Source organism: Vulpes vulpes, chromosome 13 (assembly GCF_048418805.1).
Source record: "Vulpes vulpes isolate BD-2025 chromosome 13, VulVul3, whole genome shotgun sequence".
NCBI lineage: Eukaryota > Metazoa > Chordata > Mammalia > Carnivora > Canidae > Vulpes > Vulpes vulpes.
Genome location: NC_132792.1, coordinates 91,176,650 through 91,248,738, shown reverse-complemented (window position 1 = coordinate 91,248,738; position 72,089 = coordinate 91,176,650). Strand labels below are relative to the sequence as shown.

Sequence of the window (72,089 nt, the reverse complement as noted above, 5' to 3'; positions counted from 1 at the left end):
AACAGATAAATGTATCTATTGGACAACCTCAAGTGGAAAAACATTTACATTATAGGGATCCTAGAAGAAAAGAAAAAGGGGCAGAAAGTTTATTTGAAAAAATAATGGCTGAAAACTTCCCTAACATAAAGAAGTAAACAGCCAGATCTGGGAAGCCCAGAGTGTTTCAAACAAGATGAACCCAAAAAGACACACCCCAGGGCACATTATAAGTAAAAGTTAAATATAAAGAAAGAATCTCTTTTTTTATGATTTTATTTATTTATTCATGAGAAACACAGAGAGAGAGAGGCAGAGACACAGGCTGAGGGAGAAGCAGGCTCTCTGCAGGGAGCCCGATGCAGGACTCGATTTCAAGATCACAGGATCATGCCCTGAGCCAAAGGCAGACATTCAACCACTGAGCTACCCAGGCATCCCTAAAGAAAGAATCTTAAAAGAATCAAGAGAAAAACAAATTTTTTACATACAAGGAAGCCCCCATAAGATTGTCTATAAATTTCTTAGCATAAACTTTGAGGCCAGAAGGCAGTGGCACATTATATTCAAAGTGCTGACAGGATTTCAACCAAAAATACCCAGCAAAGTTATCATTCAGAATTAAAGGAGACATAAAATACTTCCAGACAAGCAAAAGCTAAAAGAATGCATCATCACTAAACTAGCCTTATAAGAAATGCTAAAGGGACTTCTTTAAGAAAACATAAAATATTCCCACCAGCAAGAGTAAATCTATAGTAAGGACAGAGATCAATTGTTTACAAAGCTAATATGAAGACTAAGAGACAAAAGTAGTAAAAATAACTATGATTAGGGGATACAAAAAATAAAAAGATGTATAATGTGGAATGTGGTGGGGGGTGGGCAGTAAAAATGTTGAATTTTAGAATGGGCTCAAATGGGATGCCAGGGTGGCTCAGCAGTTGAGCGTCTGCCTTTGGCTCAGGGCCTGATCCCAGGGTACGAGGTTGAGTCCCACATCGGGCTCCTTGTAGGGAGCCTGATTCTCCCTCTGTCTATGTCTCTGCCTCTCTCCCTCTGTCTCTCTCTCTCTTTCTCTCTCTCTGCCTCTCATAAGTAAATAAATAAATAAAATATTTTTTAAAAATTGAATGGGCTCAAACTTAACTTGCTATCAACTTAAAATAGACTTCTATCTATATAGGGTACTCTATGTGAGCATGATGATAACCACAGAGCAAAAACCTGTAACAGATATGCAAAAAGTAATGAAAAAATAATGAAAAAGAAAAGTAAGTACAAGACTATCATCAAACACATGGAAAGAAACAAAAGAAGAACAAAGGAACAGAGAGAAACTACAAAGCCAGAAAACAATTAATAAAATAGCAATAAAGGGGCAGCCTTGGTGGCTCAGAGGTTTAGCACCACCTTCACAGCCCAGGGTGGTATCCTGGAGACCCGGGATCGAGTCCCACGTCAGGCTCCCTGAATGGAGCCTGCTTCTCCCTCAGCCTGAGTCTCTGCCTCTCTCTCTCTCTCTCTCTCACTCTCTCTCTCTCTCTGGGTCTCTCATGAATAAATAAATAAAATCTTAAAAAATAAAAAATAAAAAAATAAAATAAAATAGCAATAAGTACATACCTATCAAAAATTACTTTAAATAGACTAAATTTTCAAATCAAAAGAAAAAGAGTGGCTGAATGGATTAAGAAACAAAACAAAAACAAAAACAAAATCCATCTTCATGTTGTCTACAAAAGACTAACCTAAGAGGTAAAGACACACAGAGACTAAAAGTGAAGAAATGGAAAAAGATGTTCCACATATATGGAAACAAACAAACAGAAACCCGGGATAGCTATGCTTAAACAAGATAGACTTTTAAGTCAATGATTATTATAAATAGAATCAGATGGGCATTACATAATGATAAAGGAGACAATCCAACAAGAAGATATAACATGTAAATATCTATGCACCCAACAAGGGGAACTAAAATATATAAAGAAAGTATCAACAAGCCTAAAAAGAGAAATTGTGGGCAATAAAAAAATTGTAGGTAACTTTAATACCCTATTTATATCACTGGATAGATCATCTATAAAGAAAATTAAAAAAGAACAGCATAGGAACAAGAATAGGAATAGGAACAGAAAAAAGAACAGAATAAAGTCACAATTATATGGTCAATTAATCTATGACAAAAGAGGCAAAAATACAAAATGGGAAAACAACAGTCTCTTCAATAAATGGTGCCAGGCAGTTACATGTAGAAGAGTGAAACTAAACCACTTTCTAACACTATACAATTCAAAATGGATTAAAGACCTAAATGTGAGACCTGAAACCATAAAATTTAAAAGAGAGCACAGGCAGTAATTTCTCTGACATCTGCTATAGCAACATTTTTCTAGATATGTGTCCTAAGTCAAAGGAAACAGAAGAAAAAATAGACACTACATCAAAATAAAAAGCTTTCTGCACAGCAAAAGAAATCATTAACAAAATAAAAAGACAACCTACTAGTGGGAGAAGATATTTGCAAATGATATATCCAATAAGGGGTTAATATCCAAAATATATAAAGAATTTATAAAACTCAACACCAAAAAATACAAGCAATCTGATTAAAAATGGGTAGAGGACCTGAATAGGCATTTTTCTAAAGAAGACATACAAATGGCCAACAAAGGAAAAAATATTCAACATCACTAATCATCAGGGAAATGCAAATAAAACCACAACAAGACATATCACACACCTATTAAAATGACTTAAATCAAAATGATGAAAAAAGGAATCCTTGTGCACTGTTGGTGAAAATGCAAATTGGTGCAGCCACTCTAGAAAACAGCATGGAGGTTCCCTATGCTTACTGCAGCATTATTTAAAATAGCCCCGATACAGAAGCAATCTAAGTGTCCATCAACAGATAAATGGAAAAGGAAAATGTGTTGTACACACACACACACACACACACACACACACACCAAAATACTATACAGCTATTAAAAAAAAAAAAGGATGAGATTGGGCTATTTGAAACAATATGGATGGACCTAGAAGGTATTATGCTAAGTGAAATAAGTCAAACTGAGAAACGCAAACACCATGATTCCCCTCATAAGTGGGGTCTTAAAAAATTAACAAACAAAAAGCATAATCAGACCTATAAAGACAGAGAACAAACTGGTTACCAGAGGGTAAGGGGTGGGGTGTTGGGAAAATTGGTGAATGGAAGAAGATACAGTCCTTCAGTTATGGAAAGAATAAATCACAGGAATAAAAGGCAGAGCGTAAGGAATACAGTAAATATTATTGTAATAGCGATGTAAGGGGAGAGTTGGTAGCTATATTTGTGGTAAACATAGTAAACATTTAAACTTCTTAAATTGCAATGTGTACACCTGAAACTAATGTAATATTGCATGTCAACTATACTCAAAATTTTTTTTTAATTTTTAAAAAGAAAACCTTAGCCTTAAATAACACATGAGACCACATGGACTTAACAGACATATACGGAACATTCCAGCCAAAACCAGCAGAATACACATTCTTCTCAAGTGGACAGGGAACATTCTCCAACATAGATCAAGTGCCAGGCCACAAAACAAGTCTCAGTAAACTTAAGAATCTTGAAATTATATCAAGTATCTTTTCTGGGGACACCTGGGTGGCTCAGCAGTTGAGCATCTATCTACAGCTCAGGGAGTGATCCCGAGGGCCGGGATTGAGTCCCACATCAGGCTTCTTGTGGGGATCCTGCTTCTCCCCCTGCCTTTGTCTCTGCCTCTCTCTCTCTCTCTCTCTCTCTCTGTGTGTGTGTGTCTCTCGTGAATAAATAAATAAAATCTTTTTTAAAAAGTATCTTTTCTGAACATAATGGTATGAAACCAGAAATCAATTACAAAAAGAAAACTGGAAAAATCACAAATATGTACAGATTAAACAGAATGCTACTGAATACCCAAGTCAAGAAAGAAATCAAAAGAGAAACCAAAAAATACCTTGAGACAAATGGAAATGGAAATACAGCATACCAAAATATGAAGTCTAGCAAAAGCAGTTCTAAGAGAGAAGTTCATACAGATATAAGCCTACCTCAAGAAACAAGAAAAATCTTGTTTTTTTAAATATAAACATAATTGTTTAAAATATAAATACAAAGTTTAAATATAAAATCTAACTTTTCCTAACTTTTAGAAAAAGAAAAAAAACAAAATTAATAAAAGGAAATAAATGAGAAAGATAAAAGCAGAAATAAATGAAGTAGAGCTAGTTCTTTGCAAAGATAAACAAAATTGAAAACCTTTAGCTAGAGTCTCAAAAAAATGAGAAGCCTCAAATAAATGAAATCAGAAATGAAAAAAGACATACTACAACTAACATCAAAGAAATACAAAAGATAAGAGATAGCTATGAAAAACTATAGGCCAAAAATAGACAACCTAGAAGAAATGGATAAATTCTAGAAACAACTGTCCAAGATTGAATCATGAAGAAACAGAAAATATGGATAGGCCAATTACTGGAGAGATCAAATTAGTTCTCAAAAAATCCCAACAAACATCATTGCAGGACCACACAGCTTCATTAGTGAACTCTACCAAACATTCAAAGATTTAATACCTATCCTTCACAAAATTTTTCAAAAAATTGAAGAGTAGGGAATATTCAAAAACTCATTTTACAGGGCCAGCATTACCCTACTATCAATATCAGACAAGGACATTACAAAAAAAGAGCGAGAAAATTACAGGCCAATACCCCCAATGAACACAGATGCAAAATTACTCAATAAGATATTAAGTGAATCGGGGATCCCTGGGTGGCTCAGCAGTTTAGCGCCTGCCTTCGGCCCACAGCATAATCCTGGAGTCCTGAGATGGAATCCCACATCAGGCTCCCTGCATGGAGCCTGCTTCTCCCTCTGCCTGTGTCTCTGCTTCTCTCTCTCTCTCTCTCTCTCTCTGTGTGTGTGTGTGTGTCTCATGAATAAATAAAATATTTAAAAAATGTAAAAATAAAAAGATATTAACTGAATCAAGTTGAATAAAACATTGAAGGGATGATATATATCATGATTAGGTAGGATTTTTTTCCATGATGCAAGAATGGTTCACCATCCACAAATCAATGAACATGATACAACACATTAATAAACTGAAGGATTGGGATGCCTGAGTGGTTCAGTGGTTGAGCATCTGCCTTTGGCTCAGAGCATGATCCTGGGATCCTGGAATGAGTCCCGTATTGGGCTCCCTGTGGGGAACCTGCTTCTCCCTCTGCCTATGTCTCTGCCTCTCTCTCTGTCTCATGAATAAATAAACAAGTCTTAAAAAAAATAAACTGAAGGATAAAAATAATGTCAATAGATGCTGAAAAAAAATTTGACCGAGTCAACACCCTTTTGCAATAAAAATTCTAACAAAGAGGTTATAGATGGAACACATCTCAACATAATAAAGTCCATATAGGACAAGCCCACAGGTAACATCATAGTCAATGGCAAAAAGCTGAAAGCTTTTCCCTCAAGATCAGAAACAAGACAAAAATGACTACTCTCACCACTCTTAACATAGTATTGGAAGTCCTTCCCAGAGTAAGCAGGAATAAAAAAATTAAAAGTATCCAAATTGGAAAGAAATTAAATTTTCACTCTTCGTGAATGACATGATTTTATATATAGTAAGCCCTAAATACTCCAAGAAAAAACTTAGAACAAATAAACAAATTCAGTAAAGTCGCAGGGTACAAAATCAATACACAGAAGTCTATTGTGTTTCCATATACTATCAATGAATTATTAGAAAGATAAATTAAGAAAAAATTCCATTTGTAAAGATTTTTTTCTTTTTTTTTTCATTTGTAAAGATTTAATGCAATCTCTATCAAAATTCCAATGGCATGTTTCTTTTTTTCTTTTTAAGATTTATTTATTTCAAGAGGAGGGGAGGAGAAGAGGGAAAGACAGAGAGAAAATCTCAAGCAGACTCCCCACTGAGCCCAAGCCCAATGTAGGGCTCAATTTCACAACCCTGAGATCCTGACCTGAACCAAAAGCAAGAGTTGGATGCACAGCCAATTGAGCCACTCAGGCACCCCTCCAAAGGCATTTTTCAAGAAATAGAACAAATAATCCTAACATTTGTATGGAACTACAAAAGACCACACATACCCAAAGCAATCCTGAGAAAGAACAAAGGTGGAGATAATCAGGCTTCTTGACTTCAAACTATATTATAAACTTATAGTAATCAAAACAGTATGGTATTGGCATATAAACAGACACATAGATCAATGGCACAGAATATAACCTAGAAATAAACCCAAATATCTATGGCCAATTAACTTATGACAAAGAAGTCAAGAACATAGAATGGGGAAAGGACATTCTTTTCAATAAATGCTGTGGGGAACACTGCATAGCCACATGCAAAAGAATAAAACTGAACCACTATCTTAGACCATACATAAAAATTAACTCAAAATGCGTGAAAGACTTGAACATAAGACCAGAAGTCATAAAGTTCATAGGTAAAACGTAGGTAGTAAATTCCTTGACATTGTTCTTGGCAATATATTTGGGGGTCTCACTCCAAAGGCAATGGCAACAAGAGAAAAAAATATATATAGGGCTATCTCAAACTAAAAGGCTTCTTTTCAGTGAAGAAAACCATTAACACAATAAAAGGCAACCCCCCATGAATGGGAAAGATATTTTCAAGTGAAGGAGATTGAGACATACAAGCTTCCAGTTATGTCATGGGGATGTAACTTACAGAATGCTGACTGTAGTAATGATGTAATGGCAAATTTGAAAGTTGTTAAGAAAGTAAATCTTAAAAGTCTTCATCACAAGAAAAAAATTTTCTAACTTTCTATGGGACAGATGGTAAGTAGGCTTATAGTGGAGATCATTTTACAATGTATACAAATGTTAAATCTTTATGTTGTATATCTGAAACTAATATAATGCTGTATGTCAATTATACTTCAATTTTTAAAAAGTAGAAAACAAAAACTCAAAATTTTAGTGGACAAAATAACTGAACACTTAACCAAAGAAAATATGTGTCTGCCAAATAAGCAAATGAGAAGATGATCAATATCTTTATCATGAGAGAAATGCAAGTTAAGACCACAACAGGAAATCACCCTGTACCTAGTAGAATGGCTAAAATTTAAAAAACTGACAATAGCAACTTTGCTGGGAATGGAACATACTCTGTCTTACTGAGTGTCTACCAACTATTTGGTACTGTGTCTGGCACCCAAAAATAAATAAATAACAACTCTTCTTAAAATGAACTGGTAAGGTAAACGGAGAAAGTCATCAACAAAGAAGGAATTGTCATCAATGTCAAATGCTGCATGGATGAGTTAGAATGAAGAGAAGAGCAAAAGTTCCAATGTGTCTGCTTTTCTTTAGTGAATAACTCTTTTGGTGTCTTATTTAAGAAGGTTTGCTTAGCCCAATGTCACAGGTTTTTTTTCCTGCTTTCACAGATGAACACATAATGCCAGCTTGACCAATAAAAGATCTGGACCCTTTTCTGGGATTAAGGCACTCTCTGTTCAGCAAGACTGATAAACTGGCCTAATGTAAACTTGTATCTAGTATCAGTCATCTTTGCCACTGCATGAAGAGTTCCTGCTTGAGAATGAAAACAATACATAAACAGCAGACCTTAGAGAGAAAGGGGAATTCCTGATCTTGAAAACAATTTTGTCCTGCACTTTTCTGCTGCATGACTCAATATATCCTAGAAGTTTGAGTTTACCTCTCTCATAAGTAACCAAATAGTCCTAACAAATAGAGTGACTTTTTTCTGGAGCAATTTCAGTATAAGCAAATGGAACACTTAAAACATTGCTGTAAGGAAAGAATGATAATACACATAAATTGTTTAGTACTATGCCCATCAAATATTAATCACCCAATAAATATAAGTGTAAAGGGGTGAGTAACCAGACCACAGTATATTGAAAATGGAAAACAAGCATAGAACTAGGTATGAGCAATTTTTCAAATATTTTTGCCTGCAAGAAAGAGAAGAAAATGGAAAACAAGCATAGAACTAGGTATGAGCAATTTTTCAAATATTTTTGCATGCAAGAAGATTTGGAATAAGTTTTGGGTTTTTTTTTAAGATTTATTTATTTATTTGAGATAGAAGAGTGGGCGAGGGGAGCACAGAGGGATGGGGAGAGAAAGAATCTTAAGCAAGGTCCATGCACAGTGCGTAGCTCAACGTGGAGTTCAATCTCATGACCCTGAGATCATGACATGAGTTGAAATCAAGAGTTCGAGCTTAACTGAGCCACCCAGGGGCCCCTGGAATAAAAAAGCTTTAAGAGGAACTTCTCTTTTTTGTGATATTCTACTGAGTTTATTGACAAAAATTTGGTTTATTATGTTCAGTCAATATTATAACAACTTTAATTTTAGGTGTTTTCCTAACACTTTCAGATTCTTAATTATTGCTCTGAGGCTTGCCAATCTTAAGGTTTTATTATTTACTTTAAGAGAATATATGAAAAAAGTACAGCAAAATGTTTATAGATTCAACCTTTGGACTGAAGACTTCAATGCAACTTTATAGTGAAATATTTTCTAGATGTTGCTGCAATTGATACACTTTTTTCCTAATACCTGTTAAGATACAATTAATTGTATTAAGATGCTATATATTATTCTTCCACATCCAAGTGACCATATTAGAACAATATCAAGTTGTCATTCTATTATAATGAAACCAAACCTCAAGATTAGGGTTTAGATTAGTAAAGCCTAGGTAGGATGGTAACCATGCCTCTAAGTTACAAGTATGGTATCATCTTGAATCCTATTTCTTAATAATACAATGTTAATTTTCAACAAATCACAGGTTATATTTTTTCCCCAGAAATATGCATTATTTGAATTCTAATAATGGACTCCTACATATAAAATGTCTCAGTTCAAAGTGCTAACTCACTAATAGTGCAGCTTGTGATATTATATTAGAAACTCAAAAATGTTAATTTGAATCAAACTAAATTAATGATATGTGCCTCTCCAATGATCAATAAGAAAATGTCTCATCAGGGGCACCTGGGTGGCTCAGTGGTTGAGCATCTGCTCAAGATTTGGCTCAGGGAGTAATCCTGGGGACCTGGGATACAGTCCCACATTGGTCTCCCTGTGGGTAGCCTGCATCTCCCTCTGCCTGTATCTCTGCCTCTCTCATGAACAAACAAATAAAATCTTTAAAAAGAAAAGAAAAGAAAATGTTTCATCATATCACTATAGTTTTCCAGTGGGTGTAATTGGGGGAAAGTGAACAGTGTCTAAGCATGAAACAATTAAGTAGATCTACAATACCTAAATTTTCACTTTCATACTACCAAGAATTATAGTAGCATAACTGAAAAATATTGTCATCTACTTTAAGCACAGTAACAGATCATTTATTCTACTTTCTGGTAACCTTTAGCAAAATTCTCTATATTATATTAGGGATAACTAACATTTATCTCTCTCATTGTTTACAGGATCCTCTTAAATAAATATCTCATTTGATTTCACTAGACTCTGATTAAATTAGACCTTCTAGAGGTATAGAAAGCTAAACTTCAAAAATATTTGTCGATATCTAAAGTGCACAGTTATACTAAAGAACTAAACCAGAATTACCATTCAACTCAAAATTTCATTATTTCCAGTATACCACACACACATTTATATATTCATACCTATATAATAAATTATATATTTTCTATATATCCTATTATATATATGAAATATATACATGTATATAATTTTTTCTACCAAGAAACCAAATGAAGTTCCCTCAAAGTTTAAAATAATAAAAATGAGAACACTGTAAATTCCTCAAATCAGATCAAGCAGCATATTGATCTTCTGTCTCTTATAGTCAAAGCTGTGCTTTCACAAACTTCTTTTAAATTTTGATTCTCTGTAAGAAAACCAAAAACATCTGAGGGCATTAGTCTGACCCCAGGGTTGCGAGCATCACCAGAGCATATTGACAAAACACGTCCCTCTTTGACCTCAAGTGTCTGAGAACACGGAATGTGACTGCTTACCTCCTGCTAAGCACCTAAAACTCACTAAGCTCCAACCTTTGCTACAACCAGCAGGTTCCTCTGCTTGGATTACTCTTTTAATGAACAGAGCCAGATGGTGGCCAGTGAATTTACCAGACAACAGAAGCTTCCTTTCCTGTGAAATCTGAGTTTTTCATAAAAGAAATACTACCTCTTCTGTTCCTTCCTAAAAACTCATATTCTTAGTACATTCAGCCCTTAAGAAATCTCCAAAAATGTTTTTCATCCAGAAAGGCTTCTGCATGGGTGTCTCTTTTTATTATTACATGTTACATGCCTTTTTCTCAACTATACATACAAGTATTAAACTCCAAGAATTGAAATGCGACCAAGCCTCCCACTTCTCTATTCCCACTAAGCTGCCTCACTTGACTCTGTACACAATCTTCTGATAGACTCTTGGATATTCGGTAGGCACTTAAGATCTTGGCTAATTACAGTAGCCATGAATGAGTTAATAGAAGAGGACCTCCTCTCAAGAAATGTAAAATCTAAGACAGATAGCACTGATTCAAAGAGAGAGAGAGAGAGAGAGAGAGAGAAAAGAAATTCAGTAGGGAAGATGCTTTCTTTACAAATGCACACAGGAAATTCCTTTTAAAATATTAATATTATGCTCAAGTAAAGGTTTAAATTTTCTATTGTGAGAATGCAAATAAATTATTTAATTTATATGTATGTACACCTAGTGAAATAAAGTATTTTGTACCAGATCTAAGATACACTACATACTAAACAGGGGTTTGAGAGAAAAGGAAATGAAAAGTATGCAGAGATAGTGAAAGATGCTCTAGCCTTTGAATATGTCCTAGGGTAAAACTTAAACACCTATATAGGATTGGAGCTTGATAATTAATAATATTTTCTTGATTGAATTTTACAAAATTGACATTTTTTTGTGGATCAAAAATCGTAAAATATTGGCAATTTCATATAGTTTCTCCTAATAAATATAGCCATATCCTCATTGATTATTCAACAAGCATAATTGAGCATCTAATAATAGAAATACTAACAAAGGAATTCTACAGTTGAATTGGTAAGGCCATACAAAAAAGTTATCCTAACCCTCAGGAGACTGAGCAATAAGATCTTGTGAAGAAAATATTTCTAAAGTAAATATTGGAAAATGATACAAAGTTTTTTTCCCCATCAATCCATTTGTAAATTAGATATTTCTCTAAATGTAAAAAAAAAAAATCACTTCCCAGATGGTAAGAGCTGCTACATTTCTTACATAAAAACATACAATAATATGAATATAATATGAGATAGTAAATGATGTTTACGTTCAAAAAAATAGCAATTATTAAGTTATCATTTGGATAACAGCAGGTTCTCAAATCTCAGTAGGAATCAATCAAAACAATACTTTTTTATTAATGTAATAAGGATAAGAGATAAAATTATACTTTTTATCTTTAAATCTCTCCCTTTTCCCACAAGGAATGGAATGATTGCCTCATTATCCAGTTCTACCTGTCTGGTCCTACACATACATAAATACAATTCAGGACAGTGTGACCCTTTTACAAATTATGTTCACTGTACCATGTTTCTATAGCTGAGCAAATAAGATATACTTTATCTTCCCATTTCTAAATGACTGGATAGATCATTTTTACTGTGTGATTCATTTTCACAAGTATATTATCTTTTTTTTAATTGCTTGAGTATAGTTGACACACAATATTACATCAGTTTCAGGCATACAACTTAGTGATTTGACAAGTTTATACATTATGCTATGCTCACCATAAGTGTAGATATACTGTCTGTTCCATTACATCACTATTTACAATATCATTGACAGTAGTCCTTATGCTCTGCCTTTTATTCCCATGACACTCAATCCATAACTGGAGACCTGTATCTCCCTCTCCCCTTCACCCATTTTGCCCAACCCCCAGAAGCTCTTTTGTAACACTGACCCATAAATCATGTAGCCCAGTTTGGAAAATTTCTCAGATTTTGACCCACTAGAAGTTAGGTTTAAATTTGATATGTATCCATATTATTGATATTTTACAATTTAGTTGGGATACTTGGATATTACTGCCAATCTTCCTCTCACATGTGTTCACTGAATTGTAGGATTCCTAAGCTAGATTTTTTATTTTTGTTAAATTTAAATTCAAATAATTAACATATTATTAATTTCAGAAGTAAAGTTCAGTGATTCATCAGTATTCTATAATACCCAGTGCTCTTTACATCCTGTGCCCTCCTTAATGTCCATCACCCAATTACCCTATAACCTCACCCCTCTCCCCTTCAGCAACTCTAGTTTTTTTCCTATGATTAAGAGTCTTTTAAGGTTTGTCTCCCTCTCTGATTTCATCTTATTTATTTTTCCCTCCAATCCCCTATGATCTTGTTTTGTTTCTTAAAATTCCATGAGTGAGATCATATAACTGTCTTTCTCAGACTAACTTCTTTTACTTAGCATAATACCCTCTAGTTCCATCCATGTCGTTGCAAATGGCAAGATATATATATATATATATATATATATATATATATATATATATGTATATATATACACACGCACACACACACACACACACACACATCTTTATCCATTCATCTGTCGATGGACGTCTAGGCTTTTTCCATAGTTTGGCTATTGTGGATATTGCTGCTATAAACGTTGAGGTACAGGTGCTCTTTAGGATCACTACATTTGTATCTTTGGGGTAAATACCTAGTCGTGCAATGGCTGGGTCATGGGTTAGCTATATTTTCAACTTTTTGAGGAACCTCCATACTGTTCTTCAGAGTGGCTGCATCATCTAAGCTGGACTTAGATAAACTTCTAAAAGATGAATGGGAATAATCAAAAGAAAATATTTGCCATCTCTTCCTGTATCATAAAATGCTAGGGGGTTCTAATCTCTATTTCTTCAAAAATATTTCAAGAACTTATTAATTTTATCATTCTCAATTTTAAACTTAAGAGCACCAGTATGGCCTCTGTATGAAATAACTTTTGTGCTGTTTATTCTAACAAAATGACAATTATAGAATTTTTCCCCAAAGACAATGTTACTAGCAGAAAAAAAATTAAAATCTTTTTTAAGGCCCTAAAAATAACTGTTAAAGCATATTACTATCTTTTAAAAAGAAAATATGTAAGGAATTTTCAGCTTTAATAATGTTAAGAGATTGGTGAATCCTTTCCACAAAAAAAGTATAACGCAATACCACCCCCCCAAAAAAATTATAATATGAAACTGAACAAATACAAGTATGTCAGGACTCTGAAAATCAGTCAAAACCAGACAACAAATTCAGTAGATCTTATTCTTGAAAAACTACTCAAACTTTCATTTGGAACAGCCAAAGTCAGTGTCCTTCCTGGGACTGCTTCCATTCATCCTCTCAGCCCCCACAAGAGACATTTGGCAAAAGCAACAGCTTTATCAGTGTGAGATTGGCTTCCAAAAGCACAGCTTTACTGCCAGAAAGGATGTAGCATAAACTTGAGGGATAGGAAGAAAATCTGTGATTTTATGAACTATACATGGTAAAGTTGGAGGAAAACTAAACAGGGAAACCTGCAACTTCGCTAGCCTGAGGTTGCAGTCCTAGTTTGAACAAGCACTGAATCAGAAATTTAACTGAGGAAATCTCAAATGAGAAAGCCATAAAAAGGCAACTAGAGAGATACCATACGTATAAGGAAAGACCCAAGAAATATGGGCAGAAATTAAAAGCCAAAGGAGACTGAAGAAGTAGATAAACTTTGAATATGCTCCCCAAGCCACAATCAGATTAGTACATAGAGTGGAAGCTTCATTGGTTAGAAGTGTTTGGATGTGATATTTTAATAGAATGTCACTGTATACTAAAGGAAACTGTAATAATTAAAAATGAATATTATAAGTTCTAGAGCCAATATTTTAAAAATTTGAATATATACAGCTAAAAATTAACTGATAAACTATAAAGACGTCCTAAAAATCATTTAACACAAATAGAAAAGGACAGAACACTTCTAAACTCATTTTATAAGGCCACCATTATCCTAATGCCAAATCCAGACAAGATTACAAGAAAACAAAATTACTTTATATTTCTGATAAAAATAGATTTAAAATCCACAACAAAATACTAGCAAACCAAACCAACATACATTTTTAAAAATCATATACAATGATTAAGTGGGATTTATTCTAGGGATGCAGGATAGTTCAACATCTACAAGTCAATCAATATGATATAAAATGAAAAACAAAAATCCTAAGATTGGGCAGCCCAGGGGCTCAGAGGTTTAGCGCTGCCTTCGGCCCAGGCCTGATCCTGGGGACCTGGTATGGAGTCCCACATCGGGCTCCCTGCCTGGAGCCTAGTTCTCCCTCTGCCTGTGTCTCTACCTCTCTCTCTCTCTCTCTCTCTCCCTCTCTCTCTCTCTTTCTCTCTCTGTGTCTCTCATGAATAAATAAATAGAATCTTTAAAAAAATCATAAGATCATCTCAGTAGATGCAGAAAAAACAGTTCACAAGTTTCAACATGATTTAAGTCTCAACAAAGTGGGTATAAGAATGTATCTTAACATAATAAAGGTGAGAGCAACTAAGCAAGAAAAAGAAATGCATACAAATCAGAATGAAAGAAATAAAACTATCCTTATTTGCAAGTGACATTATATATAGAAAACCCCAAAGACTCCATCGAAAAACTGTTAAAAGTAATAAACAAATTAAGTGAAGTAGCAGGATACAAAATCAGTATTCAAAAATTGGTTGCATTTCTATAGACTAATAAACTATGAAAAAAACTTAATCCAATTTAAATTACATAAAAAAGAATAAACTATTTACAAATAAATTTAACCAAAAACATGAAAGACTTGTAACTGAAAATTTTAAGACATTGAAAAAAATTGGAAGATGACATAAGTAAATGGAATGATATCCCATGCTCATGGATTCGAAGAATTAATATTGATAAAATGCCCATATTACCCAAAGCAGTCTACAAATTCAATATAGTCTTTAACAAAATTCCAAGGGCATTTTTCACAGAAATAGAGCAAACAATCCTAAAATTTGTATGGATCACAAAGAATACAGGATAGCCAAGGCAATCTTAAGAAAGAACGACAGCAAGGCATCATGTTTCCTGACTTCAAACAATACTACAAAGCTATAGAATCAAAACAGTATCATACTGGCATAAAAACAGATATGTACATCAATGGAATAGTATAAAGAGCACAGAAAATAAATTACACATATGTTATCAATTAATTTACAACAAAGAAGCCAGACGTATAAATGTGGAAAGAACAGTCTCTTTAATAAATGATGTTGGAAAAACCATACCCACAAAAGAATAAAACTGAATTAGCATCTCATACCACACACAAAAAAATCAACTCAAAATAATTAAAAGACTTGAATGTAAGACTGGGAATCATAAAACCCCTAGAAAAAAACATAGGACATAAGTTCCTTGGCAATGACCTTGGCAATGATTTTTTGGACTTAACACAAAAAGCAAAGGCTAAAAAAGCAAAAATAAAAAAGAACTACATCAAAGTTAAGAGCTTCTTTACAGCAAAGTAAACCATTAACAAAATGAAAAGGAAGCCTACTGAATGGGAAAAGATATTTGCAAATCATATATCATAAATCAGTCGTTAATAGCCGAATTATACAAAGACCTCATACTACTCAAAACAAAACAAAACAAACAAACAAAAACTCCAATTAAAAAAAAATGGGTAAAGGATCTGAATACACATTTTTCCAATGGAAATATACAAATGTCCAACTGGTGCATGAAAAATGCTCAACATAACTAATGCTCACTAATAACTAATCATCAGGGAAATGCAGACCAAAACTGCAATGAGTTATCACTTCACACTTGTTAGAATGGCTATTATCAAGATGACAAGAATTAACAAGTGTTGGCAAGGATATGGAGAAAAGGGAAACTTCTAATATCACTGGTAAGAATGTAATATGACCCAGTTTCTTTTAGAAAACAGGTTGGTAGTTTCTTAAAAATGTCCTAAGCATAAGTGTGACAAATAACCCAACAATTCTACTCCTAGATATTCACCCAAGATAAATAAAAACATTTGTCCATTTAAAAAAAAAACATTTGTCCAAAGACTTTTACATGAATATTCATAGCATCATTATTCATAATAGCCAAAAGTGGAAACAAACCAAATGTCTCTAAATTACTTCATGAATAAATAAAATGGAATAGAAATCAGCAATAAAAAGTAGCAAACTACTGATACATGCTGCAATACAGATGAACATTGGAAACATTATGCTCTGTGACAGAAACCAGCCCCTAAAAACTACATGTTGCTTTATACCATTTATATCATAAATTTAATAACTCCATTAAATTAAAAAAGAAAACCTCAGACCAAAAGCACATCAGTGGTTTCCTGGGTTACAGGGATAGGAGCAGTGGTTTCCTGCTTTGGAGATTGACTGCAAATGGGCACAAGGGAATTTTTGGCAAGACAACTGTCCTAAAATGATTTTAATTTGAATGATACATTTAAGATGATTGAATTTTGTTGTTTAGAAAGTATACCTCAACAGCTGTATTTTAAAAATCTGCATACTCAAAAATATCTACCATCGATAAAGAAAAACTTTCTATAAACTTTCTATAATTTTATCATGAAATAACATTCAATACTTATTGAAGACCTATACAGAAATTTCTAAACATTACTAAACTAGTAAACTTCACTACTAGTAATGAAGTAAAAGAGAGAGAAATTAAGAAAACAATCCCTTTTAAAATTGCACCAAAGATAATAAAATTCCCAGGAATAAACTTAACTAAGGAGGTGAAAGATCTTCATACTATGAAAAGTATAAGGCACTGATGAAAGGACTTGAGATGACACAAAGGGAAAAATATTCCATGCATGGATGAGAGGAACAAATATTGTTAAAATGTCCATACTACCCAAAGAAATCTACAGATTTAATGCAATCCTTATCAAAATACCAACAGAATTTTCATAGAACTAAAACAAAGAATCTTAAATTTTGTATGGAACCACAAAAGACCCCAAATAGCCAGAGCAATCTTGAAAGAGAAAAATAACGCTGGAGGTATCATAATCCCAGATATCAGAATATACTATAAAGCTCTAGTATTCAAAATAGTATAGTACTGGCATGAAAATAGACACAGAAATCAACATAACATAATAGAGAGTCTACAAATAAACCCACAATTATAGGGTCAATTACTATTTGAAAAAGGAAGCAAGAATATGCAATGGAAAGACAGTTTCTTCAACAAATGGTGCGAGGAAAACTGGACAGCTACATACAAAAGAATGAAACTAGACCAGTTTCTTATACCATACATGAAAATAAATTCAAACTGGGTTTACTCCAAGTGCTGTTATCTTCACCCAACCTTGCTGAATTTAAGTTAAGTGACTGAACTCCAGTAGCTGTTTTTCTACCAACTAGATACAATTAACCCTACTATAAAGTAAAATGCTATCTATCAAATGCCTCACATTTTAGAAAGATGACAGTTTGAAGTTTATGATAAAAACAGGATGAAAAGCAAAACAGCTCTTGAGAAATGAGTGGTAACCTACAACAAATTGTGAATTTTAACAGTATTTGGGTGACAATTATCAAATTCTTGGCTTTGGAAAGCTGGCAAATGCTTATTAGTACTGGTATATTTGAGATCCTGCTATGTGGATTTTGAGCATTCTTTAAAGACCCTATTTGATCCTAAAACTTCTTTATGAAAGGGAAGTCATTTCTTTAAGCTGCTTTGAAGTGTGGCAGAAAGCATACAGGACACTGTAATTTATGACAAAGCTAAGTGAAATGTCTTTTGTAGAAAGTGACTGCAATGGGAAAAATCCATTTAGTTCTAAACTAGGTAAGATGGTCTCAACAGTACCACCAGGGGCACTGATGAGGCCTATAAATTAGAAACTAATAAAAGAATTTCACAACTTAAAAAAAAAAAAAAAGAAAAAGAAAAAAAAAAGAAAATAAATTCAAAATACATTAAGGACCTAAACATGAAACTTGAAACCATAAAAAATCATAGAAGAGAGCATAGGCAGTAATTACTCTGACATCAATCACAGAAACGTTTTTCTAGATCTGTCTCCTGAGGCAAAGGAAACAAAAGCAAAAATAAACTATTGGGACTGCATCAAAATTAAAAGCTTCTGCACAGCAAAGGAAACAATTAACAAAGCTAAAAGACAACCTACTGAATGGAAGAAGGTATTTGTAGATGAACATATCTAATAAAGAATCTATATAATAAACACCCCAAAAAAACAGCAATCCAATTAAAAATATGCAGAAGAAATGAAAGACATTTCTCCAAAGAAGACAAACAGATGGCCAACGGACACATGAAAGATGCTCATCATCACTTATTATCAGGAAAGGCAAATCAAAACTACAGTGTCAGAGGCATTTGTGTGGTAAAGCCGGTTAAGTGTCAAACTCTCACTTTCAGCTCAGATTATGATCCTAGGGTCCTGAGATCAGGCCTCTCATTGGGCACCTTGCTCAACATGGAGTCTGCTTGAGTTTCTCTCTCTGTCCCTCTCCCTCTGCCCCTCCCACTCATTATTTCTCTCTCTCTCAAATAAATAAATAAATCTTTTTTAAAAAACTGCTATGTGATATCACCTCACACCTGTCAGAATGGCTAAAATCAAAAACACAAGAAACAAGTATTGGCAAGGATGTGGAGAAAAACAAACCTTCTTGCACATTAGGAGAAATGCAAACTGGTGCAGCCACTTTGGAAAACAGTATGGATATTCCTCAAAAAATTAAAAATAGAAACACCACAAGATCCAGTAATTCCACTACTAAGTATCTACCCAAAGAATACAAAAACACTAAGATGAAAGATGTATGCACCTCTATGTTTATAGCAGCATTATTTATGATAACCAAACTATGGAAACAGCCCAAGTGTCCATCCATAGGTAAATGGATAAAAAAGATGCAGAGTAAAAAAAAGAAAAAGATGCAGAATATATATATATATATATATATATATACATACATACACACACACACACACACACAATGGGATTATAACAAAAAAGAGAATGAAATCTTGCCATCTGCAACAACATGGATGTATCTAGACAGTATAATGCTAAGTAAAAATAAGTCAGTCAGAGAAAGACAAATACCATATGATTTCACTCATGTGAGGAATTTAAGAAACAAAGGGGAAAAAAAAGCACACCAAAATACAGACTCTTAAATATAGAGAACAAACTGATAGTTACCAGAGGGGAGCTCAGTGGTGAGATGAGTAAAATACATGAAGGGGTTTGAAGAGTACACTTATCATGATGAGTATCAGGTGATGTATGGAATTGTTGAATCACTATATTGTACACTTGAAACTAATTGAACCCTGTATATTAACTATACTGGAATTAAAAATTTTAAAAATATTTATTGATGACCATTATCAACCAGATATGTATGTTACTAGCTATTCTAGGTAGGATGTTGGCTATTACATATACATAGTTTTACTCTTTTTTTTCCTTTTATAAGAACTAAATTGATTGGTATAATTTTTTTAATTTTTTTATTTATTTATGATAGCCACAGAGAGAGAGAGAGGCAGAGACATAGGCAGAGGGACAAGCAGGCTCCATGCACTGGGAGCCCGACGTGGGATTTGATCCCGGGTCCCCAGGATCACGCCCTGGGCCAAAGGCAGGCGCCAAACCGCTGCGCCACGCAGGGATCCCCGGTATATTTAATTATTAAAATGATGTCATTTTCCTTACTATAGTAGACTGCCCATTTTTAAAGTTTTTTATATACTTATATGAACATTAAAATACAAGTTGTTGAGTTTATTAGATGATTTAAAACAACTGAAAAGTAAGGATTAGCTATTAAAATTGTCCATGTAAAGTTGCCTGTGTATGGCACATATTTCACCTTTTATTGAAAGCAGTCAGAATCAAATTAATCTGACTCAAATATGTCTTTCCTTGCCAAGTGTACAGAAATCCTATTTCCTAGCAACTAGAGAATGTACATTCCTGATGCCAACTAAATTGCCTAGTACATGCTAGGCATGCAAGAACTTTTTTACGATTCATTTTATTTCTCTTCTAGAACACAAAGGAGACATTGTTGTAGTTCAGAAAGACACCTGCACAGAGATGTCACTTAAGTAGAAAACATTGGATGCAGACAGTTTTCCAACATGTTCAAATTCTCCATCGCAAACCTTAGAACCAGGTGGATATCATCCATTTTAAATGCTTTAGCATTTTCATCCATTTTAGGGAAAGAGGCATTTCTGGGATGACCAGATAGGTCATCCTATATATATATATATATATCTGTATGTGTATATATACACACACACATCCTATATATATATATATATATATATAGGATCAATACATTCTTATTATATGTGTTATAAACTAAATAGGGGCTATATGCCTAACATAGCATATATGGTAATGATAAGTGTGGCACCCACACCATCACCACTGCTTTCACTCCAAAAAGAGATACATATTCTTAGTTTTATTATTTTCTTTTGATTGAAAATGACACTATATAAATTTTCATCTGAGAGTTTCTCAATTGTATCTGGTGACATAGCATGGTTTAGAAACTTGTCTGAGACTGACTCTATTAGTAATCTAATCAGCAAAGATCATATCCATGAGTATGTGGTTACACATTTTGACTTTATTGGACTAACCCAGGACCATTTCAGTGCTGCAAACAGCGTGCCCTCTGGTTTGCCTGAAACAGTCCTGGACTGCTCAGAGTCCTTGATGAAGACTTCCACAGTTATATAAATTGGACAATTTAGGAATTTTAAAATTTAATGATCATTTGATTCCTTTTCTATTTTATTTTTGTTAATGCAACAGGACTTAAATAAATGAACTTTGATCTTTGTTTTAAAGATTACTAAAAAAAATTGTATGTATATACATATGGCTCTTGAGGACACGTAGCTTTCACTACACTACAGGATATGGTGTCCATGTAGTACATATAAACCCGCAGATGGATTTTCCTTGAGTGCTTTGTACTGTTGATTGGTAAAGATCAACAGCACAAAGATCTGTACTGGTTAGTTTTTGCCATTTCACACTAGTAAAGATCCTAGTTACTTTTGTAGAACCAAACCAAAATGGAGTCACTTATGTCATGACAAAATGGAAATGCTCAAGGCAGGCACATAAAGGAAATTACCCAAACTTACAGGGATTTATTTACAGCTCTTCTCAGAAATCAGCAGAGCACACCAGCCAGTACCCAAACACCAAGTCTATTTGCACTGTTTCGGATTTCCTGTTTCCCTGACTTAGGTTTCCTGTTCCAAATAGGGAAGAAGACGACTAGGCTTCAGCTGAAAAAGCCAATGAACTTCTGCATTTAATCCATAAAAATCCCTTAGTATTGTAAGCAATTCAAAACTCATTGCTCCCATAGGCTTGAATTTCCTGGCTTAGAGTTCAAAAACCCTGCAATAAACTCATCATTCTGCTTTGTTTTATTCAGTGCACAGAGGTTAGTTTTTGCCATTTCACACCCTCAATGGTCTGAGATAGCCTGTAGTCTGTGCTTACTTCACAATACCACAAAGGGAATTATTTCACAGAATAAAAATATAAAAGGAAAAGAAAGGTAGAACTAAAATCTGATTTTCACTGGGTCTTTCACTGGGAGGAAACCATTTATCACTGACTTGAACTTCAAAATTATTGAGAAAGCTCTTTGACTTCATGATACAGAATACCCAGCTCCTAGAAGATAATTGATGCAATACAGCTCGTTTGGGAGTTTACTCTAAAGATCAAAAATGAAAGGTATATGATAGTCATAAACAAGTTTCCCTAGTCATCACCATTATATTTCCCTTGTCCCCCTAAAATACTTTGGGCTAATGACAGTGAAGCTTGAGATTATTTCTTTTACCCTACTAGTGAGTACCAGAAAGAAGCAAAATGTCATCTCAATGGCACCAGAAGAAAAGTGCACTCAAGATCCACTACCACTTTTCTGCTTTAAGTTCTGTTGCCATTAATTTATTCTATTACCTCTTCTGTCTGAACTTTATCATTCTCAACCCAAATAGCACTGTCAGAGCCATTTTAGGATACTACAATCCTAAGGTTGTCTGCTACCAAAGTATAACCTTGCCAACCCAAACTGATACACTCTCTCAGAGAAAAGATTATGTAATGCATTATTTTTGCATGTGAAACTATTCTGAGGGACCTACACATAGGAAAACTGTGAACAGCTGCCAGGTCTGTCACATCTTCCAAATAAACTCTGGTGATCAATGGAGCAGTAAATGTCATAGTTAAATCACCCTAATTCTACCACCAGCATTATTATCCCCAATTCAGACAGCGAAAGATTAGATTACTTCTTAAAAATCCTCAAAAGCTCAACAAGGGACTTAAGATTTGGATACAGCTCTCCTAATTTCTCAAAAGGCTACATCAACGCTGGCTGCTTTGTAATAGTGCATAATTCAAAATATGATTCACACTGTTCTACTATCCTCCTCAATCCTCAAACTTCTCTTCAATCAGTGAAAGCTCTTTTGAAAGTTTTTAACTGTTATTATTTCAATTTTATTTGAAAGAAAACTCCCCAAAAATGTGGGAACATATTTTCTGAGCTTTGTATCAGCTACTTTGTTTTTTTTTTTTTAATTAATTTATTTATTTATTTATGATAGTCACACACAGAGAGAGAGAGAGAGGCAGAGACACAGGCAGAGGGAGAAGCAGGCTCCATGCACCGGGAGCTCGACTTGGGATTCTATCCCGGGTCTCCAGGATCGCGCCCTGGGCCAAAGGCAGGCGCCAAACCGCTGCACCACCCAGGGATCCCTGTATCAGCTACTTTGTACTTCATATAACAAAAATTATTCATCATTCTTACACATTCTTCCTCCAATTTAGTATACAATCAGTTGGAATCCAAACTCTTAAATGTGGCATCAGAGACTGAAAAAAAATAATAGGATACAACAAAGAATTACGTCTTCATTTTTTTCTCATGTAGAAAAAGCTGTTCAATACAGAATAAGCATATTTCTCATGGTTTTTGCCATTGCATGATTTTAAAAGCTTTGTGCATTAATAATAGAAAAAAATCCTGTTTTCAATTTACTTCATAATTAAAATTATCTTTTTATTTTTTTTCAAACCTACCTAAACCTAGCAAATGGAAAACTTTATGCACTAAGGCTGAATGAAATCACTGCATTGAAGGTCACATTTTGAGCTTTGAACCTGCAATTGTTGAATGTTTTTCACTCTGAAAATATTGTGATCAAATAGAAGAATCTCAACATTATCATTTGAATGACAATCATTATTCTACTTGGCAAATTATGTAAATTTCTGTAGATTGGCAACCAAGGTCAACAGGTTTACATAATTCGAGAATAAAAATTAAACACCAACATTTCAGCATTTTAGAGACAAAGAGAGAATTTTTAAAACTTCACATAATATGTTGTAAGTTCAGAAAGCCGTATATGGAGAAACTGCAAAAATTCAATGAATTTGAAATATCCACTTCTTTCTTAAAGAGAACTCACCACATTTCTTTAAGGATTTTATATTAAAGCAGCATTACATCCAGTCTTTTTGGAAAATCTAGGAAAATCTTAATTCCAATTGGGAACAATTCTTCACTCCTCTGTCATTCAATTAAAAAGAGATGATGATGTAAAATTGTGTTTACTTTTATTCATATAAATCACAAGAGTCCCAAGTAAATTATTGTTCTTCTAAAGTTTATATTTGATTTTACATATTATTTTTCTTCCCTGATATTTTTATACCGATCTCATTTTTACAGCACAAAATACCTTTTTCTTGCAGTTTAGTAATCTACAATTATTATTATTAGAATAGGATGGGTTTTTTAAAGCCACCTCCTATGATACTCTGCAATCAACACATTTATTTCTCAAGTTCTTTTTTACATTCCTAACCAAGAGCAATAATGATGTTTGAAATGAAATGATCCTCCTTTACTAATGTTGTGATAATCAGTACCACTCAGTCTGAATGTCAGAAATGATCTCATATTCCACATATCTTGCATTTTGCAGTAAAGATTCAAGCTCAGGATAGTTTTTCTATATTGAATTAAACTAGAAAGAATTAGGAAATTTAGTATGACCCTGATTCTTGGATATTAGCCATAACAAAATAGTCTCCATATATAGTCAGGCTTCCTTACTCAAGTTTTCCATTTTTCCACTTTTTGTCTGATCTCATGATTAATTACAAAAGCCTAATAAAGAATGGCAGTTTGCATTGAGTCATATAAAACCAGGGAGTTCTAGAGAAAGTAGAGTGTGATCCATATCTATGAGTTCTCTGATGATACCAAGTATTGCCAAGTAATGTTACTGCATTAATGCTGCATCAATATAGATATTATCAGTAAAAGCCATTAATATTTATCAAAAATCTAAATCTATGGTTTACCCGTGTGTGTGTGTGTGTGCATGTGTCTGTATGGTATGCATATATGTACATGGTATCTGTGCACATATGTATGTGTGATGTCTACAAGGGTGTATGGGTGCATGATATGTTTGCACAGGGTATCTGTGTGTCTGTAAGCAGTGTGTGTGTTTGTGTGTTTGGGTGTGTGTGTGTGTGTGTGTGTGTGTGTGTGTGTGTGTGTGTAACAGGAGAAACCTGCAGGAGTACAAAAAAACAGAAGTGAGAGAGAAAAGAAGATGGATGACAATAAGCCAAAAACTATTTTCTTTCAGAGCTGATCTCTCCAATGAGATCAGGGAGTTTTTGAGGCTAGAAGGAATAGGAAAATAGACATATCATAATCAGCCCAAGTTACCTAAGGATGTGCTCTGATAATAAAGAAAGCTCCAGAGGCAGCCCCGGTGGCTCAGTGGTTTAGCGCCACCTTCAGCCCAGGGTGTGATCCTGGAGACCCAGGATCAAGTCACATATCGGGCTCCCTGCATGGAGCCTGCTTCTCCCTCTGCCTGTGTCTCTGCCTCTCTCTCTGTGTCTCTCATGAATAAATAAATAAAATCTTTAAGAAAAATAGAAAAGAAGAAAGAAAGAAAGAAAGAAAGAAAGAAAGAAAGAAAGAAAGAAAGAAAAATAAAGAAAGAAAAGAAAGCAAGCTCCAGAACCCTAATCTGGGGCAGCTTTCATATCCCCACTAAGATTGTATAGTCACAGATTATTTTTCGTGTTTTGATCTTTTTTAATTTAGTTTTGTGGCAATTTGTATATGACAAGGTATAGAGGACAGAAGGACTGGGGTGTTTAAAAGCCTAGAAAACCCTGCTGAGTATAAACAAAAAGGAATTCTGTCAGTATGTTGTAGTTCCCTGTGACTACAAAAACAAAAACAAAAAACAAAAAACAAAAACAGCAGCAAGGGCATACATTTCAGGAGACTAAGAAGCAGGTTTGCTACTGAACTGCCTTGATCAACTTTTTTTTGTTGTTGTTTTTGGGGGTTTTTTTAAATCAACTTTTAAATTAATATTTTATGTGACAGGGAAGTGTCCTTTCCTCCCCACTCCCATCCAAGGATTTATTACCAGCTCTCCCCAAGAGACCAGCTGGAAGAATAGCCCGAGGGAACAGGAATTTTCCCTGGCTATTATCTATCAAAGATTTTTCTTACAGCAGTAGCTATAAACTGGCAGATGTGGAGCAAAATAAATTTAATTCATATTTTTCCCCTAACCTCTATATCCCTCTAAGGAAAATATTTGGGTGTCAATAAATCTAAGCTGCAAAATGTCCTATTGTTTCATCAGCCTCTAATGAACAAATTCAAATACAGAAAAAAAAGACAAATTTCTTTTTTTTTTTTAAAGACAAATTTCAAGAACACTTACCCCCTCCACTGCCCCAGGGACCTGCCCTGGTGGACCTTCAGAGGGGACCATGACACTGAATTTCTATCTTTGGGTTGAAATGTACTGAAGTAGGTCAAGGGTGATTGGAAGGTTCCATCCTAAGACGTATGTACTACTGCACTCCTTAGGTTTCTTGCACAGCATTCACATCACAAGCCAGGCTGCAGGGTGGGCTTTGCCACTCCTCAAATCTGAACCTATAAGCCTGAATCTTCTTTCCCAGAAGCTCTGACCACCTGACTAAAGATTACTTAGGTCCACTTGATATTTCTTTATGGAAACAAAACATAAAGAAGGAACACAAAGGGGGAAGATCGCATTATTTGAAAGCTCATTTTGTTTCCTCAACCTTCTAAGTATGACCACTAAGAATGAGTTTGAGTTAGGGAAATAATAACAAAGAAAATTTTATTGAAAATGTGGTGGGCAGGAGAAGAGAGAAAGAGCTTCAGTAAAAGAAAAAATATATATAATCACCTCTTCAAATACAACTATAAAATATTACTAAACACAGATGTATAACCATGACCCTTTATTTTTAAATATTTAATGTTTAACACGCTCCAAAGCTTGATACTTATAATGTGATATTTAAGGAAGAAATTATACTTGACAGTGTTCATAATATACAGATTAAATTATATTTCTACCAAATTAAAACAAAATAGGAGAAAACCTTACTATGAAATGTTTAAGTTGCTAGAAGATAGATCACACAGAGGCATTCATCACTGTATTAGATTTTTTTAAACTATAATGTACAGCCTTTGACAGATATGAGATACAGAAAAAGCCTCCTAATGAGACAATAATTTTTGAGGCAATAAAATGAATATCTCTTCTCTTCTATATTCTTCTTTCTTCTGGAAGAGAAGAGATATTCCTTACATAAGAAAGTAAATAAAGGACCAGACAGAACATAATAGAGAAGATGGAAAGATGCGAAATTACAAAGCATAGTAAAAATATGGGCAAATGACTAAGAAAAAAAGGGGGAAAGAAACCAAGTTGATGAAGAAATGTGAGAATAAAAACCTTTTTAAAGATTTTATTTATTTGAGAGACAGAGTGCGTAGGTGCATGGGAGCAGAGGGCAGAGCAGAGGGGGAGGGACAAGCAAACTCTGTGCTGAGCTTGTGGCCCACAGAGGTGGTCAGTGGGTAGAGCCCAATCCAGGACCACAAATGAAATGAAGAGTGGAATGCACAACCAGTGAGCCACCAGGTCCTCAAAAGCAAAAGTATTTTTAAATAACTCTTATGAGGCACCTGGGTGGCTCAGTTGGTTAAATTCCAACTCTTGGTTTGGTGGTAATTTCAGGGTCCTGGTATCTAACAGGCCTCAGGGTCTTTACCCAGTGCAGAATCAACTTGAGATTCTCTCTCTTCCCTCCCCTTCACCTCTCCCCACTCCCTGAATTGTCTCTCTTCCTCTCTCTTCAAAATAAATAAATCTTAAAATAAATAAATAAATTTTATTAAAAAGGAGAAAAAGAAAGGTAGGGTGTTACCAAAAATGTCAGAGAAACTAAATAAGTTAAAATTTGCATGGAAGAAGGGAAAGAGAGCTGTGATTGTTGTTAAAGTTAATTTTTCTTAATTACAATATCAAATGGGAAAAATCTAGAAAATACATCAAACTAAATAGAAGAATAAATGATATATATAATCCCACAATCCAAAGCCAAATATTATGAATATTCTAGTGCATTTCCTTCTATATTTTAAATACATTTATATAGTTGTGAAGCTATCACATTTAAATTTGTATTATAATTTTAACCCTTAACATGTTATTAGAGAAACTGCAAATATTTTTGTTATATAATATGTATTATATAGATACACCACAGTTTTATTATCTTTTTTCTATTTGGGGATATTTACGTAGTTTCCAATTTTTGAGCACTATAAGTGCAGTTCAAAAAGCATTTATGCATTAGTTTTTAAATCTATATTTGGATATTTTTTTCTTTTTTTATTGATAAGAATATTCAATCTGAGTACTGCCTTTTAACAAATTTTTAAGTTCATAATATAGTACTATTCATTACAGGCACAATGTTGTACAGCAGATCTCTAGAACTTACTCATGTTGCATGAGTACATGAGTAACAACAACTCCACATTTCCTCCTCCCCTCAGTCCTGGCAACCACCATTCTAATCTCTGTTTCTATCAATTTGACTATTTTAGATACTTCATACAAGTGGAATCATGTAGTATCTGCTCTTCTGTGGCTGGCTTAAAATTCACTTAGCACAATATCCTCCAGGTTCATCTTTCTTGTTACCTGTGACAAGATTTCCTCCTTTTTAAGTCTAGATAACAGTCCACTGTATGTACCACATTTACTTCATCCATTCATCAATAGACATTTAAGCTTTTTTCTCATTTTAGCTATTTTTAACAATGCTACGTTGAACATGGGAGTACATGTATCTCTTCAAAGTAATTGGTTTCAATTCTTTTAGCTATTAACCTAGCAGTGGGACTGCTGGATCATATGATAGCAATTTTTAAATATTTTTCAAGATTCCCCATAATGTTTTCCACTTTGGCTGCATCAATTTAATTTCCCATCAACACTGTACAAGGGTTCCAGTTCCTTCACATCCTTGCTCACATTAATTATATTTTTCTATGATAACCATCTTAATTAATAGGTGGGAGGTGATACCTCATTGTAGTTTTGATTTTCATTTCCCTGATGACTAGTAATGTTGATCATCTTTTCACACACATGTTGGCCAACTGTATGTCTTCTTTGAAGAAATGTCTTTCAAGTACTTCGCCCATTCTTTAATTGGGTTATTTGCTGTTGTCTTTTTTCTTGTGCTGCAAGAGTTGTTTATATTTTTTTGGATATTAACCCCTTATCATCTACATGGCTTGCAAGTATTTTCTCCCATTCTTAGGTTACCTGTTCACTTTGTTATTGTCTCCTTTACTGTGTAGAAGCTTTTTAGTTTAATATCTCCCCACTTGTTTATTTTTGCTTTTGTTGCTTGTTTATTTGATGTCTTAAGTTTCTTTCTTTGGACTGGATTTCCTTAAGCCATATCATTGCCTCAAAGGCTTCTTTGTTAAATCTCCTGTCATATATGGCTAGGTTGAATAAGCTTCTAATTCAGACCCCCAGAGACAGTGACAAGACTTCATATGACCACCAATTATTATCATTTTTTAAATTGTAATAAGAATATAATACCATTTTATTCTTATTTCATTTCACATTTCTCTGACTACTAGAAAGCATATTTTCTCTTCCGTTGTATCTTCTTATACAATCTCAGCAATTTGCAAGTGGTCTTTTTCTTTGCCAATTTATTTTAACAGAATTGTCACTTTTCTTTTTGATATATATTAGTTTGTTTTTTGTTTTTTCTTAAGATTTTATTTATTTATTCATGAGAGACACAGAGAGAGAGAGGCAGAGACACAGACAGAGAAAGAAGTAGGCTCCATGCAGGGAGCCTGATGTGGGATTTCATGCCCGGACTCCAGGATCACACCCTGGGCCGAAGGCAGGCTCCACATTGCTGAGCCACCCAGGGATCCCTGATATCTATTAATTTTTAATATAGTAAAGATAATAGCTCTTTGTCATATATACATATACATAAGCCCATTGTTTTATCTAGTGTTTTATTTGTCTTTTATTGTGGGGTGTTAATTTTTCTTAATGGGTTTTCTTTTCTGGTAAAACTTATCAAATTTTCTGTGTAATTTTATCTATCAATTTAAGCCTAGAAGGTTACTATATATATAGATATCAGCTATTTCTATACGTATTCTTCTAACTTCCTATAGTTTGACAGTTTTAATTTAATGCTTCAGGACATCTGAATTTCTTTAGAAAATATAAGAATCTTAATTAACTTCACAAACTTTTCTTTTTTTTTTTCTTCACAAACTTCTCTAACCAGTTTTAATTAGTTATCAAATACTTATATATTCATGATGCCTACTTAATCATCTATTAAGTTTGGATATATATTTAAGTCTGTTTTTGGCTTAACGTTTTGCATTGATCTTTTTCTACATCAGAAACACATTTTTAGTTACTGTTATTTAATAATATATTCTATTATATGACAATTATGGTGATTATGCTAACTTTTATGAAAACTTCCTTGCATACCTTGCCAGTTTATTCTTCCATATAAATTTCAGAAAAAAATGATATCCTGCTCAAAAAGTAAATGTTAGGGTATTTAATTGAAAGTGTATTAAATCTATAAATGAAATCAGGAAAAATTAATATCTTCATGATATTCACTCTTTCTAATTCACTTTCAATCTAATACAACTATATGTACTTTCTTCATATATTTCTCACATGCTTCTTGCTAAGGTCATTCATTTTCTTTATGAAAGCAATTGTTTTATTAACATATTTTTATAATTCATTATTGTTAGCATAAAAGTCTTTATTTTTATGTATTTGTTGATATCCAGTTTTTCCTAAACTGTAATTATCACTGTTTAATTTTTACCCTTGGGTTTTATAACTATATGAGCAATTTGCAGGCAAAAAATGATAATATGTCCTTTCCAGTTGCGTTATTTCTGATTCATTTTTTAAAATCTTGTTTTTTTTACCATTGCATTGAAAGGGAAAACTTGAGATCAGCTGTGTAATGGAATTTCAAATGCCTCTAGTTAAAAAAAAATATTTTAGGACACCTGGGTGGCTCAGTAGTCAAGCATGGGCCTTCAGCTCAGGGAGTGATCCCAGAGTCCCAGGATCAAGTCCTACCTCAAGGCTCCTTACACAGAGCCTGCTTCTCCTCCCTCTGCCTATGTCTCTGCCTCTCTCTCTGTGTCTCTCATGAATAAATACATACAATCTTTTTTTAATTGTACATTTAAATATATATATTTTGATGAAAAACCAAACAGTTATGACAACTGGAATGAAGTTCAAGCTAAAACTAAATACCTAACTGGGAGAAAGATTTTCAGAAATCTCCCCTTTGGGGAGAATAGGCAGAGGTATTCATTCAGGGTGGTCTCACAAAATAGCCAGAATAGAATTGAATTGAGGAGCACCTACAAACAACTATTATTGCAAAATAATTATCATACTTAAATAATTAAGACATCTAAAATTTCATCATTAGAGTATCCTAAGCGTATCTCTTCCCATACCCTCTTTGAAAATATAAATACTCCAAGGATAAGTAATACATGTCATTAGAGTCTGTATGATTTATACAAACTACTTTCCCCCTTAAGAGAAAAATTGAACATGTAGGAAGCATTAGATCCCTGATGAAGAGGGAAACCAAAGGAGAATGAATGACACCAAAACCAGGTATACTTCAGTTAAGACACAACTTTTCTTCTGACCAGCATTCCACTGATTCTCTTCCTAACCTGTAATCTTCCTCCCCTCTCCTTTTCCATCACTATTACTCTTACCTCAAAACACCTAGACTCTAGTTTCATATCTTCCAGGAATAGAAACTATAGCTCCAAAATGCCACCTAATTCTCAGGCTTCAATTTACTATAAATTAAACATTGGAACAAAATAATCCCTTGGAAGTTTTATAATTTTAAGTGTTGATGGCTTATTGGTGTTTCTGACAGGAAAGGGTGAAATGTTCTTTCCAAATTTTAATGCTCTCTCTTTAGACAAAGAAAAATACTAAGTGTTTCACTGTCTAATCCAAAGCAAAAATCAAATTTCCTTTAAACTGACTTTTAACTATGAAATACTGATTTGTTGTTTTTAGACCATCAGACTTGAGAAACTAAATAAAATATACATTGTTCTGTTTTAAAAATATTTTTTCAGGCTGGTTATCATGTGGCAGATCAAACGCATACATTCCCCTCCTCTCCCTTGTATATCCTCACTAACAAAACTGTAAAGGTTATTATTTTTCCTTAAGGGTATTTTGTAAAAGAAAGCAAAACTTATAAGCACAAGGAGTTTTGGAAAAAATAATGATAGGGGTTGAGGAGAAAGGAATGAATAAGCAGAACACAGGATTTTTAGAGCAACAAAACTACCCTTATGATACTGTAATGGTAGATAAATGTCATTATGTATTTGTCCAAACCCACAGAATATACAACATCAAGAGTGATCCCTAATGTAAGCTATTGACTTGGGGTGATAATCACATGTCAATGTAGGTTCATCCGTTGTAACCAATGTAATACTCCAGTGAGGAATGTTGATAATGGGGGAAGCTATGCATATGTGGGGAGAGATCTCTGTACTCTCCAATTTTGCCATGAACCTAAAACTGCTCTAAAACGTAAAATCTATTTTTTAAATGGCAGTAACATTTGGGGAGATGCAAATGAATATTTCTGAAGACTGGAAAAGGTTGAATCCTAAATTGTCAGTGGGAAAAACCAACAGAAACCTAAATTACAAACTGAAATTTTCAAAAGTCTCAGAAATCACCAGCTTTAGGAAATTCTGATATTGAAAGTGAAGATGCGGGGATCCCTGGGTAGCTAGCAGTTTAGCTCCTGCCTTTGGCCCAGGGCGCGATCCTGGAGCCCCAGGATCGAGTCCCGCATTGGGCTCCCAGCGTGGAGCCTGCTTCTCCCTCTGCCCGTCTCTGCTTCTTTCTCTCTCTGTGTGTCTATCATGAATAAATAAATAAATAAATAAATAAATAAATAAATAAATAAATAAAATTAAAAAAAAAAAAAAGAAAGAAAGTAAAGATGCAGCTAAAACTGGGAAGAACGTTCAAAGTTTGGTTACCTAAATGAGCTCCCCTACTTAGCTGAGTGACTGACACTCCTTCACCACAGGGAATAGGAAAATAGAAATCCTCTGGACCGGAACACCAAGCACAGTTGAAGTCAGGGATACCACACTGAAAGATTAATGGCATATCCTACTGAAGGAGACTGAATGTTGAAACCCCAAATCTCTTCTCTGACTTGGATCACAGAACACTGGCAAAAGAGATCTTTATGTGCAGAATCTGACCAAAACACAAAAAAAGAAACTAAAGATATTGATATTTCAGTGTATCCTCCAAGAAATAACCAAATCAGCTCAGCCTATTATAAAGTCCATCATCAACAAGGCCTGTAAATAAATCAGCTTCTTACTGGACCACAGTTAAACATTAATTAACATCCAGGGACAAGAGACATAGGAAGAAAAAAATCACGTTTTCGGAGAAAAACAAAACAAAGATAGATAAAGGAACTTAAAAGGAATTGAGATCGTTCAGGGAAAGGACTATTTTTTTAAAAAAATTATATCAGTATTCTCCAAAAGAAATAGGATTTTGCATCAATAAAGCATGAATAAAATTCTGCAGAGAAGAAACTTTCAGAAAACAAAAAAAGTACTTTTACTTTTTAAAAATAGTTGTAGAAATCAAAAATGACTAGAATGACTAGATAATAAAAATGAAATTATCTCTCAGAAAGTAGAATAAAAAAGACAGAAGTATGAAAAAATAAGAAAGAAAGGAAAGAGGTTAAGTCCAAGAGGTCCAACATCATAACAAAAGAGATCCAGAAAGAGAGAACAAAAAACTTTCCAAAACTGAAGGATACATTTTCACAGTGAAGGAATCCATGAAAGCACAGAATAGTGGATAAAAATAAGCCTACTCTAAGGTACATCATCAAGAAATATCAGAACTGAGTCAGAGAGACTGCTCTTAAAACTTCCAGAAATAAAATGAATTTACACACAAATGGTCAAGAATCAAATTGGATCACACTTCTCAACAAGTACCCTGGAAACTGGAAGAAATATCTTCAAAATTATGAGATAAATTATTTGTAATAAAGAAATATGTATCTAATCAGAATATCAACTGAAGATGAATTGAGAATAAAGTCATTTTCAAACATAGGTCAAAAATTGGTCTCCCACTTACCTCTATTCAAAAGGTTACTGGATGCGGGATGCCTGGGTGGCTCAGCAGTTGGAGCGTCTGCCTTTGGCTCAGAGCGTGATCCCAGAGTCCCAGGATTGAGTCCCACATCGAGCTCTCTGCATGGAGCCTGCTTCTCCTCCCTCTTTCTGTGTCTCTGCCTCTCTTTCTCTGTGTCTCTCATGAATAAATAAATAAGATCTTTAAAAAAAATTACTGGTTGAGTATATCAAGAAAGATGAAGACATGGGGACCATGAGAAAAGTGATCCAATTAACAAAGACTTGGAAAGAATATCCCATAGTGAGAGAGATGAGTGAGTTAAGATATCAGCTATGCAGAAGGCCTAAAGAGCAACCAGTCTAGATAACAGTAAGTCAAAATCTCTATTTGGGAAGATTTGAGGTAGATAGTATAGGAAGCATCAGCAATCCATCTCCCCACCCAGATAAGAACTATACTGGCAGAATCTGTGTGGTGTAACTATTTTGGAACTCTAGAGTCTAACGAAGACTTGCCACTATCAGGGAAAGTTGTGAACTATAATTTACAGTTAACTTTAGCCAATTTCAGCTCTTAGCAATGTAGCAGCTACCCATTCCCCATTTTTCAGTTCCATGGCAGGCAGCTGTGCATGTGCTCCTGGAGCAGCTTTCATACAACCTGTGGGATACAGGATGGGCAATAAGGACTCTGTCCTCCAAATATTAGGAATCTCTATTCATCACTATTGATTCTACAGAAATAAAAAGAATTAGAGTACTATGAGCAGTTGTACATCCACAAACTGGATAACCTAGATGAAATGAAAAAATTCTTAAAACACAACATCTACCAAGACGTCTTGGTAGAAAAGATGGAAAAACAAAATAGATAGATTAAAAGATGGAATTAATAATCAAAAATCTCCTGACAAAGAACAACCCTGGATGAGATGGATTCACTGAGGAGCTCTATCACACTTTGAATTAGTTAACACCATTTATGAACTAACACCAATCCTTCTGCTGTACAAAACTGAAGAACAGGAACACTTCTAACTCATTTTATGAGGCCAGCATTACTCTAATAACAAAGTCAAGGATATTACAAGAAAAGAAAACTACAGATCAATATCTTTTATGAATGTTGATGCAAATCTCCTCAACAAAATACTGGTAAACTGAATTCAATAGTATATGAGAAATATTATACACCATGATCATATATGATTTATTCCTGGAATGCAAGAATTCAACATAAAAATTGATCAATATAAATATACCACATTAACAGAATGATGGAAAAACCCCATGACCATCTCAATTGATGCAGAAAAAGCATTTGATAAGTTAAGCATCCTTTCAAGATAAAAAACACTCAACTAAGAATAGAAGTGATAACTAAACATAATAAAAGCCATATATGAGAAATCCATAGCAAACATCATACTCAAGGTTAAAAGACTGAAAGCTTTTCCTCTAAGATGAGAAACAAAGCCAGAATGCCCAGAAGTGGGCACCAGAAGTGGTGAAAACCACTTTTAGCCACAGCAATTAGGCAAGAAAGAAATAAAAGACACCCAAATTGGAAATGAAGAAGCAAAATTATCTTTGCTTATAGATATGATCTTACTTATAGAAAAAACTTAAAGATTCCACACACCAAAAAAATTGCTAGAATAATCAATTTCAGTAAAGTAGCATGATTTAAAGTCAACATGCAAAAACTAGCTGCATTTCTATACAATAAACAATGAACAATGTGGAAAAGAAATTGAAAAAATTGAAAAGAGTGTAGAGATTACTTTGAATAATAATAATTTTTAAAAATCTTTTAAAAAATTTCCAAGGGTTAAAAAAAAACTAGGGGTACCTGGGTGGCTCAGTCAGTTAAGCCTTTGGTTCAGCTGATGATCCGGGGGTCCTGGGATTGAGCTCCACACCTGGCTCCCTGTTCATCAAGGAGTCTGCTTCTCCTTCTCCCTCTGCCCCTCCCTCCGTTTGTGATTTCTTTCTCTCGCTCTCAAATAATAAAATCTTCAACAAAAAAGAATAAAATATTGGAGGTGAGGCAATCAGTGCAGCAAGTGTAGTTGGTCACTGCAAGGCAAGTGTTCCCTCATCTCCTTCAGTACAACCCACCAGCTTGACAGCAAATCTCTGAGTAACCAAGAAAATTTGAAACTTTGGGAAATGCAACCATCTCAGTTTTGCAACAGGCAAAATTATAAAGTTGTGGTAATAGTACACGAAGAAAGTGATCCTGTTATAGCAAAGGTTATGAATGTGACCAACCTCAAAGAGTATATGGAGGCATTAAGAAGCCCCTTGATCAAAGAATCTGGATCCAGATGTGCCATACTTTGCAGAAATGTTGTAAAAACAACAGAAAATGTAGTTGTATATATCTGGGAAAACCTCCAGAAATTTCTTCTTCTGGGAGTTCTTTATAAAAGTATATGAGACTGACAATCATATTGTAGTATATAAAGGAGAATAGCTTTTATGGATTAGTACTACAGAAAAATTAATTTCTTTCCCTATTTGAAAAAGCTTTTTATCCCCTTGTACTATTAATAAGTCATCACATAATTGTTATACCTCTATATTGTGTTCTGGAGTGCCTGATTTATTGAAATCATTGTGTGTAAGACCTATTGTGAATACAAACCTATCTGAAAACCAAACTTGTAAAACGAACAAACAAACAAAAAGATTAAATAGTTTATAAAACATTGCTGATATATATTAAAGAAAATATAAGTAAAGGAAATGTATCCTATATTCATGGATTAGAAAACTTAATATTGTTAACATGTCAACACTACCCAAAGCAACCTACAGATTTAGAATGATCCCTATTAAAGGGATCTCTGGGTGGCTCAGCAGTTTGGCACCTGCCTTTGGCCCAGGGCACGATCCTGGAGTCCTGGGATCTAGACCCGCGTCGGGCTCCCGGCATGGAGCCTGCTTCTCCCTCCTCCTGTGTCTCTGTCTCTCTCTATGTCTATCATAAAATAAATAAATAAATCTTTAAAAAAAAAAAACAAAAAGAATGACCCCTATTAAAATTCCAATGTTTTTTGCAAAAATAGAAAAATCCATCAAAAAAATAATATTGAATCTCAGGGGGCCCCAAGTAGCTAAAATAATCCTGCAATAGCACAAAACTGGAGGGCTCATACTTCCTGATTTAAAAACTTACCACAAAGCTATAGTAATTCAGTTTTTGCAAGATGAAAAAAGTACTGGAGATGGATGATATTGATGGCTGCAAAATATGAATATACTTAATACTGCCAAACTGTACACTTAAAAACAGTTAAGGTGATAAATTTTATGTCTATTTTACCACAAGTTTAACGACTGAATATCCAGTAGGGACGTCTCCAAAATATGAAAAAGATATATTAACTGAATTTTTTGATAAATTAAGAAGAGGTTTAAATATTTATTTGCTCATGAGAGATACAGAGAAAGAGAGGCAGAGACACAGGCAGAGGGAGAAGCAGGCTCCATGCAGGGAGCCGGATGCGGAACTCGATCCCAGGACCCCAGGATCACACCCTCAGCTGAAGGCAGATGCCCAACCACTGAGCCAAGCAGGCATCCCTAAGAAGAGATTTAAACTTCTGAGGGATAAATTAGGGATAAGAGATAAGTACAGAGAAAGCAAAGAAAATGCAAAACAAGACAATTATTAATTGTAGCAAAAGAAATTTTTAAATCTATGCAAATAAAAAAATAATCACTGTAAACTACATGAGCAAACAAGCCTCACCTCTTACATTTGGGGAGGGGGCAGAGAAAGATAAATGAAGGCCCATATATCATATAACCATATATATTTAAAATGTAAATCAAACTAAAGAAGTATGAAATAAAATACATCCTATCCTCCTTCCTTAAGTGAATGACCTAGAAAGCCAGGATTGAATTTAAAATCCTCATATTTCTCAGAGTTCCACACAAGAACTTAGCAATAGATGGAGAGTTAGCTACTGACCTCAAACCAAGAACCGTCCTGCATCAGGCTCCCTGCATGGGGCCTGCTTCTCCCTCTGCCTATGTCTCTGCCTCTCTCTCTTATGTATCTCATGAATAAATAAAATAAAATCTTTTAAAAAAAATCTTTACATATAGAATTTTCAGAAGGATGAGGAGGATGGGAAGCATGCAGTACAGTGCTTGGTAAGAAGTAGGAAATGATTAAAGAAAGATAAAGCCTAATTTTTTATGGGAGTAAGTCAATAGATGATGCCAAAAAGTTAAAAAATCTAAAAGTTGCCATACAACTGTGTTATTTTGAGATATGAGAGAAAATTAAAAAATAGCTATGAAGCACTGAGCTCTAAGAAGCAGAAAATGAGGGAGAACAGAGTTATAGGGAGTATTATTCTTCATTAAAAGCACTGTGGAGCCATTTGACAACTGTACATATATTAACTTTGAAATTTTTAAAAAAAGAATATAGTGCAAAAATTTTTTTTCAAATTGTTTTTCAACTTAATATGATCTCTACAAAGCTTTTCATTAACCCAATCCTTTCAGAATAACAAAAATGTAAGAACCTGTGGATTAGGGGAGAATATTAATATTTAATATGTAAGATGAACACTGGTGATGGGAAAGTGTTTCAGATTAACTAACATTTCTTTTAGGTTTTTGAGGGCACTACATATTTAAATTAATTCATTCAACAGGTATTTATTGAACATCTATGTGACAGGTATTGGGCTAGAAGCTGGTGATAGAGAAGTGAAACAAAACTTTTAAAAGACATGTTTTCTGCCCTTAAAAAGCTAAATGTTCAGTCCAGGTGACACTGTGGAATCAAATATTCATTCAATGAATATAAAACATCAACTATGATACTTGCTATGAAGCAAAGTTCTTGGTGCTATGAGTGTGTAGAATAGGTAAATGTGATTCAATGAAAAGAATGGGAAAGTTTTCCCCGGAAATAATGTATGAGCAAACATCTCAAGAATGAGTGGGTAAATGGGGTGCCTGGGTAGCTAATGGTTGAGCATCTGCCTTTGGCTCAAGTCATGATCCCAGGGTCCTGGGATTGAGCCCCGCATCAAGCACCTTGCAGGGAGCCTGCTTCTGAACACTCTGCCTCTCTCATGAATAAATAAAGTCTTTAAAAAAAAAAAAAAAGAATGGGTAATAACTGACTCTTCAGAGGAGTCCCACATCCTCCCAGGGTAAACGCCAGCCTTAGTATCATCCTCAGTGCAGGGAGGGAGCAGCCCTAAGAAAAGGCCTCAGTAAAAAAGTAGTAATGGAGTTCAAATTTAGTAGCTGAGGCCCTATGTCAAACAAGCCCTGGAGTTGGAGATCTGTGAGGTGCATGGTTGCCAAAGTATTGGAAGAAGTACAGGGAGAAAGGGACACAGCAAATGTTCATACCATCAGGCTACAAGATGGAAAATGAATTGATGGTAGATGCAAAGAGACCATGCAGTAGGTCAATTAAAGATAAAAACATTAAGTGTATGCAAGGAACGGGATACTTTAAACAAGCAATTAATACACTGCAGGGTATTTTTTCTTACCTCTGATTAAAACCCTTTCACAGTCAGAATTTTCAAGTTACCTTAAAATCCAGTATCTCTGAAAGGCATTTAACTCCTAAACTCATTAAAAGATTCTCTTGTCATTCTCATAACAATATTTATTATCCAGGAGGTGTGAAACCCTGTAAGTTCAATCATTAGAAATAAATTGTAACAATTGGGGGACCTGGGTGGTTCAGTCAGTTAAGCATCTAACTCTTGATTTTGGCTCAGATCATGATCTCAGGGTTGTGAGATCCAGCCCCCAATGTTGGGTTCCATGCTCAGCAAGGACTCTGCTTGAAGATTCTCTCCCTCTGCATCTCCCCCAACTCACACATCCTCTTGCACTGTCTCTAATAAATAAATAATTAAAAAAAAAAGAAATACGTAATAACCATTATTGATCAAAAGAAACATCTAAGCTACCTCAGAGAGGCCAGACAGACCTGATTACAAGTCTATTCCAGTCTTCTCTTTTCTAATATTGAGAGTCATGTGCTGCTTTATAGGGTTTTGTTTGCTTGCTTATTTCCATTTCAAGGCTTAAGGGAGAACTTTCTGGTAAATTTCTTAGAGATGTATAATGCCCTGCAATTGAGCTACTTTGCCAGTGTGTTAATTTTGTTCTTTAACAGCAATACCTCATATCTGTAAGAACCACTGCTTTATGTTTGTAACAAGAACCAGTAGATAATATCAATATCTTGTTTATTTTCAGAGAATCAATTATTTTATGGGAAAAGAGAAGATATTTCACCATTTTGGCACTTTTTTTTTGATAGCTGTTTAATACAGACTTCAATATTCTACCCTGTGAACTTTCCTACAATGTCCTATTTCCATTTAACTTAAGTCGCAAGCTCAAACACAAATATGATTTACAGAGTTACCTACTCTACTCTGAAGCACCCTGAATGTCCAAGATATTCTGGACTCTTTTTTTATAAGAGAAATGAATAAAACAAAAACATAATAAATTAACATATCTGACAAAAATGCTACTCTTCTCATTAAATTTTCCATTATTTCCTTTCTATTCTTTCAATCTATAAATTCATTGCATCATTTTTCACACCACATTCAGCTTTTCAGACTTAAGCTCTGTAGTTTAGTTCTACTAAATCTTCAATAGTCTGTCATTGTATGCTTCACTTATTTTTAATTATCATCCCTTAAATATCCATCTATTTTTCCTTCCCTGGAGGTCAGTGATGATGTTAGGATCTTTTATACTCTTGGTATCTCAGTAAGAAAACTCCCTATTCCTTCTTAATTAACATGCTCCCTTTTGTCCTATGCCTCACCTACCCAATTTAAAACAAAGGACTCTACTTCAATATATGCATGAAAATGTCAAAACTTATCATTTCCACTGACCTTGAATTTTATTCCAGTATTACCTTTCAGCAATGGAAACTAGGCACTGGAATATAAATATTTCTCATAACTGAACAGTAGCTCTGATATATATTATCACAAAGCAAAGGAGGAAAAAAGCCCATAAAGCATATAGAACCATTTGCAAGTTGTTAAAATCAGAACATAATTTTAAGAATCACACTGTTAATGAAAAACATTGTTCATGTCAGCTACAAGTCATTTAATATACTAAGTTTGGTACCTCACTTTCCAAATTATGTTCCAAAAACTGAAACAATTCTCAGTATCTGTTTACATGCCATAAAATGACCTGGTGATTTACTCTATTACAATGTTGACTGGTATAGAGAATCTCGGTGAAATAAACTATAAGAAATTTTCAAAACTTCAAAACTATCTCCCCAAAAAATCACTTAAATCTTGACCTATGCATAATAAAGGCATTTAACCCAGTTATTCTCCTTTTCTGTGTTGCCTATCTCCTTCTCAAAGCCTTCTCATGACTAATAATTATCTTGTCCCTCCTATGTATTCTTTGTAGATTTACTAAATCAGAATAGTAAAACACAGTGCCTAACGGTTCTTTTGGTTTTGTTGCCATTGGTTTATTTTCCCCTTAACTTAGATATAGGCTTCTTGAAGGCTTGATACTTGTCTTTAAATTCCTTTCTAATATTCCAGTTATCTCCCAAGAAGAGATCCCCTGCACAAGGTCCACTTGCCTTCATGACAGAATTACTCAGCCCCTACTGGCTATACTCTACAAGTTCTGCACCTGTGGATAGGTTAAAGAGCTCTCCCTCTGTTAGAAATTCTTTAGTTGCGGGGGGGGGGGGGGGGGGGGGATATCAAACTGGCTTAAATAAAAATATAATTACTATTTAAATGAAAATTCCACAACAAGTAGTAATTTCAAGTGTGGCTTTTTTCAGCACTTGGGGTGTTTTCACAAGTCTTCTGTGCTTCCTCTGAGTTGACCACATTCTTGGGCTCCCTGCAGTTATTCCTCTAACTTCAAGCTCCCATAATCATCAAATGCGGGCCATAGTTAGAGGGAAAGTCCAACAAAAGCACAAATAAAAATTTGGATTGAGTCTTCTTGGTTGAAATTGGCCAGGTTTATCATGCTGTTTGGCTTGGCATGGGTAAGAAGTCCAGCTATAGTGTCCAGGGGTAGAGGCACTCCAACCCAAAGCATTGTGGGCCAAGAGAAAGGTAGAGTGGCCTCCAGGCAAAATTGTACTGGGGATGGGAACATGGACAAGGGGGGACAAAACAAATCCACTGCCACTTATAGTACTGCATCCACTTTTGACTTTTTAGGTAATTTATTATTTTTTTTCCTAAAGGTAAGTATGGTCAGAAGATTAATCCTCTATGAGATATGTGGGGTTTTTTTTAAAGATTTTATTTATTATTCATGAGAGACACACAGAGAGGCAGAGACACAGGCAGAGGGAGAAGCAGGCTCCATACAAGGAGCCCAATGTGGGACTCGATCCAGGGTCTCCAGGATCACCCCCTGGGCCGAAGACAGTCGCCAAACCGCTGAGCCACCCAGGGATCCCCTGAGATCTGTATTATGCTACTGTAATGTTCCTTAATGGCAAACACATTCTACAGAACTGAACAAAATCTTGTTTTTCCAGAAATAATTTCCAGATTTGTATAACATAAAATGACAGATTTATTAATAGTATACCTAAACTCCTACTATTCTTTAGTGTGCTCTTCTCAAGCTTTCAAAACAAAATCATGAGTTTTCTTCATTACCTGTTTTTGGCATTATGAACAATTGTCACACCACAAATACATGCCTTCTATTAATTTATAAGTTCTAATTTTTTTTTGTATTCATTGTCTCCAATTAATAAGAGTTCCAAAATAGTTCCTGGAGTTAACAGTTGTCAACTCATGGTTTTAGTTACTTTGAACCTTTTAAACGTGGCACTAAAAGCTCCCTATGGCAAGGGGAGACATGTAAAAAGTCTATTAATGTATCCCCTGTTCCTCTCAAGAAGGCCATTCCTTTTAGCACTTTCTGTGTTCTCCTGTGTCACTGTCTTTTTCTTTTTTTATGAACACTTGCGAAACACGTCAGATGTCATTTCTCATTTCCTCTCCCTCTTCCTTCTCTTTAAGTATTTTGGTAGAAAACAAAATTTCCAGAAATACATTCGGATTTATTTATCCATTAGATCTGTATCTTTGCATACTGTGGAATATTTTTAAGCAACACCACGGGTTCTTTTAGTTTAGTGATTTGGGGGTTTTGGCCTCTTGTCAATTTCTTCCCACACTTACTCTTTTTCACAAAGTTGACTTTTTTTTCTATTCAAACTTCTGTCATATTTTTACTTGTCTTCTCCTCTTCCTCTTAAGGCATGCTAGTAGCTTCTTAAAGATGCCTTCTACAAACAACTCTCCCAAGGAGTAGGATACTGCTTAAGCCTAAAAATCATCATTTTAAAATTATTTTTTGTTTTTTATGTACTCATCGAAAATGCAAACTGAAAGAAGTAGAGTCATAAAATAAAATACTCTTAAGCTTATTAATATTCTATATTTATATATACAAACACTATGAGTCCCAAAATAGTAATTTAAAGCGCTAGATATTTTTGTCTATTGATTTTAATTAAGTTTATTTTAGGTTGTCAAGATCTCAAGTAAGAGAGAAAGGAGAAATAGATGAAAATATCACAAGCAAGCTTTTTATCCCAGCTCTTGGGGAAAAAAACTAATAAGCCACCTCCACAGTGAATTTCTAGTGAATCATTAACCAGGGATTTGTTGCCTTGGTTACTGAGCCAGGTAGAGATTCCAGTAAAAAAGCAATGTGACCTATGAGCTCAGGAAACTGAAGAAGTGAAATTTCTGCATGATGATATGTGTAGTTTCTATAGAAAGAAAACAGTATAAATGTATGTTAAAATAAAAAGGGAAAAAAGAATACCTTGACTTTTAAACTAATGTTAAAGACATTTACATACATACACACATGCTTAATAATAGCAATGGTGTGTGTTTGCTTGCAAGATTTTACAAAACATAGACCATTTCCAATATGAGACATCCGTCCTAGAAAACAAAGCACTTTGCTTTTCAGTGGTAAGCAGACATTCCAACAGTAGAGAATATTTTGACAATAATAGATTTATAAGACAAGCATTCAGAAAGCAGAATAATTGAGTATATTTTATAGGCAAATATCTCTGTGGCTTTTTCATTGAGCTATAGATATATGGTTCTTTACATTATATTGTATCAAAATAAGAATCACATAAATATTGGTACCAAACCTAGAACCAAAGGCAAAAACAAGATGCAGAATTTGAAGGCATAACTTCAGGTATCACCATTATCTTAGGCTGAAAATAGCTTTATTACTAAACTCAGGTGCACACCGAAGATGTTGATGGTCTACTAACCAACAATCAGTGTTGGCAAAGACTACGTTATCTATGATGGTTCATTTTGTTCTCTAGAGAACCCTAATAGTATCCAAGTCCTACTTCCCACTCTTTCATGCCAATTCTTCAGGCCAGTCCAGTTTACACAAAAATAACCCAATGACAGAGTAAAAGACTGACAAATTCACAGCTGTCCTATGGATGAGAATGAAGCATTTAGTAAGATTAAATCTTTTAATTTAATTCTTAAATTCTGCCAACAGTTAGTGATAACCAGGCAGCATGACATTGCCAAAAGGACAGAGTTTCTGGAGTCAGTTGGCCAGGCTTTGTAGTCTAGCTCTACAAATTACTGACTGGGTGGCTGTGAAAGTAAAAGTGCCTCAGCCCTGTTTACTCAGCTATGCAATGTGAACTCTCATACTTACTCCAGAAGACTGACTGTTACCAAAATTCAGTGAGATAATACATACAAAGCTTCTAGCTCAATAAAAATGGGCATCTTTATTCCTTCACATTTCCCACATGGAAAACTTCCATTTTTCATTCTAAAAAAATCAGATTTCCTGAAATGCTTAAATTGGGGATTCTAAAATTTAGAAAATTTTCCATATACATCCATTAAGAGCTTTTTCTTTTTTTTTTTTTTTTTAAGTGCAATATTACTATTGACTCTCTTGGTCTGGAACCTTCCTTCAATACACATAAACAAATTCTCTGACACAAAGCTGGACATAAAAGTTAAAAGGGTAGACCTAATGCTCAAAATGTGGTGTGAATTCCTAAAGTGTGCACTTTGTTTAATCCATGCCCAAACTTGAATGCAGTCATATAGGGCTCACACCTAGTCTTATAGCCCCAAATATGCAGCATTCATGATCAACATATATTCTCAATCTTAATTACTGAGTTTACAATCTTCCCACAATCCTCTTATCTGTAATTGCAAAATTTCTTTCACCATTATGAATTCAATTTGGGAAATTAACTTATTTTGTTAGAGCTTAGTTCTGGACTAAGTTAAGTAAGATAGATGTTTGGGATCAGTGGTTTTTTGCAAATTCTACAGAAGGTGCTGAGATTTTCTCTATTCCCAACCTGGCCTTATTTAGGCTTCTCTTTTTATTAATGTAAAGGGCTGTCTGCCTTTATTTCCTGTTAAAGCTCTTAGATGCTTATTACTTGATGTTTACCCTTTATCTTTCAGAGACAGCCAAATCCTAAGATGTTTAAGTTTATTATGCAGATTTTAAAAGAAAAAAAGGTATATTACACAGATTTCAATTTTTTGGGTTCATTTTTTATAAGAACTATCTTACTGGTAGCAATAACCAAATGGTAAAAATACCACTGCAGCTTTAAATTATATGCTTAGTAAAACTTTCTTTTTCTTAATTTACCTATTAGCCAAATAGTGTATTATATTTAATATGCAAGAAATAATTTTTAAATGTTAGCCAATAAGATTAAAGTTTTTTTTAATAATAATATTTGAAGGTATCCATTTTATAAAGAACATTTTTATTCTATAATTCCCTATGTTTTCATGCGTTAGTATAATTCTGTTATATGAACACGGACCTCTGGCCTATTTTATGCAGTTCCTAAGGCAGATATAACAAACTATGACATGGTTTCTGCTTTCAAGGGATTTACAGTCTCCTAGAAGGGACAAGCATGTAAGCAAGTCACTTTAAACTACATTAGCCAAAGTTCCCTGAAAAAATAGCTTGAGGCAAGAGGAAGCTCTTAAGATTCATCTGGAGCACACAATTCCCCAGGAAGCAAAAGTAAGGAAAACTATAAGTAAAGCTGAAAAGAAGGGAAGCAATGCAAAGTGATGCATTACTGGTCTGGCAACTCCTTCACAATAAACCCTAAAAAGACACAGCTGGTCACTGGTGGTGCATTTGCTCAGCTACTAAGATACCCACGTAGAGACACTCAGCTTAAAGAAATCTATAGGGAAGTAAAGACAGAATACAATAAAAGATAACACTCTGTCTGGCCTGGTAGTTCTCAGAATGGTCCACACTGTTCAATCAAAGCTTAAGCCTATATAAATGTGTGGACTGTCTTTCTCTAACAATAAATCTCACCTCCCCTAGGAGCAGTGGGCTTAACAAAGGATATGATTCAGAAAAGGAACCAATAAACTCATTAACTGTTACTCTCAAACATGTCAAAAATTTCAAAATCAGTTTCCAATGGTGGAAATTATTAGTTAATCTGTTTCACCTTCAATGACAGGTGGCGCTCTCTTTATTGTATTTGCTCTTTGCCCTCCTGACTTTTTATCCTTTCCCCAGATAAATCCCCCCAGAAGAGAAGATAAGCAAAGTCAAATACAGGGGTTATAACCAGTCTAAGATTTTTGTTTTTATGGTAGGTAATTTAATATAAACTATAGCTTTTAGAATTCAGCCTCCATTTAGGCTGCTGCTGAGAATTCAATTTACAATCCATTTAGTCATTTTCTCATTCTGTAGGCATTCATGTGTAAGTAGACAAGAAAAAAAATTTATATAATGAAATCAATTTTTGTGAATACAAATTATTTCATTCTGAACATGTATCTGTGTCTTCTCTATGAAAATAAAAGTCTTAGATTTCTAAAATCTCAGCTTTGATTCTTTTCAGCAATTCATACATACTTAGCTACCTATATACTTATTACCGTAGACATTATAAGTAGTTCCAAAAATTAGCCTCTCCCTTAATAGAGTTCACTATTTGGTTAAGGAGACAATACAGAATCAATATATCAAGGAAAGAAGTTACTGTGGAGATTTGTTAAAGCCAACACATACACCTAAAATAGTTAATAATTATAACTAAAAAGGTAAGGTATAAAAAAAAGGCAATTGTTAAAATAGTTTGAGAAGAGAGAAAGGAATGAGAACTCAAAGAAAACTGATAGAGGAGTTAGTAAATAAACTTTAACCTGAAGAATACCCAGACCTTAAATATGAAAAGCAGAAAGGGAAAGAGCAGCTCACTTATGGAAAAATAGCATAAGCAAAGGAACAAAAAAATAAGCATAGCAAGTTCTCAGGACAATGCAAAAAAAAAAAAAAAAAAAAAATGAGAAGAAACCCAGTATAGCAAAGGGCAGTGGTTGGGGAGGAACAGGAAATAAAACTGGTAAGATTGCAGAGAGAAAGATTTGAAATTCTAATACACCATGATACGGATTTTTAAATATACATTAAATCCAATAGCTTAATTCTCCAGCTAACTTTGTTCAACCTTGCTAACCTTCCAGAAATCCACAATAAAATTACTAATGGGAGAAATCTTGATCAAGATGCCAGCAAAGATCCTGAGCTTACCAATTCCATGGACACATCAATACTACAACTACAGTTGACCCTTGAACAACACAGAAGTTAGGAGTGCTAACACTCTGCACGGCCCAAAATCCACATATAATTTTTGACTCCTCAAAAACTAATAGCCTACTATTGACTAGAAGCCTTACTGATAATATAAACAGATGATTAACACATATTCTGTATGCTATATGTATTATACACTATATTCTTAGAATAAGGCTAGAAAAAATTGAGAAAAATCATAAGGAAAATACGTTTACAGTAGTTTACTTATCAAAAAATTCAAGTATAAGTGGACACACACAATGAAACCTCATGTTATTCAAGGGTCAACTGTACAGATAGACAGATAGAGCAACACTCTCCAAGGACAACCTGAAGACTAGCAGAACAGCTTTTCCACAACTAAAGGTATAAATAAAAAGACACATTAGAAGGGTAAATGGGGCTGGGATGTAATCTAGTTAGGACTTATACCCCCATATGGTGACCCACAAGTGTGAAGGTTATCACAAACATGAAGGTCCTCCCTAAGGAGCAAGGGGTTCAAGCCCCACATTGAGTACCCTATCTCTAGGGACATGTACCAGGAGAATGACATTTGAAAATCAACAGGGCTTAACTTGAGGAGAGTTGGAAGGCCACAGGAAACCAAGGCTCTACTCCAGAAAGGTTCATACACAAATGCAGTTGTTCTGAGACCTAGCACAAAGGCAGCAGTTAGAAAAGTACCTGGACCATACATAAAGGAGATTTGCTGACTAATGTTAGTGCATATACCTGAGGGGCAGAAATCTATTGAAATTACCATCAACAGAAGTGCTACCTGGCTTTTTTTTTTTTTTAACTATCCTTCTACCTAGTTGTCCCAGCCAAGTCCCAATTTTTGACATCCTCCATCTATCTTGCAAGCACCACTTGCTACACCCCAGTGTTTCCCTGCAGGCCCACACCAGTACACACTCTCTCCAAAGCAACTTGACAACTTCAGCCAAGGCCAAGACCAACAACCATGTAAAATGGCTCCTGGGGAAGCCAGCCTTGTCTATTAGTACACTACAACAGGTGGCCAAGCATCATAGCCAGTCATGCTAGGGGCTAGCCTCACCTACCATCATGGCCACAATAGTCACAGCTCAGCCACAACAGGAGGGTGCATACAGCCCACAGATGGGAATAGAATACCTGCTTACCTGCTAGAATACCTAGAATCCCTGCTTCTAGTCACCAGCAGATTGTACTTCTGGACCCCACAGTACACCTTCTATATAAAGCCACTTCTTCAAGACTGAGAGACATGGCTAATCTAGTTAATACATAGAAACACAGAGATTCAGGAAAAATGACAAGACAGAGAAATATGTTCCAAACAAACAAAGCAAAACCTTAAAATAAGAACTAAACAAAATAGAGATTAGTAATCTACCTGATAGAGTCCAAAGTAATGATTATTAAGATGCTCACTGGGACGCCTGGGTGGCTCAGTGGTTGAGCATTTGCCTTCGGCCCAGGGTGTGATCCTGGAGTCCTGGGATCAAGTCCTACATCAGGCTCCCTGCAGGGAGCCTGCTTCTCCCTCTGCCTGTGTCTCTGCCTCTCTCTCTTTGTGTCTCTCATGAATGAATGAATGAATGAATGAATGAATAAATAAATAAATAAATAAAATATTTTAAAAAATAAAAATAAAGGTGCTCACTGAACTAAGGAGAAAAACAGATGAACACAGTGAGAACTTCAAAATTTTTAAAAATAATCAGAGCTAAAAAAAATCATAGCTGAGGAATACAATAACTACAATGAAAAAAAAAAACTAGAGGGAATCAATATCAGATCAGATGGTGCAGAAGAACAAATCATCAATCTGAAAGTCAGGTTAATAGAAATCACCCAAACTGAACAGAAGAAAGAAGAAAGAGAGAGAGAGAGAGAGAGAGAGAGACAAAGTAAAAAGAGAAAGAAAGAAAAAATTTTTAAATGAGGATTATTTAAGGGACCTCTAGGATAGCATAAATAGTTAATATTTGCATTATATCATTCCAAAAGAAGAGAGAGAGAAAGGGGCAGAAAATTTATTTGAAGAAATATAGCTGAAACTTTCCCAAACTTGGAAACGCAAACAGACATCAAGGTCTAGGAAGCATGGAGAGCACCAAACAAGGTGGACTCAAAGAGGTTCACACTAAGACACATAAATAAAATCTCAAAAAATAAATATAAAGAGAATTTTAAAAGCAGCAAGAGAAAAAAAAAACTAATTACATACAAAGAAGCACCATTAGACAATCAGCTGATAGTTCAGCATAAACTTTGTAGGCCAGAAGGGAGTGACACTACATATTCAAACTGCTGAAAGGAAAAAAACCTACAACCAAGAATATTCTACACAACAAGGCTATTATTCAGAATTAAAAAAGGGGTAGAGTTTCCCAAACAAAAGGAAAAGAGTTCATCAGCACTAACCCAGACTTACATAAATATCAAAGGAACCCCTTTTTTTAAAGTTGTTATTTATTTACTTGAGAGAGACAGAACACAAATGGTGGGGGGGGGGGGCAGAGGGCAAAGGAGAGGGAGAAGCAGACTCCCCGCTGAGCAGGGAGCATGACTCCAGGCTTAATCCCAGGACCCTGAGATCATGACCTGAGCCAAAGATACTTAACCAACTGAGCCACCCAGTCATCCCTCAAAGGAACTTCTTTAAGTGAAAGACAAATGGCCATAACTAGAAGTTGAAAATTAGAAATAAAAAACCTCACTCATAAAAGAAAATATATAGGATATATATTTAGTAGAAAATTTAGTAGAGGTATATAGTAGGGGATCAATCACTCATAAAGCTAGTATGAAGGTTAAAAAACAATATTAGTAAAATCAAATATATCTAAATTAGCTAAGAAAAAAACAAAATAAAAATATATAAAATATAATATCAAAAACATAAAACATGAGGGAGGAGTAATAATGTAGTGCATTTGGAATGCAGTCAAACTTAAGTGACTATCAACTTAAAACAGACTGCTATATAGATACATTGTTGTTTGTGAACCTCATGGTAACCACAAACCAAAAACCTGTAATAGATACATTAAAAAAAAAAAAGAAAGAAAGAAAGAAATACAAGCATAACACTAAAGAAAGTCATCAAATCACAAGGGAAGAAAACAAGAGAAAAAGAAAAATGAGAACAACTGCAAAAAGCAGAAAACAATTAACAAAATGGGAAAATGTACATACCTATCAATAATTACTTTAAATGCAAATAAACTAAATGCTCCAATCAAAAGACATGGCTAAATGGATTAAAAAACAGCAACAACAAGATTCATCTGTATGTTGCTACAAAAGATTCACTTTAGACCTCAAGACACACAGACTGAAAGTAAAAGGATGAAAAAAAGATATTCATGTAAAAAGAAATGAAAAGAAAGCTGGGGTAACATTAATTATATCAGATAAATTAGACTTTACAACAGGCTGCAAAAAGAGACAAAGAAGGTATTATATAAAGGAAAAGGGCTCTATCCAGTAAGAGGGTATAACAATTATAAATATCTATGCACTCAACACAGGAGCACCTAAATATATAAAGCAAATACTGACTGACACAAAGGGAGAAATTGAAAGTAATACAAAAATACTAATAGACTTTAACATCCCATTTGCATCAATGGGTAGATCATCCAAATAGAAAACTACTATGGAAGCATCAGCCTTAAATAACACATTAAACCAGATAAACTTAATACATAAATAGAGGACACTGCAACCAAAAACAGCAGAATACACATTCTCCTCAAATGTACATGAAACATTCTCCAAGATAGATCACATATTAAGCCACAAACAAGTCTCAAAAAATTTTAAAAGATTATAATCATATCAAGCATCTTTTTCCTGTCACAGAAATATGAAACTAGAAATCAATCACAAAAAAAAAAAAAAAAAAAAACTAGAAAAACACAAACAGATGGAGGCTAAAAGACATGCTACTAAACACCCAAGGAGTCAACAAAGAAATCAAAGAGGAAATTAAAAATTACCTGGAGACAAATGAAAATGGAAACACAATGTTCCAAAATCTATGGGGTACAGTAAATGTAGTTCTAAGAGGGAAGTTTATAGTAATACAGGCCTATCTCACAATAAAAGAAAAATCTCAATAAAAATTTTTCAGTTTTTAGTTTTTAATGAACTTGTAAAAAAGCTCTCATTTCAAAATAAAAACAGAATCCCAGATCATACAGATGTTTAATAGTGATACAGGCCTATCTCACAATAAAAGAAAAATCTCAATAAAAATTTTTCACTTTTTAGTTTTTAATGAACTTGTAAAAAAGCTCTCATTTCAAAATAAAAACAGAATCCCAGATCATATAGATGTTTACAGTGATTACATTTATCTAAGCAACATACATACATATTCACTTGTAAGATGTTAACTAAACTTCTGTGACAAATATGCTTTTTAATACAAAGAACATTATAGAGTTAATGCAGAATCCTAAAGATAATCTAGTAGTCACTAAGTTTTTCTGAAGTCTTCACTTTAGATGCTGTTATTTCTAGCACACGGAAGCAGGCAGAGTCTTTCACCTGCTCAAACACTGGAATATTTGGTTGCTACCATATTTTCAGCTGGCTGGCAAACAAGAAGCCAACCATTTTAAGAATGTTTTAAGTGAATAACTTGCAAACCCCAGGGATGGATGAACCCTAAGAATGCACAATTGTGAGCATTTACAACCATCACAACTGTGGCTGAAGACTGTTCATGCCGTTCTTCTGAAATGAGATCTCAAAGCAGTATAGTTCAAAACAAAAGATTTAACAAAAAAATGGCTTATGCACAATTTGTCCACCAATTTGTGTCAACCATTTTGTTAACTTTTCCACTTGAAAAAATGCAATAGAAAACTGGACACCAGGGGTTTCCCTGGGTGGCGCAGCGGTTTGGCGCCTGCCTTTGGCCCAGGGCGCGATCCTGGAGACCCCGGATCGAATCCCACGTCAGGCTCCTGGTGCATGGAGCCTGCTTCTCCCTCTGCCTATGTGTCTGCCTTGTCTCTGCCTCTCTCTCTCTCTGTATGACTATCATAAATAAGTAATAAAAAAAAAAAAAAGTTAAAAAAAAAAAAGAAAACTGGACACCATGTTTCACTATCTCAGTTAATATTCACAGTTACAACTCGGGACACGGCATCACCAATGCTGCCCAGAGCCAGTTTATACTGAAATTAAGTTCTTTACACAAAGTAAATGGTTGCTCACAACCACTGGCTATTGTACATATGAACAAAAATTGGGGAGAAACAAACGCTGCTCCAAACATCTGCTCTGCTTCTTCTGTTCCTTAATTCTGGGTTAGAAACCTGTGGGGGTTTGGGCCTGCTGACCCTGCCCACTTGAAGAGGCCGCCTACTGTGCTGCTTTCTGCTTTAACATTGTCCCATCAAATGTGTAGTCATATTGGTGGTTCAGGGTCCTGAAGAGAATTCGGAATAGCTGCCTCGGATACAGGTAATCCGGGGCTTCCCCAAAGCATAGCCCACGACAATACGTGGCAAATTTTGCAGGAAACCCCTTACAGAAAACTTCGACAGGAGTGGATATCTTTTCACCAATCTTTTCATATTTTTGCTTTTTTGTTGCAGCCTTTAGTCCTTGCCATGGCAGGCTGGTTCTATTAAAATACATCAAAACATATCCTAATGATTCCACGTCATCTCGGCGACTCTGTTCAATACCAAGAAGTGCGTTGATGCTAGCACATCCGGCAGGGCCAGTGAGACTTTTATCATCTCTGCACGGTATGTGTTGCCTTGTCCTGTTGTTCTGTACTTTTTGGCCAAACCAAAATCAATAAGGAATAATTTATTACAGTGACGCCCAATACCCATTAGGAAGTTATCTGGTTTAAGGTCTCTGTAAAATTCTTCGTATGCACATACTCGATTCTACTGATCATCTGGTCAGCTAACGTGAGTCAAGTTTTCATTGTGAACCTTCTTTTTTTTTTTTTAAGATTTTATTTATTGATTTAGGAGAGACACAGAGAGAGAGAGAATGAGGCAGAGACAGGCAGAGGGAGAAGCAGGCTCCATGCAGGGAGCCCCACGAGGGACTCGATCCCGGGTCTCCAGGATCACACCCTGGGCTGAAGGCAGCGCCAACCGCTGAGCCACCCGGGCTGCCCCATTGTGAACCTTCTTGAACAGAAATCGAAGAGGTCCTGGAGACCGGGTCCGAGAAGATCCATAACGAGCACACCGCAGTCTTTCTCCTGACCATACACCGTACGTGGGGGTTGCCCACCCCGCCTTGAGGATGCCCGGCCTCCTGAGAGTCTAGCTTCACTGCCACTTCCTCGCCGTTGGTAACGCTGATCGCCGGATAAACGTCCCCAAGGAGCCAGACCCGACCTTCCGTACCAGTTTGTATTTCCCTCCGACAGTGAATTCGGCCTGTTGCCGCTGCTGCCCGCCATCCTGAGAGACGAAGGTGGAGGCTGGGGCCGAGTCCCGATACCTCTGAGGGGAGCACGGAGGCCTCTGCGGCTCGTCCGCGGAACAAGGCTGCGGGGGAGGGCGGCAGGAAACGGACAATGTTGGCTCTCCCAAGGCGTTACGGGGCCCCGAATCGGCCGAGGGGAACCGACCACCGCGGCTCAGTCAGGGGCCGCAGTTTGCGAGGGGGGTTCTCGCGGTTACCAGACCCGGCCACTCGTTTCTGGGCGGCCGCCCGGCTCGCTTTCACCGCGACGTCGCGAGCTGGAAAAGCGGCGCGGTGGTTTACCGCTGGCCCCGCTGCGGCCACTCCCGCCCGGAGGGACCCCTGTCACCACGCCGACGCCGACGCCGACGCCGACGCCGACGCCGACGCCGCCATCTTGTTACTCCGGCTCCAGCCAACACCTCAATAAAAGATTTAACTATATACCCTGAATAAACTAGAGAAATATAAGGCATAAAGTTGGTAGAAGAAAGGAAATAATAAAGATCTGAGAAGAAATAAATGAGACACTGAAAAAATAGAGAACATCAATAAAACTGTGGGCTGATTCTTTGTAAAGATATACAGAATTGACAAACCTTTAGCCAGACTCAACAAGAAGAAAAAAAAAAAAAAGAGGGGCCAAGTAAATAAAATCAGAACTAAAGAGAAGTTACATTACAACACCACACAAAGGATTATAAGAGACTAGTATGAAAAAAAAAAAAAGAGAGACTAGTATGAACAATTAATTATGCACCCACAGATTGGGACAGCCTAGAACATATGTGTAAATTACTAGAAATATACATTCCTCTAAGGTTTAATCAGGAAAAAATAGAAAATCTGAACAGACCAATTACTTATAATGAAATTGAATCAGTAACCAAAAAACTCCCAACAGAAGTCCAAGACCAGATGGTTTTACAGGTGAATTCTACTAAACTTTTAGCAAAGAATTAAGACCTATCCTTCTTAAACGATTTCAAAAAATTAAAGAGCAGGAACACTTCTAATTCATTGTATGAGGCCAGCATTACCCTGATACCAAAACCAAACAAAGGTATCTCAAAAAATGAAAATTACAGACTAATACCCCTGATGAACACAGATGCAGATATCTTCAACAAACTACTAGTGGGGATCCCTGGGTGGCTCAGTGGTTTGGCACCTGCCTTTGGTCCAGGGCACGATCCTGTGTCTCTGCCTCTCTCTCTCTCTCTCATAAATAAATAAATCCTAAAAAGAAAAAAAAAAAAAAACCTACTAGCAAACTAAATTCAAAAATACATTATAAGACTCATACACCACACTCAAGCAAAATTTACTGAAAGATGCAAAGATGGTTCAACAAACACAAATCAACCATGATATATTACATTAACAAAGTGAAAAATAAAAATCATATGATTATCTCAATGGATGCAGAAAAGGCATTTGACAATATTTAACACCTATTTATATTAAAAACTCTCAACAAAGTGGGTATACAGGAAACTTACCTCAACATAATAAATGCCATATATGGAAATCCCACAGTTAACTTACTCTATGTAAAAGCTGAAAGCTTTTCCTCTAAGATCGGGAACAAGACAAGGATGCCCACTCTTGCCACTTTTATTCAACATAATATTGGACATCCTAGCAACAAAAAGCAGATGAGAAAAATAAAAAGCATCTAAATTGAAAAGGAAGAAGTAAAACTGCCACTATTTGCATATAACATGACATGATAGACATAAAAAGTCTAAAGACTCCACCAAAAAGCTATTAGAACTAATAAATGAATTCAGTAGTTGCAGGATAAAAACTTAATATACAGAAATCTTTTGCATATTTCTGTACACTAATAATTAGAAAAAGAAAAATAGAGGGGTGCCTGAACGGCTCAGTCGGTTAGGTGTCTGCCTTCAGCTCAGGTCATGATCCCAGGGTCTTGGGATCAAGCCCCATGTCAGGCTCCCTGCTAAGCAAGGAGTCTGCTTCTCCCTCTCCCTCTGCCTCTGCCCCTCCTGCCACTCATGCTCACTCTCTCCTCTCTTTCGAATAAAGAAATAAAATACTTAAAAAAAAAAAAGAAATTAGAAAGGTCCATTTACAATTGCATCAAAAAGAATAAAATATTTAGGACCAAATTTAACCAAAAAGGTGAAACATCTATACAGTGAAAACTATAAGACATTGATTTATGAAAAAATATGAAGGATGTGGAGAAAAGGAAACTCATATATTCTTGGTGGAAATATAAATTGGTGTGGTCACTGTGGAAAACAATATGGAAGTTTCTCAAAAAATTAAAAATAGAACTAAGTAACCTACAATCTGGCAACTCATTGCAACATTTTTTTAATAGCCAAGATGTGGAAAAAACCTGAGTGTCCACCAACTGATGAATGGATAAAGAAGATCTGGCATATATACAATGGAATACTGTTCAGCGACAAAAAAGAATAACATCTTGCCACTTGTGATAACACAGATGGATCCCAAGGCTATTATGCTAACTACAATAAATCAGAAAGAAAAAGAGAATTACCATATGATTTCAATTACACATGGAATCTAAAAACCAAAACAAACAACAAAACGAACGGAATCAGATTTATGAATACAAAGAACAAACTGGTGATTTCCAGAGGGGAAGAGGAGTGGGAGTTGGGCAAAATAAGTGAAGGGCATTAAGATGTACAAACCTTTGGTTTTAAAGTAAATAAGGGATAGAGATATAAAATACAACATAGGGAGTACTCGCGATAATACTGTAATAACTGTATGTGAGAGATGGTAACTGGGCTTACGTTGATCATTTCATAATACATATAAATGTTATATCTCTACGTTTATACCTGAAACTAATATGATATTGTATGTCAACTATACTTCAATTTTTAAAAAATCTAGAATCATAAAAAGATAACAATAATCACTAATGGTTACTGAATGACTAGACCAAACGAAGTGTCTGAAGACAGGGAAAGCATATATAATTCCACTGAGACAGCATGAATCACACTGCATCATCTAGAATCTTTAGTTATTTTAAGTGTTCCAAGAAGGATCCTTTATATACTCAAAAAGCATAAATTTTTAGTCAGAGGTCACCACTTTTCTTCCCAAAACACACTCACAAACCTTTTAAGGAAAACCAAATGTGCAATATCACTTTCTGAGATACAAAATGTTCCCTCTCTTGTGGCATGTGTAAAATTGCATCTATCAGCCCTTCTTTATATTTCCATGGCTTTTATTAACAAAGTACCAAAAACCTCAGTCTGACCTTTTATTATTTCTTATGGGTTTCTATTTTCTTTTATAATGTTCCCTTAGTTGCTAGAATCTAAGAGATTATTTTAATTCTAGATATATGTAACTTGAACATGATTCTGACAAATTTTAAGACATGGTAAATCTCATGAACAATGCTATGGGAGATCTTTAGTAAAGTATCTGTGTAGTTTGTGGCAGAGTTACAACCACAATTATTTCTGCTTTTCAGATATTACTTGGTCTAGAATTTGATGACACACTGAGACTATGTTCTGCCAGCATTTGAAAACATATGTTGATGGTTGAGCCTTGGCCAGGCTAGCTATTGTCCTGATGACACACTGACAAAACCCCAAAGCGTGTGTGTGTGTGTGTGTGTGTGTGTGTGTGTGGCAAAGTAAGGATCTGTGGCCCTTTGTGGTGGTAGAAAGACCCTTGCGTGCTGATGTGGCCTCTTCCTCAGCTTCCTGCTATGAAAGGCAAGGATCCCAATAGCTCCCAGCTCTACGTATCTATCATATCATTTCAGTTAAATAAATAGCTAAATCTCATTTCACCTGCTATATATCAAGCATTGAGCTAGACAATGGGAAACTCAAAGGTTAATAAGAAGTAAAAAGCCTCTGCCTTCAAAGAACTACTATTAGAAGTCCATTGAAGGAGAAAGACAAATAAAATGTGTTCCACAGTGATGTGCATTGAGTGCAGTGGGAATTTAGAGGGCCACATCACCCATGCAGTTGAGAACATAAGGCCTGATAGAAGTGAGAAAGAACAGGAGAGAGATACCATCTTAAAGGCCTTACTAAAAGAGGCAGCACTCGAACTAAGCACTAATTTGAATAATCAGGAGAAAATGAGTTCAAGATTTTCTAAAGGGAAGAGGATAAGCCAAAAAAAGAAGGCAATAAACTATGTGACATGTGCAAGGAATCAGAAGCAGTGTGCTGCCACTAAAGCATAAAATGTGAGACAGGAATGGCAGAAGATGAAGTCCATGATGTAGGTCCATGATGGACTTTGAGCTGTACCCCAAAGGTGATGAAGAGTTACCCACTGGACAGTGAGTCACTCAGTGGCAGTCTAAGTTAGGTCTTGATAAAGAGAAAAGAAGATTTGTGAATTGGCTCTCTGGCACATGAGTTTGTGTGTTACCCTGGTCTTCTGTCCAAAAGAGTTCACTTTCTTTCATGCACATGTGTGTACATGTGTGCAGGGGTGTTAGAGAGACAGATCAATCTGTATCTTTATAGCTTCTGGAATACCACCTTTATACAAATATTAAAGATGTTTACAAGAATGTTCATAGGGGGTGCCTGGGTGGCTCAGTCAGGTAAGTGTCTGCCTTTGGCTTAGGTCGTGATCCCAGAGTCCTGGAATGGGGCCCCAAGTTAGGCTCCCTGCTTTTTGGGGAGTCTGCTTTTCCCTCTCCCTCTTCCCCCCTACTTGTGATTTCTCTCTCTCTCAAATAAATAAAAATCTTTTAAAAAGTAATTTTAAAAAAGTTAAAAAGAATGTTCATAAATCCTCTGTGCATTATGTAACAAAGATTACAAAAAAACCTAAGGTTATGAGAGCATATAATTTCAGAAGCAATGTATGGAAGGAAGGACTCTACCCAGCATCTCTCAAAGGATGTGAGCTATAAATTGCTACTGAAACAGAAATCAGCCCTGCTAATACAGCATTCACTCAATTTCAGAAACCCCATAATTATCAGTAATATTCAGGGCCCACTCAATCCAGATATCTAAATGCAATAGTCCCTAGAGGGGTCCTTTTAGCTAAGGACCACAAGTAGGCCAAAACTACTCACTGGGAATGACTCAATTCACACTAAAACACACACACACACACATAAAACACAAATATAAATAATAAAAACTAATATTCTGAAATTGACTCTCAGGTCCTCTGAATACTCTGGCAAGCACATGCAATTAGTATGACTAAGAACACAGCTTAGCTGCTTTATCTGGAGACATCTTCCTGGGTAGCCCTAGATATGCTGAATATCCCTAGGACTGATGCTATTTCCTTTCAGTAGGATCAGTCTTGGTATATGAAGTTATTCAAAGTTCTTCTCTACCTGTTGATTTATACTGAAGTTCTGTTTCATATAAATATGTTTTACAAAATGCTTGCAGCCTGCTCTACTTTTTAATTCTTGGAATAGCTTTTATCTGCCTACTGATCTAGGTACCACTAATATAAACCTCATGTGTTTAAATCTCCACTATGATAGCTATATTCTCTCTGAGGTGGAGAGGCCAAGGGGAAGTTTTAATCTGTTCCCTTGCCAGGAAGAGTGTCCATGCTATTAAGGCTCCAGCTATAAACAGATCTACAATGCATACGCCCCTGACACCTCCTATCTTAGACATTCCATCTACAAGAGTAAAAACTCAAAGACAATACTGTGTACATTATACTCACTACACTCAGTTTTCTCAACTTTCTCTTCAGTGTAACATATTTGACCTTGTTATCAAAAATTACTATATTATAAAATAATAACTAAGGAGTCCAGTTTTTAGAAACCACTCTCCAACTTTTCCAGGAAGAGACATTGTTAAACCTTGTAGTTTGCATATATTCAATCTGGGAATTCTGGATAATATACTTCAGTATCTAAGCCACCTCTTACCAAAAGATAAATCTACCCAGGATGGGCTTAATTCAAATTAGTCTCAGTGAGATATCTGATTTTGAATTTAATTATGTTCTAAATACTGAGCCTAGATGTCTAAGCCTTTGTATTTTATTTATGCTTTCTATGCTATAATAAACTTCCTGGTTTCCAAAGTTGATTTTGGAATCTCGTCTTTAAAAATTCTGCACTGGGGGACACCCAGGTGGCTCAGTCCCAGGCACTCAACTGCTGAGCGCCTTTCCTTCTGCCCAGGGCATAATCCTGGAGTCCCAGGACTGAGTCCCACATCAGGGTCCCTGCAGGGAGCCTGCTTCTCCTTATACCTGTGTCTCTGCCTCTCTCTCTCTCTCTCTCTCTCTCCCTCTCTCCCTCTCTCCCTCTCTCTGTGTCTCTCATGAATAAATAAATAAAATCTTAAAAATAAATAAATAAATAAAAAATCTGCATTGGTTAATAATTATTTGTACAGTTATATCTGTCACTGCTCACTTTTGCTTTCAACTGAGGAACATATTAGGCTGTTTAATAATTAACCATATTTTCTTCCATGTCTTCACCTTTTGTTTACCAAAAATTCAAAAAACAGAATTCTAATGCTGCTCTGGTAGAATGAGTAGGTAGGATCATTATATTCACATAATTCAAGTGGAGAGAAGGGAAAGGGTATTCATCCTATAAAGCCCAAGTCAAGAGGTTCTGCTCTTTCTACTCCACATAGGATTGAAAATCTGTAAGCCTCCAACAAAATTTTGTGACATTCTTGACACTCCATGAGTTGCTGAAACATTTATGTAACTATTTCTAAATAACACACCACTCCAGACTGGAGATGGCGAGAATGCTACCAGTTCTGACTTCAGCTTCTTACAGCAACACTCTCTTAGTGAAGAATGAACACTTCTTGTTATAGACTTCTAGCCTTGACTTTCTCTGTGACAGTGCCAATTAATCACCCTCTGGTTCTCTTCTTCCAGCTTCTGTAAATGGAAATGTTATAAAAACTTAACCCATCTTCTGAATGGTGATGTTGTGATGGCAACCGATACATGTAAAAATACTTAGGAAAAAATATAACTCGATATTATAGCATTAGCATTACTGCAAGTAGGACAAAATAAGTTCCAGCCTGGTGAGGGAATGTGCTAAGCCAGTATAACAGATGAGAGCTGAAGATCAGCAATAGGGAATTACCTCTTCTACCCACTGTCTAGCTTTGGTCCTCTCTCCAAGACAAAGATTATTAATGGTAAACTTCAAAAGGAGAGACGCAGAAATGCACATTTTTCTGGCTATCATAGAAAGTTGTAAGCTGGTCTAAAATACAGCATAGGTCTTTGTTGTTAGATTAGAGTCACATAACCCCAGAGATGGAAGTGATTCTAGCAACCATTTATCTCTTATCTAACTGCTTCATTTTGCAGAGGATATCAAGGCTTAGAAAAAGTAAAGCAACAGGTCCCAAACAACATGGCTACTTAGTGGCACTGCTACAAGTAGAATCCAGGTACTCGGATCCAGAACTTTCTCCACTCTACCTCACTGCCCATCTCTTTCATGGTTCCTGCATCATTTTAAAATAAGTAACAAAGGAGGAGTGGGGGAGAAAAGATAAAATAAGATAACAAAAAGGGCAGTGAATTCATTTATTCATTCAGTCAACAAATATCTACTAAGTGCTTATTTGGGGTGAGGCATATTCAACGCAATGACAATACAACAATAAATGAGACCATCAAAATACACTGTCTTCGTGAAGTTTACCTCTATATACAATGAGAGACAGAAAAATGATTGCTAAGAAAAAATAAGTAAAGCAAGAAAGGAAAGTATGGGGGGAGGAAATAAAAGTTTCTAAATGAGGTAAGCAGGGAAGGTGACTTTTAAGTAAAGACCTGAAGGAAATGAGAAAACTAGTCAGGCAAATATATAGCAGACAGGTATTTTAGACAGGGAAGAGTGAGAACAAAGGTTCTGAAGTAACAGCTCTTAGCTTGTGCAAGGAACAGCAAGGAGACCAATGTGGCAGGTGTGACAAAATGATAAAGGAGTCAATGAAGTCCAAGAGGTTCAACAGGAAACAAGTTTATGGAAAGCTCTGTAGGTCATAGTAAAGACAGGAACTGAGTCTGACAGGACGCCATAGAGAAATAACATGACTACATTTTCATTTTAACAGAATCACAGGGTTAGGAAGAGAATGAAAGTAAGAGGAGGAAACATTATTATAATAATCCAGGGGACAAATGATGGTGGTCTGGGCCAGGATGATAGAATAGGAGGTGGCAGAGAGGACAGAATTTGCTGATGAACCAGATATGAGATATGAGAAAAAGAGAGATGTCAAGTATGACACCAAAGTTTTTGCCTGAAAAACTGGAAGAATAGAGTTGCCATTAGCTGAGACAAGGAAGAATACTGGAGACACTGGTTTGAAAAGGAGGGAGTGAATCTCAAGAGCTCTGTTCTTTGACAAGCTCATTCAACATCTGTGTGGAGGTGTCAGCTGGATGATTGGATATGTAAGTTTAGAGTACAGAGGCAGAGCCCAGCTGAAGCTGTAAATTTAGTAGGAGTTAAGAAAACAGATATTTGAAGTCATAAGAGTAGACCAGATCACCTAGGGAGAGTGAGGCTAGACAAAGAAGATGCTCAATTACTGAGCCCGGGGTTCTCCAACATTTTCACATTGAGATGATGTGCTAGAAAAGAGTATCAGGAAGCTAGAAATGCAACAAAATAATTATGATCCATTCTCTCTGAATTCCTATCTCTTCACATCCTTTTATGACTAAATTTGTGTTCCTTTTTATTAGCTTATTTTTGCCCAAAAATCATATGGCCCAATCTATCATTTGTCAATTTATCATTTGTCATATCAATTTATCATTTGTCTTATGCATCAGTCTTTACTTCAAAGGATTTATGATATTTTCTAAAACCTGAACTGCCTTCCACTCTCTGAAAGAAAACAATTGCTGCAATCAATTACACTGAAAAGAATATGCCAGAAGACATATTATAAAGTGTATAGCTTTCCCAGATGGCTATTTAAAAGGAGGAAATGTTCATCTGTATATATATTTGTATGTGTGTATATACACAACTAATATTTATTAAGTGTTCACTACGTACCACTCATCCTATTAATAAATACATTACAGGGCACCTGAGTGGCTCAGTTGGTTAAGCATCCAACACTTGGTTTTGGCTCAAGTCTAGATCTCAACATCATGGGATCAAACCCTACGATGGGCTCTGTGCTCAGTGTGGAGTTTGCTGGAGATTATCTCCCTTTCCCTCTGCTCCTCCCCCTGCTCATGATCTCTCTCTCCCTTTCTCTCAAATAAATAAACAATTTAAAAATAATAATAAGCACATTACATTTATACATTATCATAATACCTTCACAATAATCCCATAAAGTAAGTACTCTTATTTCCATTATATCTGAAATGGGAAAATGAGGCTTCCAGATGTTAAATAATTTGCAAAACTTATCAGCTAGCCTGGTTTATAGGAACTGAGGTTAGTTTGACTCCAGAACTCCTACTCTTTAAACTTTTGCCCAAAGTTTGTAAATTGGCTACCAGTCCAGGAGATGGATTTGAGCCCATATAGCTGTTTTATTCAGGACACATGGTGTTTTCAAAAAAGAAACGTACTTCGACTGCCTTTTGGGTGTATGCATGTTCATTACTTCACAACCCACACCAATCCTCATAGCCTTCATCTTCCCCCCTTCATCATGGACTTTCCCTGGTGCACCAGGTACATTTGAGCTATTGATGCTTGCTCTGCTATACTTCTTCCTTTGGTCTTTAATAGGTTTGGCATGACTTTAGGGTACAATACACATATATTATTTCTTGCACATTCACAAACACACACAAACACAACCACCACCACCAACAACAACAACACTATCAGGAAAAGTAAAAATAAAGCTTTCCTTTTTTTCCATCCCTAATACTTTTCCCAATGGTAGTCATTCATAGTGCCTAAGGTTCTCGCCTAGATTTGCCTCTACAAACTTAATTCAAATCCAATTCTCACAATGTAGGTGCAACTTGTTTTTTTGCATAAAAGCACAGGACTGTGCCCTGAGCATATTCCATAAGAGTGGGAATCCATTCTCCCAGAGATGCATCACCTCATCATTTGTTGATGTTGTCATACTCTTTATCTCTGAGCAGCAGCCTATGACACATATTTATGTTCTAAGTGTGAGTGGATTCAAATCATTTGTGTTTTGAAATGGAAAAGCCTCTGCCAATAAGTGTTGTCTTATGGACTCATTCTTAATTGCACATCCATTATACATTAGCACATTAGAATATTTTCTTAGGGATCCCTGGGTGGTGCAGCGGTTTAGCGCTTGCCTTTGGCCCAGGGCGCGATCCTGGAGATCCGGGATCGAATCCCACGTCGGGCTCCCGGTGCATGGAGCCTGCTTCTCCTTCTGCCTATGTCTCTGCCTCTCTCTCTCTCTCTCTGTGTGACTATCATAAATAAATAAAAATTTTTAAAAAAGAATATTTTCTTAAATTACCTGTATCAGGAGCTAATATATTTCTTCAAATGTTTCTGGCTCTTGAGTACTATAAACGGCACTATAGTTTTGTCTCCTTTTTTGGATTTGGAGGGGAAAATCTAAGTTTGCATGTACCCTCTTTGGTTGTTGTTTCTTTAAAGAAACTAAAAAGACACTAACAAAAACCAGATTGAAATCCTGTTTTCTGTAAAAAGAAATGATGAAAAATGTTATCTATTTGTGAATCTATTATCTTGGGAACATAATCTTAGTGAGGTATTAAAACCAGTTTTTCAGAAGCTACTCTGTGTTGCAAGTTCCAACAGAGCAGAGATAAAGACGGGTGCTGAGCACTAAATTGGGCCAGCTGTGGTTTGCACCTGGGGCAGTGAAAGAGTGCACAGCTATTAACCACTACGGGTTTTTTTTTCTTTCTGGTGGAAGAGTTGGATTTCTCTTCCCTTTGTATATTTATATGCAAAAGATGACCACAGCCTTAAACCAAAGAGTCACCTATTACATGTTTAATAATTCAATTCACTAATCAGAACATGAGGACTCCTTCCCATTTAAAATTTACTAAACACTTTAAACAAAAAATATAATCAATATACTGCAACAATTTTCTTCACATAGTAACAAAAATAATTCAGAGTAATTTTAGTAATATAGAGCTATTACTATTATTCCCATTTTATATATGAGGAAACTCAGAGAACCAAGTGACCTTCCCAAGATCACACAGTTGCAAATAATAACTGGACAGACATTCCAACTTACATCTCATCCTTCTGAATCCATATTCTGTCAGTGAGTTTGCTATCTTTGTTTGTTGGTTGCCCTCATATTGGTGATGGAAATTAGTAAGACAGATGGCCAATTGTCCCAACACTCACAGTCAACAATAGGCACTAGAAATGGGTTAGGAGAATGGAAAATGCCTTACTTGTCATCATCTAACAACTTTCCCTTAGTCAGTCTGTGGACATAAAAAGCTCCAAGCAGTTCCTAAACTGCTAGGACAGTTTTCCCTTGGAACACTAGCTCTGCAAAGTGTTGCATGTAGAGAGGTTTTATGAGCACATTTCTTCCCAGGGATTTTCAGTATGCTAATTTGCTCCATGATTCTCCTAGAAAAGGGTATAATATGAAGTGTTTTTTCAAGATCTCATTTTTTAGAGTAACTGAATAAATCAGTGTGCAATGGAAGATCCTGGGGAGCCCCTGTTCTTGTGAATCCCTGCAACTCACTAAATTCTGGAGGATTTATCCTAGGAAGCATCTCTCATAGCTTCAGAAAACATTGTTTAGGATAGTTAGTAGTAAACTTACACAAAGTTCACTCTTCTAAAATTAGTATAGGGATCCCTGGGTGGCGCAGCGGTTTGGCGCCTGCCTTTGGCCCAGGGCGCGGTCCTGGAGACCCGGGATCGAATCCCACATCGGGCTCCCGGTACATGGAGCCTGCTTCTCCCTCTGCCTATGTCTCTGCCTCTCTCTCTCTCTGTATGACTATCATAAATAAATAATAAAAAAAATTAAAAAAAATAAAATTAGTATAGAACAAAAATATAAATAGACTCAGAAATTGCTCAGAACAAATGTATTAATGGCATACTTATCATAACTTACCAAGGTAAACTAGGAATGGTACAACTTAACATCTATGCAGATGTCAGAGTTGTAACTTAGTCTGTTTCCAACCTGCTCCTCTGTGCCATTCTCTGAGATAGCATTCCAGGTTTTGTGGCCCAGGCCTGACCCAGGATGACAGCCCTGGTGTTCTTAACTCAAATTTACTTCAGGGTGGCACCCAGCACTGTATTCATTCTTGTTAGCGATAATGAGATGAACTCAAGGCTTAAAATTAATTGTGTTTAAATTTAGACATCCACATTTAGAATCTCTCTCCAAATCTCAATATATTCTTTTGAACTAATACTTATGATTTCTCCCTTATTTTCTTTCAGTGGTGAATAAGAAAATTAAAAGATAGTGATATTATATAAGAAATATTTTATAAAACTCCCTTATCTTGAATTCCATAGATATGCACATCTTTTTTAAAAATCAACACAATATCTAAATGGTACTATAAAGGAGAAATAATAATTTATAATACAACCAAATGAATGTCAGTAGATGAATGCCTAAGAATTGCAGTAGTTCAGGATATGGAGAATTCCTAGCTTATGCCAACTAAAAACAGCAGCCTCACCTTCACTGTGACAGCTTAAACATGGCCTCTCTTTCAAAAATGTCTACTAAGTATCCATTTCCTCCCCACTTGAAAACAGTATATTAAAGAAATTTAGGTAGGAAGCAATATCTTCCAATTACTTCCTTAAAATATCACTTTGAAAAAAAAAAAAAAAGATCACTTTGGCTATTGGGTGGAAAATGAACCAGAAGGGGACAAGAGGGGAAACAGCAAGACCAGCCCAGAAGCCATGCAATGATCTGAGCAAAAGATGTTACTGATCTACATGATGCTACATTCATGCTACTGATAACCAAATCTCCAGTTGGTCTATTCCCTGTGTCCAGATGTCTTTTGGATGTCTCAATTTTAATATGCTGATAATATGTGAAATATTTTTAAAGTTTTTTTTATATACAAGAGAGAAAGAGGTAGGAAGGGAGGGAGTGCACACAGAGAAAGAGATAGAAAGGGAGGAAAGGATGGAGTGCACACAGAGTGAAGGAAACGGACAAACTCTGAGCTGAGTGCAGAGCCCTATGCCGGGCTCAATCCCATAACCCCGAGATCATGACCTGAGATGAAATCAAGAGTCAGACACTTACCTGACTAAGTCACCCAGGTGGGTGTCCCATATGTAAAATATTTCAGTCCTCAAAGTAAATTTTAGAATCCCCTTCATTCTCTTACAAATCACTAGCATCTCCAATTTTTTTCTAAAGATTTTATTTATTTATTCATGAGAGACAGAGAGAGAGAGAGAGAGAGAGAGGCAGAGACATAGGCAGAGAGAGTAGCAGGCTCCTCACAGAGAGCCTGATGCAGGACTCCATCCCCGGACTGGAATCACACTCTGACCCAAAGGCAGACACGCAACCACTGAGCCACCCAGGTGTTCCGCATCTCCAATTTTATCACCATATCAATCTTATATATCTTTTCTGCAGCACCTCTTGAATTTTTGCTTTGTTTTATATCTAATCCTAGCATTGTTTTTGCTTCTGGAAAAAATGACAGCCTCTTAGGTAGCCTACTACCTTGTATCTCCAGTTGAAATCCACTCTATCAGCAGCTTCTGGAACAATCTCTCTAAAATGCCAACATCTTCACTCCTAAGAAACACTATCTTACTCTGGCATTGAAAGATTAACTGAAGCTTTCACATGGCCTGGTGTGGCCATAGAACCCATGATGCACCAAACTTACCTCATTGTCAAGACATCTTAAACAAGTAAGTTATCCTTCCAATGCAACATCTTTCCCATTCCTCTTCTACATTGCCTACCCCTCTTTTGCAATTTCTAACTACATCTTACTACTGAGACTTAACCACCAATTCCAACACTCTGAAAAAGACAGGAACATTCGATTCTCTCCTTTTAAATGATACACACGCACACACACACACACACACACACACACACACACATTTCTCAGTAAATGATAAATTCATTTCAAATGTCAAAACAAGGTTGCAAAAAGATGACATAAGGAAGTCCAAAATGTCACTTTCTGTGGATTTAAGATTTTTCATGACTTTCCAAATCACCTGATCATTCTACAGTGGCATATCAGATTAAATCTTCTATAAAGCGGCAATATAATGCAACCTTAAAGCATTGATTCTAAAGCATGAACCCAGATTATTTGGGTTCAAATCTCAGAAATGTCATTAAGTACCTAAAAGAATTTAAGCAAGTTAATTAAATTCTCTGTGCCTTAGTTTCCTAAACTGTTAAATGAATAGTAGTAATAGTATCTATTTCCTAAGATTATTCTGAGAAGTGAATGAATTGTTGCATATAAAACATTTAAAGTGGTACTGGGCATATAGTAAACATTCCTCACATATTAGCTTTATTAGTACAGCAAAGCTTGCCCCTAAAATGCTTACAAATATATCCACAGACATATAACTTTATTTTATGAAATGAACAGCCTTTTTTCAATAAAGATATGAGGCTTAGCAGTTACATTATAATACTTATCACTAGAAGGAAAATTTTACCAACTAGAAATAAGCCACAGACTCTAAAATAAAGAGAAGTGCAAAAGCAATCAGGTTACATTCATTACTTCTTATGTGATATTTGTGACCCTTTTCAATGGCTATGAAATAGGCCTACTAAGATCTTTTAGAAAAGCTGAGTTCTCAATGGTATGCTTCTTATGAAATCCTAATTTTATTTTATTGATGGCCATCTTTGAGCCACCATAGGAACTTTAATTTTCATTGAAAGCACCAGGACATTATGGCATTATGGCTCCTTCCCTTTAAATTAAAAATTAAAAATGAGAGAAATTGACTTTTCACTATTTTCCAAGTAGGATACTTTCTCCAGAATCAAAAGAATATCTTTTTTTATCCCACAGTCAAAACATCTTTCAGTAATGAGTATCAATTTTTCTTTAAAAAGGAAAAAAAAACCATTTTGACCAAAACCCTAGAATGTTAACTACACAGAAGATTCCAGAGATAAGGTCTCTACACAATAAATGCATTAATATTATAACATCACAATTGGAAAGAAGAGACAATAGGAAAAGGCATTATCAAATATGTTCCAGATTTCCTTTCACTGAAGTGGTAGACAATGAAAAGCCATCATGTAACTGGTCCAAGAAGTACATCTTGTAGCATAATTCCCAAGTCAAAGCAGAGGGAATATTTGGATTTACATCTTCAACTGCCAACCACAAAAAAACAAAGCAGACTTACTTCTGTTCCCAATATGTTCAATAATTTTTCTTAACCTCTCACTAGGGTGTCTGGGAATCTACTAAATAGCAGTGCCTCATCATTTCCCCAGCCAACACGGAGGTCCTGGACATTCCTCAGAGATAAGGGCCACACTGAAGAACCAAAGGAGTGGTAGGATAATAGTCCTAGTTTCATTTCTAAAGGATGTCAGCAGAGGCATGATCAGTTCATCAGCTGCTTTTCTATATTTCAGACCTCAGCAGGGAGAAGTCTGAGCCCTACAGAGGTTTGGTAAAGTTCTGCTTGAAAACTCCTTGATTCTCTTCTATGATTTTGATGGACTCTTGTCTCACATTTAGATCTCTCATCCATTTTGAGTTTATCTTTGTGTATGGTGAAAGAGAGTGGTCCAGTTTCATTCTTCTGCATGTGGATGTCCAATTTTCCCAGCACCATTTATTGAAGAGACTGTCTTTCTTCCAATGGATAGTCTTTCCTCCTTTATCGAATATTAGATGACCAAACATTTCAGGGTCCACTTCTGGGTTCTCTATTCTGTTCCATTGATCTATGTGTCTGTCCCTCTTTGAACTCGGCCACAGTAACTTCTTGCAAGATACATCCACAAAGGCAAAAGAAACAAAAGCAAAAATGAACTATTGGGACTTCATCAAGATAAGAAGCTTTTGCACAGCAAAGGATACAGTCAACAAAACTAAAAGACAACCTACAGAATGGGAGAAGATATTTGCAAATGACATATCAGATAAAGGGCTAGTTTCCAAAATCTATAAAGAACTTATTAAACTCAACACCAAAGAAACAAACAATCCAATCATGAAATGGGCAAAAGACATGAAGAGAAATCTCACAGAGGAAGACATGGACATGGCCAACATGCACATGAGAAAATGCTCTGCATCACTTGCCATCAGGGAAATACAAATCAAAACCACAATGAGATACCACCTCACACCAGTGAGAATGGGGAACATTAACAAGGCAGGAAACCACAAATGTTGGAGAGGATGCGGAGAAAAGGGAACCCTCTTACACTGTTGGTGGGAATGTGAACTGGTGCAGCCACTCTGGAAAACTGTGTGGAGGTTCCTCAAAGAGTTAAAAATAGACCTGCCCTACGACCCAGCAATTGCACTGTTGGGGATTTACCCCAAAGATTCAGATGCAATGAAACGTCGGGACACCTGCACCCCGATGTTTCTATCAGCAATGGCCACAATAGCCAAACTGTGGAAGGAGCCTCGGTGTCCATCGAAAGATGAATGGATAAACAAGATGTGGTTTATGTATACAATGGAATATTACTCAGCAATTAGAAACGACAAATACCCACCATTTGCTTCAACGTGGATGGAACTGGAGGGTATTATGCTGAGTGAAATAAGTCAATCGGAGAAGGACAAGCAGTGTATGTTCTCATTCATTTGGGGAATATGAATAATAGTGAAAGGGAATATAAAGGAAGGGAAAAGAAATGTTGGGAAATATCAGGAAGGGAGACAGAACATAAAGACTCCTAACTCGGGGAAACGAACTAGGGGTGGTGGAAGGGGAGGAGGACGGGTTTTGGAGGGGAATGGGTGACGGGCACTGAGGTGGACACTTGACGGGATGAGCACTGGGTGTTTTTCTGTATGTTGGTAAATGAACACCAATAAAAATTAATAAAAAAAAAAAAGAAAGAAAAGAAAACTCCTTGGTTCCCAAGAGAAGTGTAGCGAATCCAAAAACAGAGCTACCCTCAGGGCAGAACTCACACCTCCAGTCTAGCTCAGCCTCTGTCCTACAGGGGATTTTCTTCAATGAGTTTCTCCAGCAAGTGCTTTCAAATTGCAAATGTGGCCTTGCATTAATTCCCAATTGGGCAATATCTTGTCAGGGAAATTGTAAATGCCTTTCACATCAGGGGATGTTTCTTATAACATCCCTTTGGAGCCCAACATATGCATGTATTAAATCAATTTCAAATGAATGAATGCAGTTATTTGGGAGGAAGGGTGAGCTTTACTAGCACAGAATCATTCCCATATCTCTGTGTAATTTAATAAAACATCTATATATATCCATCTCTGTTAAATCATTTTAAATGTCTTTAATTCATTCAATCATTATTTACTGCCTGCCCTTTAGGTAGAGGAATACAATGGAAGATAGAGGCAGAGTCCAAGTCATGGAGACCCTCATATTCCAAATAAAGAACAGTATCTTATCTTTCATAGGTTGGAAAGTCATTGAAGAATTTTTTGCTTAGCTATAATAGTCAGTTTTGATTTACAGATAGAATATTCTGATGACAATGTGAACTATGGATTTGAAGGGTAAGACTAGAAGCTGGGATAGGTGTAGGACACCAGGACAGAAATAATGAAGACTTCAACTAGGGCAACAGCCTTAATGATATAGAAATGGGAACAGGTATAAGATACAAAATAGGTATAATTTGGTGACCAATTGTTGAGGGTCAAAATTCAAGAATGATCATCAGGTTTCTAACTTAGATAACGAGGTGGTAATGGTTTAGGAAAATATGATTGACTTCTCTCCAGATAAGAACCTAGATTTAAAAAAAAAAAAAAAGAACCTAGATTTTTCTCGTGCTTCTTTCATAATACTCATCACATTAAAAATGTCAATTTGTCTTTTCTGCTAGCCTATAACC

At 35.6% G+C, this 72,089-nt stretch overlaps 1 pseudogene; it reads right to left on the bottom strand.

The window, feature by feature from the left end:
- Positions 1-52,908: 52,908 nt before the first annotated feature.
- LOC112925234 (casein kinase I-like) lies at positions 52,909-53,824 on the bottom strand (annotated as a pseudogene).
- Positions 53,825-72,089: the final 18,265 nt, after the last annotated feature.